The sequence below is a fragment of the Oncorhynchus nerka genome, linkage group LG21, assembly GCF_034236695.1.
Source record: "Oncorhynchus nerka isolate Pitt River linkage group LG21, Oner_Uvic_2.0, whole genome shotgun sequence".
NCBI classification, from domain to species: domain Eukaryota; kingdom Metazoa; phylum Chordata; class Actinopteri; order Salmoniformes; family Salmonidae; genus Oncorhynchus; species Oncorhynchus nerka.
In genome coordinates, this window is record NC_088416.1 from 7,727,208 (window position 1) to 7,799,296 (window position 72,089).

Genomic DNA, 72,089 nt, shown 5'->3' on the forward strand with positions numbered 1-72,089 from the left:
TTTCTCAAGGGTTCTTATCTTCCCTTTCGATCCCCCTGTGTTTAACTAAGCTGAAGGGCCGGGGAGAGAGAGGGGGATGGGGGGGAAAGAAAGAGAGTGCATGGGTGGAGTAGTGTTTCTACAGTGACTCATTCTTAGCTACGGCTTAAACTCATTTGATTTAAACCCCTTTCAGACAAAGCCAGACTTGAGTGCACCTTAGACAAACGTCAAGAGCTTAGTTCTGGCTTAGGCAAGTTGAGTCAATTCAGTCGAGATTGAGGGCTCAATTCAATCTGCATCACAGACGTTCAGCTTTACAGCGTGATTCAAACTTAAAGGAAATGTTCATGCTTTTTAGCCGAGGCTCTGCACACACGGTAAACGCTGCATATGTTACCTTCCCATTTCTATTGCTCAATCTGTAAAGCTTCAGCAACACAGATTGAATAGAGCCCTGCGTCTTTTGCATAAAGCATCATAAACATACTGTCACCGTGTGCTCCTCTCCGGCCTCTAGGTCACCAGGCTGCTCGTTTATGGCGCACACCTGTCACCAGCGTTACGCCATTGACACTCACCTGGACTCCATCACTTCCTTGATTACCTGCCCTTTATATGTCCCTCCCTTTGGTTTCTTCCCCAGTCGTCATTGTTCCTGTTTCTTGTCGGTGCGCTGTTTGTGTTTCTTGTTTTGTTCGTTTATTAATTAAATGTATTCACTTCCTGAACTTGCTTCCCGACTCAGCGTATTACACATACACTCTTAGAAAAAAGGTTTCAAAAAAAAATGTTTCTTCGGCTTTCCACTTAGAATAACCCTTTTTGGTTCCAGGTAAAAAAAAAAATGGTTCCAGGTGGAACTCTTTTGGGTTCCATGTAGAACCCACCGTGTAAAGGGTTCTACATGGAACTCAAAAGGCTCCTACCTAGATTCTTTTTTTTTTCAAGAGTGTAGTCATAGCGGAGTTATACACAGTTACAGGCTGTGTTACTTCTTGTAGAAGTGAAGATATGAGAGTTGTGGTCATTCTTTGAAAACTACTGTGAAATTATTGCTCACCCTACAGCTTCTTTTCAATGTGTGTAAGGTTAGGATATCTCCAGTTTTTAGCTGCGCTGAAACACACAGAAACGGCACAGGGTTTCAATGCATTGTGAAATAAATTGACCCTCATTCAGTTTTATGCCAGACAGCTAAGGATCTCTTTTGGGTTATTATTCCATTCATAGTAGCGCCATAGCTACAGCAGCTGCCATATTCTTCAAACAGAGTTGCATTGTAGAGTTCAGATAGGTCAGCCACACCTTTTGCGACTGCTATATCACATACTTTTCATCAGCAAATATCACCTTATTGTCTTGTCAATTTAGGATTGAGACTCGATATATACTCATAACAATCTCTACAGTATCTTTATGGCAGGAAAACAGACATTCTACACGGGGAAAAAAAGTTCCGGTCACCTCTGTAAACGTGAATGATTCATTCAGTGCAAGTGAAAACAGGCACCCAGACGTGAGCCTATGTCACTGTGTTGATTTTTACAGGTGGCAAGCTCCGTGTCTGTGTGAGTCAGTGACCGCAACCTTCTGCTGGTCCAGACGACTCACCGGCCCGGTATCTGCCCGCTATGCCCACTTCTCACCACCTGTGCCAAGGCCAGGTACTGGCAGCCGCCGGGTTGAGCAAGAGTGGAAAACGTCCATGAACCAGAGAGACTTCCAGAACCAGGGTTGATTCTATATTCGGTATTTGTTTTTGATCCAATGAATACAGAAGATTTACTGCAATTCAATGAATGAATTCATGCAAAATTACGTTGGGAGATGTTTTGAATACGAAATTGCATTGGAGATGTTTCAATTTCTACTATAGATTAAAACTAATCGTACACTTCACAGCCTGCACAGCCTGCACAATGTCTAAAGTCAGCGACATTGTGATGGGTATGCTGCTGTATGGATTGTTGGATTATTCTGTAACAAAGTTTTGCGTGCAATTCTTCTTCGTTTGCATTCAGGGAGTGGTTTCCCTTCGAATTTACTAACATCTCTCACATGTATGAAGAAAAAGTGAATGCATTCCCCTCCCCCTCCAACTCAGGCACAACCCTATTAGAGATTGTATGAGGTATGAGGCCCCATTCCCCTCCTTTCTCTCCCCGTTTCTCAGCAGCTGATACCAGATGTGGGGTGGGAGCGGGCCAGTGTCCAAGACTGATCTCACACACAGTCACAACCCCCTCTGAGGCTCTCTCTCTCCCTCATCATCCTTCATCCCTCATACACTCTACCTCAACCCCGACCAAAAACAACATACTTTATCCGCACTGGGAGTCTCATTTCACTAACACAGGAGACACACACATACACACTACACACTAACACACACACACACACACACTAGCAAATTACACACTAACACACACACTAGCACATTACACACAAACACACAGAGACACAGGACACGGTCCATGGGGATGAAGGGGATGTTTGGAGTAGAAGGAGAACAATGGGCTGTGTACTTGGGCCCCTAAAAGTACCAGGCTGAGAGTATGGAAAACAATCGAGGTCTGGGTGACCTCATACAGTCATGTTTTCTACCATATCAATGATGTTTCAATCAATAAAGTGCTCAATAGTAATTGACTGCATGCCAACCCTTTCTGGGTGGATTCATTGCGTCTTTATAAAATCCATATTTTTGATATACAGTGCGTTCACATGTCTGAGATACATTTTATCACTCGTTGACGAATAAGCAAAATGGTCACTGATTACCTATGTACCAATAGGTAACTTGGAATAAGCATTTAATGGTTTCACCATGTTTCGTTTCTTTAATGAAAAACACCCACAGTTTTAATGATAGATACAGTATGCTTAGCACTTATCCTGTAATAAGATGTTTACTTTAGGTGTGGCAGGTAACACTTTACTTTAGCTTGGAAAAAAGGGATACTTCAATGTTTCAACAGTGTATACCTAACTTACAGGCAAATAAAAGAGCATGATATAGTTTGATAGACTGGCATAAAGTCCTAGTAATTAAGCAGTCTGTGTTTCCTTCTCTGGCGAACTTCACCCTTCCCCCCCACACACACACACACACACAGGCATTCCATTACAGTTTCATCACAGGGGTGGAAACTGAACCCTGGTCCTTAAATTCAAACAGACTGTGGTGGTGCCAAGGCTGTTGGAGAGTGTTGTAAAGTCACCCTCTCCTCCCCCTGACCGTTCCCTGTTTTGTCCTCCTCTCCCACCTCCACGAGGCCCGCCCCAGGACTCAGACTATATCAGGAGCCAGCCTCCCTCTGTCCAACTCCACACTCCTGGAGGCTCCAGCTCTACAACAGTCCTCTCTCCTCTCGTCGCCACTCCACTGACCTACAGCAGCCAGCAAGTCAGCATGTCTTACTACTCATACAAGAGCTCCAGCGGTGGCAGCGGCCCCATGAACTTCTCCGGGGGCTCCAACATCATGTCAAGCCGGGTGGGCTACGTGTCCAGCGCCCCCAAGGCCTTCAGCGTGTACGGAGGTGGTTCTGGCGGTGGCACCCGGATCTCCTCTTCCTCCGTCCGCTCAGTCTCCTCTGGGTACGGCGGCGGGGCCGGCTTCGGTGGCGGCTATGGATCCGGTGGTGGCGGCTATGGATCCGGCGGCGGTGGCTTCAACCTGTCCAGCGCCCTGGACGGCGGCGCCATCCACCTGAACGAGAAGGCCACCATGCAGAACCTGAACGACCGCCTGTCCACCTACCTGGATAAGGTGCGCTCGCTGGAGGAGGCCAACTCCAAGTTGGAGATTCAGATCAGAGAGTATTATGAGAAGAAAGGGCCTGCCGCCGAGAGGGACTACAGCAAATACTGGGCCATCATCAACGACCTGAAGGACAAGGTAGTGTGCTGACCTCGTCTGCTATGGGCTGATCAAATCCATCATTTCGCATTTCTTGCAGTGTTAAGTAGGCAGTGCTGACAGGATACTAGGGAAAGGAACATTGGCTTACAGTACTGTATGTAGGAATGAGGAGCACAACCTTTATAAAGTATACTTCAGGATTGACTTATAGTTTTTAATCGGAGTCCAGAGGGTTAGAAAAACAATGTGTTGTCACTGACATTTATAGATTATGAGATTGTTTTTTTAAAGATAGCTATTAATTAAACAAATGAAGAAAATGAATTACATCTCAAGCATGAAGGTGATGAGGTCATTCAGGGAGGTGATACAGATGTCTTTTTCTAGTGCATATTGATGTTTAGGTTTTATGCTTTTACTCCTGGAATGTGTGTTCAACAAGCTTTGGGACCGATGCAACAGCGTATCGAAATACTATCAGCTTCCAAGTTGACTAACTGCGACTCAACCATGGTGAACAATGAAAGTCTTTCATGTTTTCTTTTAGATCAACGGTGCCACATGCAACAACGCCAACATCCTGCTGCAGATTGACAACTCTAAACTGGCTGCTGATGACTTCCAGACCAAGTTAGGGCACTTCCTCAATCAGCTCCATAGTCTCAGTTATTACAACACTAGGTTATAAGAGGCAAACAAGCAAATAATCACTGAGAAGCTACATGTCTTATCTACAAATTTGGATTCAAATGTCTCATGATAACTTCCTCACTTTCTCCCGACCAATCAGGTTCGAGCATGAGCTGATGATGCGCCAGTCGGTGGAGGCTGACATCGCCAACCTGCGTCGCCTACTGGACCAGACCACTCTGACCAAGTCCGACCTGGAGATGCAGATCGAGGGTCTGCAGGATGAGCTGGCCTACCTCAAGAAGAACCACATAGAGGTGTGGGGGCAATTCACTTTCTTCACATTTTTCCATTTCAGTGATGAGATTTTATTCAATATAAACACACCCCAGTGATAGATAGAAAATAAATTGTTTTTAAAAGTTGGATAGAAAGTAAGAGGATGAGAGTGACTCCATTTCCCATAATTCCACAGGAGCTGGCAGCCATGCGTGCTCAACTCACTGGCACAGTGAACGTGGAGGTGGACGCAGCACCCCAGCAGGACATGGCCAGGATGATGGAGGAGATCCGCACCCAGTACGAGGGCATCATCGACAAACACCGCCGTGACCAGGAGGCATGGTTCACAGACAAGGTAACCGTCACCATGGCAGACTTCAGCAAAATTCTCCAACTGTCTCCCACATATAATCTTTTGTAATTACATCTTCAAAACCAAAATATGTAACCGACTGTCATTAACGGTAATCATTTTGAAGATTGTGGTCTAAATTCGTCAGGAGAGCGAGCCACAGCGGGATTAAAATGGCGGCCCTGGTTTGTTTGTGTTTCAGTCAGCCAACCTGTCCAAGGAGGTGGCCACCAGCACCGAGATCATCCAGACCACCAAAACGGAGATCAACGACCTGAGACGCACCATGCAGGGCCTGGAGATCGAGCTGCAGTCACAGCTCAGCATGGTGAGCCAGAATCACTGACGTCTGAAAACGGACCACAGTTTTGGGGCCATAGCTTTTACACAACTTCATGCCACTTTTGGCAACACAGTTGATTCTATTTCCCCGTCCTCTGTACCAATCCTCTGGAGTCTAGCTTCTCTCTTTCAACAAAGGGAAAGAGAGAGGTGTGACGCGGTTGAAAGGGATTGACGAGATAAAAGGGAGGGAAAAAGGGGGAGGACTTGGAGAGAGATGGAGTAGGAGAGGGGAAATGGGAGGGCAGTGGAAAAAGGCTATAAGTGGGGGATTAGTGGACACGGGGGGGGGGGTTAGGGTTATGCCGAGGTTTTTTCGCTTTTTACGGGCATCTGCACCCTATCTGGAAGACAGCTTGAGTATGAGTGTGTCCAGAGGAATGCAGAGGTGACAGAGCCAGAGCCAAACTCCCATGGAAACTTAGCTGGGGCTTATCAAACTCAGTAAGTCTATCTCAATCCATCCCGCTGCAGTAACAAGGCTACATTCCATGTCGGTCTAAAGCACAGGAGGTTGGTGGCACCTTAACTGGGGAGGATGGGCTCGTGGTAATGGCTGGAGTGGAATCAGGGGAACGGTATCAAACACGTGGTTTCTTTGTGTTTGAAGCCATTCCATTCGCTCCGCTCCAGCCATTATTATGAGCCGTCGTCCCCGAAGCAGTCTCCACTAAAGGCCATTTAAAGAAAAGAAACATCTGGGAATACATAGAACTCAGTATCTCATTTCAAATAAGCAAGAAGTGACCCCGCTGTGCTTGGTGGTGCCAGGCATATTTGTGTTCATCAACATAGTCTTGGTGTAATAGAAGAAGTTTGTTGACATTTGCTTATCTAAGTTGAAGTGCAATAACTATGGCTGCTTTGAGGTTTATTTTCATTATTTCTATACATGCATTTCCTGTTACTGACCCTGTATCACCTCTATCGCCACACAGAAAGCAGCTATGGAGAACACCCTGAGAGAGACAGATGGCCGCTACAGCGCCATGCTCTCGGGCTACCAGAACCAGATCGACATGCTGGAACAGGAGCTAAACAGGGTGCGCCAGAGCATCGAGACGCAGGGCCACGATTACAAGATGCTGCTGGACATCAAGTCCCGTCTGGAGCAGGAGATCGCCACCTACAGGGGACTCCTGGAAGGGGAGGAGTCCAGGTAAACCTTGCAAATCTATTGGAAATGCCCATAAATGTCCATACATTTAACACGGCCCAAATAATCATATTAGTCATTGTTATTATTATTAGTCTTTCAGACAGATACGACATAGCTATACTCTCTAACACGTTTTTTTCCATTTCTTTTCACCATCCGTCTTTTCAGAACTGTTGGCTCAGGTAAATAACATCTATTTTATATAATGGCTTTATAATGATAATATATGATGGTTGTGATAGTAGGTTATCAGCATGTTGTAACTCATTTTCTTTCTGCAGGGGGATCGAAAACCACAGTCACAACCACAACAGTGCGCTCTTCCAGCTAGATGTCCATCTCTACTGGCAGCGCATAATATTATCAGAAACACACCCACGCCCGCAAACACCACACATCGTTACGACTAAAGAGGAGAGCTGTCGAATACAATACCTGAGGAGTACTGTTAACACTGCAATGCCTCTTATCCTGAGAGGTCAATAATATACCTGTTTTTACGATATCCGCCAATCATAGGAAGCCTAACTGGAGTTCCAGGAAGTGGAATTAGGATGAGAGAAAGTAGGAATAATGAACAACATTTGCTATCAGAGTGTTTGTGACCATCCTGTTTCTGAAAATAAATGTTCTGGTGAATATGAATCGCTATTTTCTGTGGCTGAAATTATTTCAATAAGGTAGACAGCTTTTGGAAAAGTTGACTATCATGCCATTATAAGCCTGTATTGTGTGTCCCCCCCCCACCCCCCATCTGTTGCCTGTAGTTATTCAAAAGCATAACAACCACATAATACTCTCGGGGCTCTGTGTTAGATATAACAGTGGGGTTGTCAGGAGGTTGTCAGGATGTTGTGGACAATGGCTGAAAACTCAATTGTGGAAAAACATAACGTGAGAGACATTGAAGGTTACTGAAGGTCTTGTACTCAAACACCACGGAATGAAAGGAGCAGGGAGCAGGATCCGTGACCACGGAACGGCGAATATGACCCTGGGTGCGGTAAAATGACTCCTCAAAAGCGAGTCGGGATGACTAATCTGTGCCCTCACACATACTTTAGCATTTTGACACAGTGTCACAACATGCAGAGTTTCTTCCTCACCAAGTGGCAGTGTTGCCTAGAGACAAGTGGAAAAACATTGACTGAGGAGGTAAATACTGACCGGCTGAACAAAGAAAGTCTGTTGACAGGGATGGTATCTGTTTTGCACTTTGCACTTTGCACTTTGCTCTGAGTAGAGTGGAATGAGTCAGAGGTGTCGGGTACAGGAGTGAGGGGGGGGGTGGAGGACACAAGCGGTGTGTACTTGTCTGTGTCCGTTTGACGTGGGAACACACTTTTCTATGTTTATGTTTTACAGGTAGGTAGGTGTGTCTGTCTATGCTGTGCATAAATGAGAATTGCAGAAGTTCTCTAGTGGAATACTGAGATGACTAATGCTGCTATTGGAGCAGAATCAAAAGGATATTTAGAAACTGCAGTTCCTACAAATGAACCAAGGGGATCATGTTTGCAATTCACAATCACTCACAGACACACGCATACACACATCCTTGCACAAAACACACCACATATGCATGCACACACACACACACACACACACACACAAACCCACAATACATGAATAAAAAAATACATAGTCAGGCCTGTTTCTAAATAATGTCCTTTCAAATGGCTGTTCTTGTTATTGCTATTGTTGTTGTATTGGTGAGTCTGCCTTGATCTTCTCCCCCGACACACACACACACACACACACACACACACACACACACACACACACACACACACACACACACACACACACACACACACACACACACAGTTCTTGCTTGTAGAATGGGGTGAGTTCATAGAAGTGCTGGATAACCACCTAGCTTACATTGTGGTCAAAAGAAATGTTTAACTGCTGTCATCATATGTCATCTTCTCCTGTTTTATACACGGATTGTTAAAACACTGTAATTGCTGCCTTGATTACAGAACCCAAGGTTTGAGTTGGTGGGGGAGTGACATCAGCTTTAGGTGACATTGTTTATAGCTGGGAAACTGCAACCACATTTTGTTTGTTTTGATCACCTGGCATATTACCTGGAACTGATGTGGTTGGTATTTTCGATTGACATTTGAAATGTTTTGGACCATTTCCTTGTCAATCAACACAATACAATAATTCTTACTCAGGGCTTGGACTGTAATGACATCTCATTTAATTGAATTTGAAGGAATAATTACCAGCTCTCTTACATCACATGGGCGCTGGGCACAGACGTCAGTTCAAAGTCCAGTTTTAGTTTACATTTGGGTGTCAACTAACATGAATTCAACTTGAAATCAACCAAAAATGTCACCCTGTCATTGAATTTAGGTAAACAAAAATACTAAATTCCCTTACGTTGAGGAACTTTTGTCAATCCAATCAGTTTTCCATCCGTTCAAACGTCATCAGAGTTCATTTGTTGGTTGATATGACGTGGAGACAACGTTGATTCAACCAGTTTTTGCCCAGTGCAATCTCTGTTCACGATACTTTGATCGTACATATCAGAGTAATCATGAAACACCCTGGTTTGAAACATCCCTAGAAGAAACGGTGCTTTTCTCGTCACAGTACAGTAGTGAGACAAAGCTCAGCATAGTATCAAAAGTGAGCGGAACACATTCTCCTCCTCATCCCAAGAAATCTGTAGAAATGTATCTGGCTTGGGACTTCAATAACTATCTGTGAAAGTCAAAAAAACAACGACTGGAATGCAGGTCTCAGTGGGACTGGGGCATCTCCAAGGGCAATGCGAGATAGCCAAAGCACTAACTGGATGTGAACTTTCAACCCACAGCGCGGCTCTGACTTAGGTCTGCACACAGTACCTTGGGATCCCAACACTAAATCTGTCAATGCTAGCATTCCTAGTGTGTCGTTAAAATAGACAGCCACTGACATCACACCACGTCTCTCTCCTTGCTTATCATGGCGTGATTCATCATACGACCATAAAAGAAAATGTGCCGCAATAACTGCCATGACAAGGGAGCAGTTTGTTTCACAACTATTATGAAGGGGTGTTGTTGCGGTGGACAACGTTGACAACACATCAGGAATGGTGGCTGGTAAGGGACCAGCCAGTTGACTTAGGCAACAGTCAGACTGGTTCTCAGTGTCAACCACACCCTGTTCTTATCAGCTATATGCTACAGACAGTAGCTACTGCACTGCTGTGAGATATGCGTGGGGTCAAGAGAGACATAACAATCACAGCTCACCGTCATTTAGCGAGCCGCCGTGATTACACACAGCTGCTGTGCAAATAGTGGAAGGAAGACACATTTTGACATCCTTGATAAAATAAGATAATGTATCTCTTTTGGTGGCGAGATAATCAGAAAGCAAAGCCATCCAGGATATTTATTCATCATTCTGTTTTTGCATTAACGTGTAATGTTAACATGTAACTTGGTCAAGGGAGCTGCTCATTGGGTACTGCACTGTGAATGCCCTCTGCTCCATGCTCTCCAATGCTAATGTGTGTGTGTGTGTGTGTGTGTGTGTGTGTGTGTGTGTGTGTGTGTGTGTGTGTGTGTGTGTGTGTGTGTGTGTGTGTGTGTGTGTGTGTGTGTGTGTGTGTGTGTGTGTATGTATATATACCGGAGGGCATGGGGAAAAAAGCAGAAGACAAATGTCCATCTCATCTGGACTAATACAGTAAATCGTAAACAGGTGCGACATACAGATAAGCATGTAACAAAAAGGAAGATGGTAAGTATACAGTTGTCTTGATTTGTTCTTCATTAATATGTCTGTTATGGTTAGTGGAATGTCATTTGCCTTCATAGGCCCATAAACAGGCATTCCCCTCAGGGAACCGCCCTGTGTACACAATGCAACATACTTGTCACAAAATAAACATTGTTTTTTGGCCGGTTCAACCAAATGTGGTACAAATAATCGTAGGCCTATAGAGCTAGTTTACCTAACAGTGATGTAACGACAGTAGTGAATAACACTGCTACAGTAACTGGCAGAAAGGCGTGTGAGCTGGGAGGCACATTTTCCAACCAAGTTGGCACTGCATGTGAAAGTATGACTCAATTTTTCCAAACTTTGAATGCTTTTGTAAAAGTCCAGTGCACTTACCGACCAGTGGGACTTTGACAAACTAGCTACTTTTCTATAGTGTGCTTTCATTCTGGCATGTTTACAATATCATAAATCACTGGTGTTGGCCTTAGTGACTAACACATTCACTGATTCAGAAAAGGATTTTAGTGTACCATGGTGGTACCACACTGACATCCAGTGTTGGATTCTCTCCATTACAATGGGTGTGAGCCATAGAGAGCGAAAGAGAGGACACACGCTATCTTTGTGGCAAGTGCGCTGTCTATCCATCTCTATGCCTCACACTAATTGTATTGAGTTCAAGGTGGTTTACCAAAGTGGATGGTGTCATCTAGTGGAACAATAGTGTCATTGCGCTTCTATAGGCTGCATTATGATTCTATGATTCTTTGATCCTATCCTATAATTCTAGGTCTAGTCAAAACATTTACACTATAATAAATGCTGTTCTACTTGAAACGACCATACGCCAATATATATGCACCTCCGTACTTCGATCCAGGGATGGAAGGTATCGCTGCACTCCTAATTATCCCACAACAATTTACGGCAAATCCAGAGGACGTAAATACCGCTACTTTTTGATTAAAACTGCCTTTTTGGTTCTCATGCTTGGTAGCTAATGGGTCATTCTTGAATTGGGGTGACATTTGGGCATGGAATTTTAGGCAAAGTTCCCATTCCACTATGCGGAATTCTCTGAAAATATACCGTATCTCACTCTTTCTCCCTCACTGTCTTTTACAAACATCTAAACACAACTCAAATGTGAATGAATACGATTGTAGACTGAATGAATGACTGAATTCTGTAGATTGTGAACCGAAAGGCTGCTGTCTAACTTTACGGCATACTGGGAGGTCCATAGTGAAAGCACTGATGGGAGTCTGACCACTACCAGCTAATAGGGTATCAAAAAGGTAGGAGGTTTCCTTAGCTCACCAGCCTATCAAGCATGTAGAAGAACAGCAAGAACAACTTATAGCCAATACAGGTGGGACTTCCATCGGTGCCATCCGACTGTCATGAACAGCTGTGGTCCAGGTTTGCCACTGGCTGGGGGCCTCGGTTACGTTCCCACTCGGGTTCATCTGGGGGTTAGGGTCACCGCACAGACCTGCTGTAAGTAGGGGGGGAAACTTAGACACCAGACAGAGCCATGATTGGCTGAAGCAGTATGAAAAGTTAAGTCTCATGTAGGCACCTGCTGTAATATTGATAGCCTTGGGAAGACTACCAGAGTCCCCCAGATAGCCTGTGTCCCCCATTGGTGGAGGGGGGTACATCCCAATTGGTGAGGGAGGTAGTAGAGGCTTGCTCTGTAAAATAATATCTATCAATACAATTTTAAAACGAGTAGTAAAAGCAATTTAATAACATACAGTTCATACAATTGCTTTGCTCTGATTTAAAAGGTCAGTTGAAAGTTCATACCTCCTCCTGTGGTACCTTCGTATCCACCCACCTGTTGAGTATAGGATCCCAGACAATCTGACAGAGAAATGGATAGGAATGAGAATCAATCTTTAGCCATCTACCATTCTCTGTCTTTAACTGTCACTCAATAAACATTTTCCATCTACAAATGTGAAAAATATGTGAAAAATATGCACAGATGATGTGTATTAGTTCACTAATGTTTCTGGACAGGATATGAAGAGCAGGTTTCCTACAGATTTGGGGGAATCCTCCAGCAGGTGTGCCTCCTTCTTACGGCAAAAGCCCTCTCCGCGGGTCTTGGCCTTCACAATGAGAGGCTCAGCAGCAGGTCCACGGGCGTTGAGCAGGGCAGTTGGGGACCGCAGGACATTTAGTCATGGGGCTGTTCTTCCATTCCTCGCCCAGGACATCCACGTATCTGCTCCGTGGGTCTGTGACAAGTGGGACAGATGGACCTCAACCCTCTGTAGGCAGTACAAGGCACCAGCATGATTAAAGGCAGGTTGGCATTTATTGGGATGACTCATGTACTGAAGGCAGCTCTTCAGGGTGGTCACTAGCTGGCACAACCACTAAGTCATAAAATCACATTAAACATACCCCTAACCTTACCCCTAACCTTAACCACACTGTTAACCTTATGCCTAACCCTAACCTTAAATTAAGACATTTTTGTTTCTATGAATTGTTGTACTGTACACCGATGGATAGAGCACTGGGTGAGATCTGTCATTTTGGATGCATTTACCTTTGGGACCCTCCTCACTGAGTACAGTGGCACTGACGGTGCCACTGCTGGAGCCTCCGTAGAGAGGCTCCGCCTGGGCCCTCGCTGCTGGGAGGCACACCAAGCCACCACTCCCCTGATGACTCAGCTGCTCCCTCTGTTTCAGGGAGACCTCTACCCTGGATGGCTCCAGGCCCAACACCAGGCCCATCACCTCATTGCATTGAGGGAACTCAGCCACAACTGAGTGGACTGCCTGATGCTGATTTCCCCTCAGTAAAGCTTCTTGGCGCAGCTGTGTAGGAGGACCGAATGCATACCCTGGATGTCCTGGGCTCATGGTGGGAGGTGGTGGTGGTGGTGGAGGAGGAGGATAGGTCTGTAATAAACATCAACAAAGCGGCCAAAATATGACTCTGAGTATCAATAATACGACACTGTGAATCAATGACACTGACATGGCCGGCCTGCCCATGAGGCAGGATTAGATTGATGGGGCAGATTGACAGGGGGCAGCATTTTCTAAGCTAAACTGACCAAGATACACATCCAACAACAACACATAGAACCTCACATAATTCTGCCCAAAAACAAAGGCAATTCCTCTCAACCAGTGGCATATGGGCTTTTAAGTTGAGCGCTGATGCCACCCCTTTGATAAGCAGTTCCCCCTTTGTCAAAGGCAAAGGGGCGCAAAATGTTTTTCTTGACCATTCCCAGTGCGCCTCCCCAGTATGCTGTTGGAGAGATGCATCTCTGAAGCGCTCCACCAACATTCCGTCAACAACAACAAAAATAGCTGTGCTAACATATTATATGAATTGTAATTCGCAACATATTATACAAAATAGATGATGGACATCCACAAATGAATGCATGCCATACGAAACATAACATATCATCACCGATCGAACATCTCTGGAGAGACCTGAAAATAGCTGTGCAGCGACGCTCCCCATTCAACCTGACAGAGCTTGAACAGATCTGCAGAGAAGAAAGGGAGAAACTCCCCAAATACAGGGTTGCCAAGCTTGTAGCGTCATACCCAAGAAGACTCGAGGCTGTATTCGCTGCCAAAGATGCTTCAACAAAGAACTGAGTAAAGGGTCTGAAAACTTATGTAAATGTGATATTTCAGTTTATTTCTTCTAAAAAAACTGTTTTTACTTTGTCATTAGACAATGATGCAGATTTGGTTGCCGACCAAAGTATCAGTGTGTTTATTTTTAGGAAGAAGTGAGTTGTCGGGTTTATTGTTGGGAGGGTTAATGCTACTTTATGGTGATTGACTGGAAGCAATCACCTTTGGCCTAGTTATCTTATTAAATTTGTAGCTGAATAGTACTGCTGCAGATCATGTATACTAAAAAATATATATATATATATTTCTGTATGTAATAAAGCCGTTTTGTGGGGAAAACTCATTCTGATTAGCTTGGCCTGGCTCCCCAGTGGGTGGGCCTTGCTCCCAAGTGGGTGGGCCTTGCTCCCAAGTAGGTGGGCCTGGCTCCCCAGTGGGTGGGCCTTGCTCCCAAGTAGGTGGGCCCGGCGCCCCAGTGGGTGGGCCTTGCTCCCAAGTGGGTGGGCCTTGCTCCCAAGTAGGTGGGCCTGGCTCCCCAGTGGGTGGGCCTTGCTCCCAAGTGGGTGGGCCTTGCTCCCAAGTGGGTGGGCCTTGCTCCCAAGTGGGTGGGCCTTGCTCCCAAGTAGGTGGGCCTGGCTCCCCAGTGGGTGGGCCTTGCTCCCAAGTGGGTGGGCCTTGCTCCCAAGTGGGTGGGCCTTGCTCCCAAGTGGGTGGGCCCATCGCTGCTCCCCTGACCAGTCATGTCAAATCCATAAATTAGGGCCTAATGAGTTTATTTCAATTGACTGATTTCCTTCTTTGAACTGAAACTCAGTCAAATTAATTAGTTCTCTCTCTCTCTCCAGCGAGATGTTTGTACATATACAGCTGTAAATGTGAATGCTGTTATGTGAATATCCCTGTATAGATCCTATGCCATTATTTCCTATGTAGATATTCCTTTTTGCATAGCTTACAACATTGTATATTTAAGCAATAAGACACGAGGGTGTGTCGTATATTGCCAATTTAAGGGCTGTTCTTATGCACGACGCATCGCGGACACACCACAAACCCCCGAGGTTTGTTTATTGCTGTTATAAACTGGTTACCAACATAATTAGAACAGTAAAAATAAATGTTTTGTCATACCCGTCCTATACGGTCTGATATACCACGGCTGTCAGCCAATCAGCATTCAGGGCTCGAACCACCCAGTTTGTAATTGTTCTTACTTGTCAGAACCACAAGTCCATCCTGTGTAAACTGATGATTTCTGCCTGCGAGTGTGAATAATATAGTGTGCGGTGTTGATGAAGATAATAAAAGTCCTGGTCTAAGATGCATCCGTACTGTTCTTTCCGAACAGTCTGTGGCGAGTCAGAACCAATTATATCAGCATGAAGTACTAGAGGGTGAGGGCGTTCACAGCCGACCGCTCAGACGAGCTCCAGCTAGCCGTTTTTACAATAGAAGTCTTTCCCGTCAGCTAGCCACCTAACTGACTGACCTATCATATTCTATAAACGACGATTTACCGGTTTGGTACTCATTCTCCGAGAGTTTTTTGTTGTTGTTGTTTGGTGGATGGATGTTTGCAGACACGGTTTATTATTATTTATTTTTTAATTAGAGCTCAGTCAGATCAAGAATAGAATCATTTTTCTGAACTTTGGATCAATGTTGTGAGCAAAATGTAGATTTGGACCTGAAATGTATTTTCTTTATTGTGCACAAAATATACAGTACCAGTCAAAAGTTTGGACACACCTACTCATTCAAGGGTTTTTCTTTATTTTATTATTTTCTACATTGTAGACTAATAGTAAAGACATCAGAACAAACTCAGTGTGAACAGATACGTACCAGCCTCAGAAATTGCAGCCCAAATAAATGCTTCACAGAGTTTAACGTTTGCCCTTGCTGTCTCTGCCTGGCTGGTTCCCCTCTCTCCACTGGGATTCTCTGCCTCTAACCCTATTACAGGGGCTGAGTCACTGGCTTACTGGTGCTCTTTCATGCCGTCCCTAGAGTGGGTTGAGTCACTGACGTGATCTTCCTGCTGGATTGGTGCCCCCCTTGGGTTGTCCCGTGGCGGAGATCTTTGAGGGCAATACTCGGCCTTGTCTCAGGATGGTAAGTTGGTGGTTGAAGATATCCCTCTAGTGGTGTGGGGGCTGTGCTTTGGCAAAGTGGGTGGGGTTATATCCTTCCTGTTTGGCCCTGTCCGGGGGTATCATCGGATGGGGCCACAGTGTCTCCTGATCCCTCCTGTCTCAGCCTCCAGTATTTATGCTGCAGTAGTTTATGTGTCGGGGGGCTAGGGTCAGTTTGTTATATCTGGAGTACTTCTCCTGTCTTATCCGGTGTCCTGTGTGAATTTAAGTATGCTCACTCTAATTCTCTCTTTCTCTCTTTCTTTCTCTCTCTCGGAGGACCTGAGCCCTAGGACCATGCCTCAGGACTACCTGGCATGATGATTCACTACTGTGATTATTATTATTTGACCATTCTGGTCATTTATGAACATTTGAACATCTTGGCTATGTTAAGTTATAATCTCCACCCGGCACAGCCAGAAGAGGACTGGCCACCCCTCATAGCCTGGTTCCTCTCTAGGTTTCTTCCTAGGTTTTGGCCTAGGAGTTTTTCCTAGCCACCGTGCTTCTACACCTGCATTGCCTTCTGTTTGGGGTTTTAGGCTGGGTTTCTGTACAGCACTTTGAGATATCAGCTGATGTAAGAAGGGCTATATAAATACATTTGATTTGATTTGATTCAAGTAACAGACACATCTCAGCGTCCTCTGGCAATGGGGGTCTCCATGTAGATGCTGAGCCTGGAACTGACACAGACCTGAAACAGCTTTGCCACATTGGATCCAGGGCATTGGCAAACACAATGTAAGTCATTTAATTGATGTACCCCTAATTGCACCAAATATATCTGTTTATCCTACAGCTATTGTAAGCAGTAATCATGAGCCTTTTAACCAGAGTTACACTTTTAGCACTGAGGCGGTGTGCAATAGTGGGAAAACCACTTTACGCAGCTCACCCTGCACTATCAGCTCCAATGTGAATAACATGAGAAAGTCTACCTCTGAAAAGCTTCCCAGTAACGCAATCAAGAAACACAGAAAAGTGCTAAAAATAGCCCATATTAACATATGTAGCCTAAGAAACAAGGTCCATGAAGTCAATAACTTGCTTGTAACAGATGACATTCATATTCTGACTTTCTCTGAAACTCACTTAGATAATACCTTTGATGATACAATGGTAGCAATACATGGTTATAACATCTAACGAAAAGACAAAAAATCCCAACGGAGGCGGGGTTGCGGTCTATATTCAGAACCACATTCCTGTAAATAGAGAGACGGTATAATGTTAAATACTGTTCAAGTAACATGGCCACAGGTTCATCTGCCTCACCTAAAGCCCATTATTTTGGGAAGCTGCTATAGACAACCTGTCACGTTCTGACCTTAGTTATTTTGTTATGTCGTTGTTTTAGTGTGGTCAGGGCGTGAGTTGGGTGGGTTGTCTATGTTCCTTTTTCTATGATTTTGGGATTTCTGTGTTTGGCCTGGTATGGTTCTCAATCAGAGGCATCTGTCAATCGTTGTTCCTGATTGAGAACCATACTTAGGTAGCCTGGTTTCACTTTTGAGTTGTGGGTGATTGTTTCCTGTGTCTGTGTGGTCCACATGGAACTGTTTCGGTTTGTTATTTCACTTTGTTATTTTTGTATTTTGTTGTGTTCAGTTTGTTCTATTAAATATGGACACTTACCACGCTGCACATTGGTCCTCCTCTTCTTCTTCCACCAACAGCCGTTACACAACCAAGTGCTAACAGTCAGTATCTGGATAACATGTGTGAAATGCTCGATAATGTACAGTATGTGATATCAACAGAGAAGTATCTTTTAAATATTGACTGGCATTCATCAAGCTGCCCACTCAGAAAAAAACTTCAAACTGTAACCAGTGCCTGCAACCTGGATCAGGTTGTCAGTCAACCTACCAGGGTAATTACAAACAGCACAGGAATGAAATCATCAACATGTATTGATAACATTTTTACTAACGCCGCAGATATTTCCTTTAAAGCAGTATCCAAATCCATAGTTGGTAGTGATCACAATATAAGAACCATATCTAGATAAAACAAAGTTCCAAAGGCTGGGCCTAATATAGTGTATAAGAGGTCATACAATAAGTTTAGTTGTGATTCATATGTTGATGATGTAAAGAATATTTGCTGGTCTGTGGTGTGTAATGAGGAGCAACCAGATGTTGCACTTGACGCATTTATGAAACTACTTATTCCAGTTACTATTTTTTTTTTTTTAACTAGGCAAGTCAGTTAAGAACAAATTCTTATTTTCAATGACAGCCTAGGAACAGTGGGTTAACTGCCTGTTCAGGGGCAGAACGACAGATTTGTACCTTCCGGTTACTAGTCCAACTCTCTAACCACTAGGCTACCCTGCCACCCCAATAAGCATGCACCCATTAAGAAAATTACTGTAAAAACTGTTAAATCCCCTAGGTTTGATGTGGGAATTGAAAAAGTGTATGGTTGAGAAGGATGGGGCAAAAGGTATGCCAATTAAGTCAGGCAACTGATTGGCAAACGTACTGCAAAATAAGATATCATGTGACGAAACTAAATAAAAATAAAAATAAACTACACTATGAAACAAAGATAAATTATATAAAGAATAATGGTAAAAAGCTTTGGGGCACCTTAAATGAAATGATGGGGGGAAAAAAGCCAACTCAGCTCCTTCATTTATTGAATCAGATGGCTCGTTCATCACAAAGCCAACTGATATTGCAAACTACTTTAATTACTTTTTCATTGGCAAGATAAGCAAACTTAGTGATGACATGCCAGCAACAAATGCTGACACTACGCATCCAAGTATATCGAACCAAATTATAAAAGACAAGAATTGCACTTTTGAATTCCGTAAAGTCAGTGTGGAAAATTATTGTTGTCTATCAACAATGACAAGCCATCATGGTCTGACAATCTAGATAGAAAATTACTGAGGATAATAGCAGATATATTGCCACTCCTATTTGCCACATCTTCAATTTAAGCCTACTAGAGAGCGTGTGCCTTCAGGCTTGGAGGAAAGCTAAGGTCATTCCGCTACCCAAGAATAGTAAAGCCCCCTTCACTGGCTCAAATAGCCGACCAATCAGCCTGTTACCAACCCTTAGTAAACTTCTGGAAAAAATAGTGTTTGACCAGATGTAATGCTATTTCACAGTAAACAAATTGACAACAAAATTTCAGCATGCCTATAGGGAAGGACACTCAATAAGCACAGCACTTACACAAATGACTGATGATTGGCTGAAGAAAACTGATGATAAAATTATTGTGGGGACTGTCTTGTTAGACTTCAGTGCTGCTTTTGACATTATCAATCATTATCAATCATAGTCTGCTGCTGGAAAAACGTATGTGGCCCTGCTATAATGTGGATGAAGAGTTACTTGTCCAACAGAACACAGAGGGTGTCCTTTAATGGAAGCCTCTCAAACATAATCCAGGTAGAAGCAGGAATTCCCCAGGGTAGCTGTTTAGGCCCCTTGCTTTTTCAATTTTTACTAACAACATGCCACTGACTTTGAGTAAAGCCAGTGTTTCTATGTACGCAGATGACTCGACTCCATACACGTCAGCTACTACAGCGACTGAAATGACTGCAACACTCAACAAATAACTGCAGTTTGTTTCAGACTGAGTGGCAAAGAATAATATTTCTAAAACTAAAAGCATTGTATTCGGAACAAAACACTCACTAAACCCTAAACCTCAACTAAATTTTGTAATGAATAATGTGGAAATTGAGCAAGTTGAGTTGACTAAACTGCTTGGAGTAACACAAGATTGTAAACTGTCATGGTCAAAACATATTGATGCAGTAGTAGCTAAGATAGGGAGAAGTCTGTCTATAATAAAGCGATGCTCTGCCTTCTTAACAACACTAGGTCCTACAGGCCATAGTTTTGTCGCACCTTGACTACTGTTCAGTCGTGTGGTCAAGATCCACAAAAAAGGAAGTAGGAAAATTGCAATTAGCTCAGAACAGGGCAGCACAGCTGGCTCTTGGATGAACACAGAGAGCTAATATTAATAATATGCATGTCAATCTCTCCTGGCTGAAAGTGTAGGAGTGATTGTCTTCATCACTACTTTTATTTATGATAGGTATTGACATGTTGAATGCACTGAGCTGTCTGTCTAAACTACTGGCACAGAGCTCGAACACTCATGCATACCCCACAAGACATGCCACAAGAGGTCTCTTCACAGTCCCCAAGTCCAGAACAGACTATGGGGGGCACACAGTACTACATAGAGCCATGACTACATGGCACTCTATTCCACATCAAGTATCTGACGCAAGCAGTAAAATTAGATTTTTTTTTAAAACTGATTAAAAAAAAACATTTTATGGAACAGCGGGGACTGTGAAGCAACACAAACATTGGCAGCAGCTACCGGGGATTCATAATAAATACAAATACAAATACAAACATCAACTGTTCAGAGGGGACTGTGTGAATCAGGCCTTCATGGTCGAATTGCTGCAAGGAAACCACTACTAAAGTACACCAATAAGAAGAAGAGACTTGCTTGGGCCAAGAAACACGAGCAATGGACATTAGCCTGGTGGAAATCTGTCCTTTCGTCTGATGAGCCCAAATTGAATATTTTTGTTTCCAACCGCTGTGTCTTTGTGAGACACACAGTAGGTGAACGGATGATCTCCCCGTGCGTAGTTCCCACCATGAACTATGGAGGAGGAGGTGTGATGGTGTGGGTGTGCTTTGCTGGTGACATTGTCTGTTATTGACTTAGAATTCAAGGCACACTTAACCAGCATGGCAACCACAGAATTCTGCAATGACTATCATGTGGGTGTATCATTTGTTTTTCAACAGGACAATAGACGAAAACACACCTCCAGGTTGTGTAAGGGCTATTTGACCAAAGAGAGTGATGGAGTGCTGCATCAGATGACCTGGCCTTCACAGTCACCCGACCTCAACCCAATTGTGATTGTTTGGGATGAGTTGGACGGCAGAGTGGAGGAAAAGCAGCCAACAAGTGCTCAGTATATGTGGGAACTCCTTCAAGAATGTTGAAGCTGGTTGAGAGAATGCCAAGAGTGTGCAAAGCTGTCATCAAGGCAAAGGGTGGCTACTTTGAATAATCTAAAATATTAAATATATTTTGATTTGTTTAAAGCTTTTTGCCTAGTACATTATTCTATATGTGTTATTTCATAGTTTTGATTTCTTCACTATTATTCTACAATAAAGAAAATAGTAAAATAAAGAACAACCCTCCTTCACCGCAAGAAAACCGTAACACCTGCTAATCTGTCAGCTAACCTGGAGTACAATCATTGAGACGAGATTGGAGATGTTGATTAGAGCTGCCCTGCCCTATAAAAAAACACTCACAAAATTTGAGTTTGCTATTCACAAGAAGCATTGTGTCACGCCCTGACCATAGAGAGCCCTCATGGAGGGCCAGCACACCAACATCAAAACCTCATCCCAACCGTAAAGTATGGTGAAGGGAGCATAATGGTTTGGAGCTGATTTGCTGCCTCAGGGCCTAGACAGCTTGCTATCATCAACGGAAAAATGAATTTCCAAGTTTATCAAGACATTTTGCAGGAGAATGTAAGGCTATCTGTCCGCCAATTGAAGCAACAGGACATCAACTCAAAACACAGAAGTAAATCAACAACAGAATGGCTTCAACAGAAGAAAGTACGCCTTCTGGAGTGGCCCAGTCAGAGTCCTGACCTCAACCCAATTTTTTTTTTTTTTTTTTTTTTACTAGGCAAGTCAGTTAAGAACAAATTCTTATTTTCAATGACAGCCTAGGAACAGTGGGTTAACTGCCTGTTCAGGGACAGAACGACAGATTTGTACCTTGTCAGCTCGGGGATTTGAACTTGCAACCTTTCGGTTACTAGTCCAACGCTCTAACCACTAGGCTACCCTGCCGCCCTCGGGAGCAGTTCACACCAAACATCCCAAGAATATAGCTTCACTGAAACAGTTCAGTAAAGAGGAATGGTCCAAAATTCCTCCTGACCATTGTGCAGGTCTGATCCTCAACTGCAGAAAATGTTTGGTTGAGGTTATTGCTGCCAAAGGAGGGTCAGCCAGTTATTAAATCCAAGGGTTCACATACTTGTTCCACTCTGCGCTGTGACTGTTTACAAGGTGTGTTCAATAAACACATGAAAATGTATAATTGTTTGTGTTTATTAGTTTAAGCAGACTGTGTTTGTCTATTGTTGTGACTTAGAGGAAGATCAGATCAAATGTTATGACCAATTTATGCAGAAGTCCAGGTCATTCCAAAGGTTTCACATACTTTTTCTTGCCACTGTATGTCCAAACTTTTTACTGGTACTGTATATATTTTATTATTTATCTTTTTAAATTAGAAGAAAATGACCAAGGTCGGGACCTCATATGTGGTTACAGCCCTGATGTTAGTCTAAGGTTGGTGAGATTGCGATTGTTTGAATCTTTATGTGGATGAACTGTAGATATGAAAACACGTTTTCCCCTGCAAGAAGAACAACCACATTTTGGAAAAACACTTATAGCGCCGGTCCCATAAATATCTGGTGTGATGATGTTGGAGTTCTCTAAAGCCCTCTCAGAATGCCACCATTTGATATTGTTCTTGGCACCATTGAAAATCAAAACCAAGACTAAGTTTAACTTTCATATAGTAGGAAGTGCTTGCTGCCATCTGGTGGCACACAGCTGAATGAGAGGAGAAATGATTTGAGAGATCATGTTCAAAACATATACACAATGATCAAGTATGGTATATTCTGAAACACCAGCAGCATAACATCCTGCATCCCACTGCTGGCTTTCTTCTGAGCTTGTCCCACCCTGACCCAATAAGACTTCACCATTACAATGTTTTTATTAAGTCAGTTCCTTCCCATCCTTGGGAACAAAGTGAAACCTTTCAATTGAGTTGTTCTTAACTCCCTTTTTCTTGACTCCAGTATCTTTGTGATCATCTGTAATTCAAGTGATTTGTTTGGGGAATTCAGACTGTGACCTCAAATCATATATTTGATTGGAGTTGACTGCTTCAGTGTCGTCAGTCGAGATCAAACTTTATAGATTATCTCATCTTTATAGATGCCAAAGGTGCTATCTGTACAGGGCCATGATCCACTCCCATTAGACTAACCCTCTTTTGACAATGTCTCAGGATTATGCTTCTTTAAAGGAATTGCATAAAGAGTTCGCTGCCTATTTAATTTTCCGTGTTGGTTTGTTAATTGACCTCATACTGAGTCATACTATCATCTAATGTGCATTGGTGAAAGAGCATGTTAAATGGTTGGATGAAATTGAATGAAATGAAATATACAGTGGGGCAAAAAAGTATTTAGTCAGCCACCAATTGTGCAAGTTCTCCCACTTAAAAAGATGAGAGAGGCCTGTAATTGTCATCATAGGTACACTTCAACTATGACAGACAAAATGAGGGGGGAAAAATCCAGAAAATCACATTGTAGGATTTTTAATGAATGTATTTGCAAATTATGGTGGAAAATAAGTATTTGGTCAATAACAAAAGTTTATCTCAATACTTTGTTATATATAATATGTAAGTCTTCACAAGGTTTTCACACACTGTTGCTGGTATTTTGGCCCATTCCTCCATGCAGATCTCCTCTAGAGCAGTGATGTTTTGGGGCTGTTGCTGGGCAACACAGACTTTCAACTCCCTCTAAAGATTTTCTATAGGGTTGAGATCTGGAGACTGGCTAGGCCACTCCAGGACATTGAAATGCTTCTTACGAAGCCACTCCTTCGTTGCCCGGGCGGTGTGTTTGGGATCATTGTCATGCTGAAAGACCCAGACACGTTTCATCTTCAATGCCCTTGCTGATGGAAGGAGGTTTTCACTCAAAATCTCATGATACATGGCCCCATTCATTCTTTCCTTTACACGGATCAGTCGTCCTGGTCCCTTTGCAGAAAAACAGCCCCAACGCATGATGTTTCCACCCCCATGCTTCACAGTAGGTATGGTGTTCTTTGGATGCAACTCAGCATTCTTTGTCCTCCAAACATGACGAGTTGAGTTTTTACCAAAAAGTTATATTTTGGTTTCATCTGACCATATGACATTCTCCCAATCTTCTTCTGGATCATCCAAATGCTCTCTAGCAAACTTCAGACGGGCCTGGACATGTACTGGCTTAAGCAGGGGGACACGTCTGGCACTGCATGATTTGAGTCCCTGGCGGCGTAGTGTGTTATTGATGGTAGGCTTTGTTACTTTGGTCCCAGCTCTCTGCAGGTCATTCACTAGGTCCCCCCGTGTGGTTCTGGGATTTTTGCTCACCGTTCTTGTGATCATTTTGACCCCACGGGATGAGATCTTGCGTGGAGTCCCAGGTCGAGGGAGATTATCAGTGGTCTTGTATGTCTTCCATTTCCTAATAATTGCTCCCACAGTTGATTTCTTCAAACCAAGCTGCTTACGTATTGCAGATTCAGTCTTCCCAGCCTGGTGCAGGTCTACAATTTTGTTTCTGGTGTCCTTTGACAGCTCTTTGGTCTTGGCCATAGTGGAGTTTGAAGTGTGACTGTTTGAGGTTGTGGACAGGTGTCTTTTATACTGATAACAAGTTCAAACAGCTGCCATTAATACAGGTAACGAGTGGAGGACAGAGGAGCCTCTTAAAGAAGAAGTTACAGGTCTGTGAGAGCCAGAAATCTTGCTTGTTCGTAGGTGACCAAATACTTATTTTCCACCATAATTTGCAAATAAATTCATACAATATAAAATAGACTGACATAAAATGCTCTCTTTAAATGTTCCTTGATATTTGATCATGTTCACCATCCCCTTTTGAACAATGTTACTTCCCAATGACAAGACAGTGGACTGAGAGGAGAAATGATTTGAGAGATCATGCTCAAGACAAATAGACAATGATCAAATGCGGTAGATACTGAAACATCTTTTATTATGTCATTTGGGACAATTCAACCAAACGTCACACATTGTCATTATCACATCATCAACAAGGACATTCAAAAGCATGTTTGTTTTGTCAACTTAAATATCAAATATGGTCCATTTATGAAAGATTGCACGGTTCTGTACATTCAACGAGCATACAGGCAACACCAGAGCAATGCAATCCAGAGGAGATTATAACATTTGAACATTCTTGGTATTCCTTTTAGCCGCAGGTGGAACCAGGCTTTTACTGACAGGTGGGTTTGATTGGGTAAGGGAACTATTTGTTCGCCACCTCCATGTCCACATCCTCTGTACGGGAGACAACCTTTCCATCGATGATCTCCTCGATCACCATCCTCACTCTCTTTGTCACCACTGGCTCAGCTACAAAGTAGGGACACATAACCGTTAGTAAGTACACTTAGTGTTGGGCATAGCTAATGAGGAGAAGCACAGAACCATGAGAACAGATTGGCACCTTAGCACCTTCAAATCAACCAAATCCTTTGTGTTCTAGAGTGTTTCACAATTTCTACTGCTGGGTTCAATCAATATGGGATTTGATGTGATAGAAAAGGGTCTCGCTCTACTTACGTTTCTTGACCTCAATAATCTCAACCTTCTTGGTGATGACAGCTCTCCTGGAGGGCAGAAGATAGTCAAAGTGTTAAGCACCTTCCTATTGAACAACTCTACATTGATCTCTCTACTCTGTAACAGTCTCTATTGCCCAGTTCCAAATCGACCCCTGGCCCCTTCCCCTGGGCACTTCTTGTAGATCTGTAACGATTTGATAGGCTACTGTAGGTCATTAGCATAATGATGACTGCTTCATCTTGCCCTCTAGTAATATTCACAACCATAGTTCTTGCACGTATCCAATCATTTTAGATCAAAAGTGCCTACAGCTGGTGGTTATGTGTCAAAGGTGTAGGGGATACTGAAAGGCTAACAGGCTAGGGGTTGATTTGTAATTGGGTATGTAAACGTCCATTTATCATTTACATTGGGTATGTGAGGCCCATGTAAATCCCATTGGGTATGCAAATTAGAGATCTGCACCCTGCTCTCCTCTCCTTACCCGACATCCTCTCCGTCCAGCAGCCTCCTGTACTCGGCGATCTCCATCTCCAGCCGGGTCTTGATGTCCAGGAGCATGCGGTACTCGCCGGCCTGCCTCTCGATGTCCGTCTTCATGCGACCCAGCTCCTGCTCCAGGCTGTTGACCATGCCCTGGAGCTGGTCCAGCTGCATGCTGTAGCGGGACTCAGTCTCATTCAGCTGGCCCTCCGAGGCTGATTTCTACAGGGAGAGAGGGAGGAAGAGGAAGGGTTAAAGACTTCAGACGATTCAACAAGTGGTGTTGATTTAGGCCAAGTCTCGACTGCCCGCACTGACATCAGTGCATGATTGAGGTGAAGTTCCTGGTGAGCACGTGTTTTTAAGAATTCAGTTTTGAGGATCACAGCTGTGGTGTATAAAAAAAAATGGTTATCCTCAACTTCACTTCAACTTCACTTCATCTATCCATCAATCGAAGAGCTTGTCAAAAATGAAATGTATTATTATTATTGTGATCATTACAAAGCTCTGAGTTGACTGATTGCTTCTCTCTCTAGAACCAATCCATCATATTCCGTTTCTAAAAGGGAAATCTGAGGACTCATGTGTAAACCGTAGGGTAGGCATGTATTTATGAGGTCTAAATGATGATGGTTTTACTACGAGGTGTCAGTTGTACTGCACTGTTTAACTGAAGGCCCTAATCTTGTAAATGTCATGCATTTCCGAATCCCGAGTAATCTGCGACAGTAATTACACCCTATTCTAGCTCTAACTCATACGTCTAGCAACAACCAGGAGGCAGAGAGGGGTGTGACGTTAGGGGGTATTTGTTTGCTCACCAGGCTGAGCTGGGACTGCAGCTCGATCTGCAGGGCCTGCAGGGTCCTCTTGAGCTCGTTGATCTCACTGCGGGACGTCTCCAGGGTCTCTGTGCTGCTGGTCACCACCTTGTTCAGATCATCAAACTGGGACGGACAGAAGGAACATATGCACAAAATGAATTATCTATGGTCTGATATTTTACCTTTATTTAACTAGGCAAGTCAGTTAAGAACACAATCTTATTTTCACTGACGGCCTAGGAACAGTGCCTTGTTCAGGGGCAGAACGACAGATGTTTTACCTTATCAGCTCGGGGGATTTGATCTTGCAACCTTTCAGGTTACTAGTCCAGCGCTCTACCCACTAGGCTACCTTAAGACGCACTAAGCCATTTTCATATGATCTAAAACAGAACAGATGGATCAAGAGGTTCTCCCTTGACAAGGTTGGGCTCTCGTTCTCCTCACCTTGCCCTTGTACCAGGTCTCCATGTCGCGGCGGTTCTTCTCGGCGATGCCCTCGTACTGAGTACGGATCTCCTCCATTATCTTGGCCATGTCTGCTGGGGTGCTGCGTCCACCTCCACGTTCACCGAGCTGACGTTCATGTGGGCCCGCATGGCAGCAATCTCCTATAAGGGCCACAGAGGGATGACAGAGGTCAACTATGGTCAGCACCAGGTGAGAGGCAAATGGAGGTTGCCACTGGGTAGGCTGTCACCGGGTAAGATAAGATACAACTTTTACTGTCCCAGACAGGAAATTGTCTAGCACAATTACAGACAGGCGTCAAATTGGGTCACAAACAGGTGAGGTGCACTGGTGTCTCATGTTCAACCACATGACAAATCAATTAGGTACTTGGGTGCCACAAACGGTCAACATCTTTCATGACCTAGTTACAGTGTTCATGGTGTATTTCCGTCAGCTTCTCTGACATCCTGTACAACCGTCCTACAGTCAGTATATCCAACAGGAAATAGGACTTGCCACCATGTGATCTCAAGTGTGGTTTTAACAGCTATATGCCATACTGCTGCAGGGCTTGTGACAAATTTGCTGACAGCTTTAAAGCTACCCAAACAGAGACAGCGCAGACACTCCAAACAAGGTCTGTTTGATCTGTTGTTTGCATTGTCATTGATACAGCCAAAGACAATACTGCTTGGCATGTGATGAGAATGAATTATGTCTCTGACAACTCCATTTGTCTCTCACAACCACATTGTTTTCATCTAGGTAAAATATGTAAGAATTTGGAAATGTGGGGAGGTCTTGCTATTGCTATTGCCATGACTCTTGGGGATATGGTATGATAAAAGAGGGCTTCCAAGGCCCCAACAGAACCCTGAGGGACACCCACCTCCTCGTGGTTCTTCTTGAGGTAGACCAGCTCCTCCTTCAGCCCCTCAATCTGCATTTCCAGGTCTGACCGGGACACGGTCAACTCGTCCAGAACCTTCCTCAGTCCAGCGATGTCCGCCTCCACCGACTGACGCATAACCAGTTCATTCTCAAACCTTTCCAGAGGGGAAAAGGACAAACGGTGCATGTGAGTTAACCAGCATTATTAACAGTTCCCGCCAACAGTAAACATACCAAACGGCAGAAAAACGAGTCAGACCAGCTTTACGTGCAGTCGACCGCTGATGATGTTCCTAAGGTGTACAGTAATGTGACATTGAGCATCACGTCGTGGACACGTTGACCTTCGTGTAATGTCACACTAGGAGTGGCTTCATACTCTAATAAGGGTATAAAAGTTGCACGACTAAAGTCGATATATATATGACGTATAGTTCCCATTCCAATCCCGACTTAAAGCATTATTCTAAGGTTAATTCAACAGTTGTTTGCCCCTTCCATCTTATAGACCCTTTGTACTCACTTGACTTTGAAGTCCTCCGCAGCCAGTCTGGCATTGTCTATCTGCAGGAGGATGCCTGCGTTGCTCAGAGTGGCAGCACTGATCTGAGAACAGGGCAACAGCAAAAAAATAGGTTGGTACATGGTACATTAAAAAGGAAGACGATTACACACTGTCAGGCCTATCACAATGATTACATCATTTGCTTTTGATTGTCAAAAACAATGAAGGTGCATTCTCCCGAGACATAATCGTGAATAGCTGTAATGAGAGACTCTTAAAGTGTGATAAGGTGAAGCCTACCAGAGCTATAGTATTGTGTTAGTAAGTCATTGATTAGCCTCCTACCCACACAGATATACTGTAGCCTATCTCTGGCAAAGGCCACGCAGTTATGAATGGGAAATGAAAGTAATACGCGTGACTAGAATCCCATCAGATGCAATAATACAAAATGCTACTGAACAGTGGTGTGATTCATTTATAGCGTCATCATCGCGGCTCTCCCCTTTGAAAGAAGTAATGCAGGCGGCATGAGTGTGAATATAAATGTTGACAGAGAGATAAGTTGAATGGAAGTGAAGGTTTCACATGCCAAGCCCTTTTTTGGTAGATTATTTATTTCAATAGACAATAGACTCATGGCAATTAAGTGCTATAATCCATCACTACTGTAAACTTGGTATGATTCCTCAATCAAATGCACATCCCGAGGGCACACTTCCATTGCCACATGACAGCTTCATAGACGCAGCCAGTCAATGAACTTCAGGGTATGTCTTGTGTCTTGTAAATATTAATTGAATTGTATATGAGAATAGATGTTGTTTTCTGCCAGAGTAGAAATGTAGAAAAATGTTCCTTTTGTATTTTTGTCCTTAAAGAAAACGTTATCTAAAGTCAATAGTAAATAGTGAGGTTGATGAAATCAAATCAATCTCGCTCAATATAGCAATATACTGTATTTATTATGCCCCAAAGATGCTCACCTTTCTGCGCAGGTCGACAAGAATAGCTTCGTATTTGCTGTAATCTCTGGTGACCGGTTTCTTCTTCTCGTACCACTCGCGGATTTGACGCTCAAGCTGGGCATTCGCCGTCTCCAAGGAGCGCACCTTCTCCAGGTAGGTAGCCAAACGGTCGTTGAGGTTCTGCATGGTAGTTTTATCGTTGACTGACACTGCATTACTACCATAGTTGCCATTGTCACCCCCAAGCCCACTGGACAGATCAAAACCGCTCCTGGTGCCCGAAGCATAAGATACGCGGACACTCTGTCCCCCTGCCCCTCCATAGACGCTTGGTGCCTGTGATGCGATGCGACTCTGGTAACCTCCTCCGAGAGACATGGAGGATGAGCCTCGGCTGCCTCCATAACTGCGAAGTGATAAAGCACTCATGGCGACGTTGTGATGATGGGTATGTAGAGATGACAAAACCCGGAGTGGTACTTTGAAGAGTTGGTGGTGAATCAGTTCAAGCCTGGTAGCAGAATATATACCCCCCTTGGAGGTGGGAGAGGCTGAAGGGCGTATTGAGATAATTATTTACGTGAATAGATATTCATCCAACAGGTGTGTCCTTAGTCAGCTCATTAAATAAGGTCACTAAGGTGTGGTGCGCGTGAGAGTTAGCTGGCATTCTGCCTCCATAATTTGTATCACTTTCATTTACAGTATGACAACTGTCACGGCATGTTAAACCTCAAGTGAGCAAGTTATGAATATGATAAGATAGAAGCTTGCGTTTTAAGAGATGACCGACGACTGAATCCCGCAACAAAAAGTTTACTTTTCCCTCTGTAGTCACCGGGAAATGTAGGATACAGTAAAATAGGCAACTCTAACTAAAATAGGAAGTGCCAATTTGTTAACAGAGATGTCACATGAATCAAGAGGGCATTCAGGACAGAGAGAGAGAGAGAGAGAGAGAGAGAGAGAGAGAAAGAAAGAGAGATATAACTATTACAATGACCTTTAACAGGTACTCTAAACATCACATCAAAGGTATAGTTGGTTGCCCACACAGTACAGGTACAGTGGGGCAAAAAAGTATTTAGTCAGCCACCAATTGTGCAAGTTCTCCCACTTAAAAAGATGAGAGAGGCCTGTAATTTTCATCATAGGTACACTTCAACTATGACAGACCAAATGAGAAGAAAAAAAAACGAAAATCACATTGTAGGATTTTTAATGAATTTATTTGCAAATTATGGTGGAAAATAAGTATTTGGTCAATAACAAAAGTTTATCTCAATACTTTGTTATATACCTTTTGTTGGCAATGACAGAGGTCAAACGTTTTCTGTAAGTCTTCACAAGGTTTTCACACACTGTTGCTGGTATTTTGACCCATTCCTCCATGCAGATCTCCTCTAGAGCAGTGACGTTTTGGGGCTGTTGCTGGGCAACACAGACTTTCAACTCCCTCCAAAGATTTTCTATGGGGTTGAGATCTGGAGACTGGCTAGGCCACTCCAGGACCTTGAAATGCTTCTTACGAAGCCACTCCTTCGTTGCCCGGGCGGTGTGTTTGGGATCATTGTCATGCTGAAAGACCCAGACACGTTTCATCTTCAATGCCCTTGCTGATGGAAGGAGGTTTTCACTCAAAATCTCATGATACATGGCCCCATTCATCCCTTTGCAGAAAAACAGCCCCAAAGCATGATGTTTCCACCCCCATGCTTCACAGTAGGTATGGTGTTCTTTGGATGCAACTCAGCATTCTTTGTCCTCCAAACACGACGAGTTGCGTTTTTACCAAAAAGTTATATTTTGGTTTCATCTGACCATATGACATTCTCCCAATCTTCTTCTGGATCATCCAAATGCTCTCTAGCAAACTTCAGACGGGCCTGGACATGTATTGGCTTAAGCAGGGGGACACGTCTGGCACTGCAGGATTTGAGTCCCTGGCGGCGTAGTGTGTTACTGATGGTAGGCTTTGTTACTTTGGTCCCAGCTCTCTGCAGGTCATTCACTAAGTCCCCCCGTGTGGTTCTGGGATTTTTGCTCACCATTCTTGTGATCATTTTGACCCCTCGGGGTGAGATCTTGCGTGGAGCCCCAGGTCGAGGGAGATTATCAGTGGTCTTGTATGTCTTCCATTTCCTAATAATTGCTCCCCCAGTTGATTTCTTCAAACCAAGCTGCTTACCTATTGCAGATTCAGTCTTCCCAGCCTGGTGCAGGTCTACAATTTTGTTTCTGGTGTCCTTTGACAGCTCTTTGGTCTTGGCCATAGTGGAGTTTGGAGTGTGACTGTTTGAGGTTGTGGACAGGTGTCTTTTATACTGATAACAAGTTTAAACAGGTGCCATTAATACAGGTAATGAGTGGAGGACAGAGGAGCATCTTAAAGAAGAAGTTACAGGTCTGTGAGAGCCAGAAATCTTGCTTGTTTATAGGTGACCAAATACTTATTTTCCACCATAATTTGCAAATAATTTCATTAAAAATCCTACAATGTGATTTTCTGGATTTTCTTTCCTCATTTTGTCTGTCATAGTTGAAGTGTACCTATGATGAAAATTACAGGCCTCTCTCATCTTTTTAAGTGGGAGAACTTGCACAATTGGTGGCTGACTAAATATTTTTTTGCCCCACTGTATGTGTGGAATGGCCAAAACAATACACAGAAACACATTCATTTACACTGAGCATACCAAACATTAGGAACACCTTCTTAATATTGAGATCACTTAGCACAGACAGCATGCGGAAAGACTGACATGCCATTTATTTAAACAATTGACATGCCATTGATATTAACTGAATTACACAGAAAACTGGGTTCATGTTTGGCTTCTAGCGTAGGCCAGTGTTGGTACAGTATACAGGCCGCTAGACGTCTTCTCCCGTCAAACTCAAGTCTCCGTTATTTTGTCAACAGGTGCAAAGTGTGAATCACAACCTAGGTGTTTCCCAGATGTTGAGCGTAAACACAACCTTTCCAGCACAGGTGGTGTCTTCGCCATCCCTCTATGGAGTTGCTTTCACAGACATGTCCTCGCGTATAAGACATTTGCAATGATATGATTAGCTTGTAAAATAGAAAGCAACCACAAACTGCCGTTGTTCTAATGACTTGCCCCTAACGGTTACCGATGCTGATGTACTTTTCACCTTTTGTGAAATCAAACTCTATTATATGTTCAATATGCTGTATGATTATATGTGACGGAATGCTGCAGGTCATGCTTAGTTATCATTTTCTATATAGCCTTTGCCATACTGTGGTTATGGTATGTCTGTGTGGGTAGGCTAATTAATTACTTACTAACACACCTTTATAGTTCTATGTACTGTGTGTTATTATGCCTTCATAGCTGTTTTAGGAAAAATGAAACATTCAAACGCAATACACTCCATCCCTTATCTTTCAATCTCTGTTCTGATATATATTATATCGTCATAACCTCAGAATAACACAGTTGTTTACACTTTGAGAAAGTGATCTTGTGTTTGTGACTGCGTGTGACACATAACAATAGTAAAGCCCCCCTTTACTGGCTCAAATAGCCGACCAATCAGCCTGTTACCAAGCCTTAGTAAACTTCTGCAAAAATTGTGTTTGACCTGATGCAATGTTATTTCACAGTAAACAAATTGACAACAGACTTTCAGCATGCCTATAGGGGAGGACACTCAACAAGCACGGCACTTACACAAATGACTGATGATTGGCTGAGAGAAATTGATGATAAAATGGGGGCTGATTGTTGGGGCTGTCTTGTTAGACTTCAGTGCAGCTTTTGACATTATCGATCATAGTCTGCTGCTGGAAAAACATATGTGTTATGGCTTTACAGCCCCTGCTATAATGTGGATGAAGAGTTACTTGTCTAACAGAACACTGAGGGTGTTCTTTAATGGAATCCTCTCAAACATAATCCAGGTAGAAGCAGGAAATCCCCAGGGTAGCTGTTTAGGCCCCAAGTTTTTTTCTCAATCTTTTCAAACGACATGCCACTGGCTTTGAGTAAGGCCAGTGTGTCTATGTATGCGGATGACTCAACACTATACATGTCAGCTACTACAGTGACTGAAATGACTGCAACACTCAACAAAGAGTTGTAGGTAGTTTTGGAATGGGTAGCAAAAAATAAATTAATCCAAAATATTTCCGAAACTCTAAGCATTGTATTCGGGACAAATCATTCACTAAATCTTAAACCTCAACTACTGTACATCTTGTAATGAATAATGTGGAAATTGAACAAGTTGAGGTGAATCAACTGCTTGGAGTAACCCTGGATTATAAACTGTAATGGTCAAAATATATTGAGTCAACAGTAGCTAAGATGGGGAGGTCTGTCCATAATAAAGAGCTGCTCTGCCTTCTTAACAACCCTATCAACAAGGCAGGTCCTACATGGCCTGGTTTTGTCACACCTGGACTACTGTTCAGTCGTGTGGTCAGGTGCCACAAAGAGGGACCTGGGCAGAACAGGGCAGCACGGCTGGCCCTTAAAAGTACACAGAGAGCTAACATTAATTTGATTTATTTTATTTTATTTCACCTTTATTTAACCAGGTAGGCAAGTTGAGAACAAGTTCTCATTTACAACTGCGACCTGGCCAAGATAAAGCAAAGCAATTCGACACATATAACAACACAGAGTTACACAGGGAGTAAAACAAACATACAGTCAATAATACAGTGGAAAAATAAGTCTATATACAATGTGAGCAAATGAGGTGAGATAAGGGAGGTAAAGGCAATAAATAGGCCATGGTGGCGAAGTAAATACAATATAGCAATTAAAACACTGGAATGGTAGATTTGTCAGTAGATGAGTGTGCAAAGGAGTAAAATAAATAAATAAATACAGTAGGGGAAGAGGTAGTTGTTTGGGCTATTTATAGATGGGCTATGTACAGGTGCAGTGATCTGTGAGCTGCTCTGACATCTGGTGCTTAAAGCTAGTGAGCTATTTATTAAAGCTATTAATGTCAATCTGCATGTCAGTCTCTCGTGGTTCAAAGTGGAGGAGAGATTGACTTACTCATTACTTGTTTTTGTAAGAGGTGTTGACACCAATGCATACCTCACAAGACATGCCATCAGAGGTCTCTTCACAGTCCCCAAGTCCAGAACAGACTATGGGAGGCGAATAGTACTACATAGAACCATGACTACATGGAACTCTATTTGACATCAGGTAACTGATGCAAGCAGTAGAATCGGATTCAAAAAGCAGGTAAAAATACACCTTTATGTAACAGCAGGAACTGTGAAGTAACACACACATAGGCACAGACACATGCATACACACACATGATAACATACGCACTATACACACACGTACACATGGATTTTGCGTTGTAGATATATGGTAGTGGAGTATGGGCCTGAGGGCACACACTCAGTGTGTTGTGAATTATTTAATGAAGGTACTGTAATGTTTGAAAAATGTTCTCGGACTGCTGGAAGAGTAGCAGCAGCTAATGGGGAATCCATAATAAACACATATACAAATAACAAACAGCTTTCTCTGTTGTAGTTCAATGTTGGCAATCCTCAATGCAGAAATAAATATATATCAAATCGCCAATAGCCTCAAATTAGTACTTGTGGGCCTCAATGAGAAATAACAAAACAGGTAATGAAAGGACATGAGCTTTTCCAAGGGAGCCACCTGGTCCATTCAGAACAATATGTACTTTCTAATGAAAACCGCTGTACGATGTTCCAATCAAAAAACATGAATAGCCTTTCAGGGGAACAAGATTGGAGAGGAGCACATTCCCCATCCCCACCCTCATAATCATAGCTTTGCCCAATTTTTAAAAAATAGTTGTTTATTTTAGACCTGTAATTCCCCCTTTGGTTTTAATGCTTACAGGTTTTGCCGCATTTTTGAAAGTTACCCAAGCATAGCTTAGAGTAGGGTTATTCAACTCTTACACTAGAAGATCTGGAGCCTGCTGGTTTTCGGTCCTACCTGATAATGAATTGCACACACCTGGTGTCCCAGGTCTAAACCAGTCCCTGGTTCGAGGGGAACAATGAAAAGATGCAGTGGAACTGGCTTTGAAAGCAAGTTGAATTTGAAGGGCTGAGAGTATCTTTACTGTAATTGCCCTCCCTCCCTCCCTCCCTCCCTCCCTCCCTGTCTCCCTCCCTCCCTGTCTCCCTCCCTGTCTCTCTCTCTCTCTATCATGTGATTATTTTCAAGGTCAGAGTGGGTTGATGTTAGCTGGTTTGTCGACATGCTTTCATTTCAGTGGCCTTCACACAGGTGTGATGGAGGTCCCTGTCACGTCCCTACACTTTCCGCCTGTTCGTGAGTGACACGGCGTACTGACAGATGGCTACTGAACTACTACCCAATGGACACACTGGTTGAATCAACGTTGTTTCCACGCCATTTCAATTAAATGATGTTGAACCAACGTGGAATAGACGTTGAATTGATATCTGTGCCCAGTGGCTAAGTACTTAGCAGTTCTTTTCAAGCCCACATGGCTTCCTCATCTGTGCATCAGTTCATTACCTGATGGGGAAATGGAATAAGGTATTGTGTCCTCTAGGCGAAAACAGTAACAGACAGACATCATTCATGCACACTTTGTGCCGCACAACACTCATTACAACACACATTTAAAGTGTTCCCATGATCGGATGTGTTTTCTCAACATACTGTCATTTATCATTAAGACGGTTTTAATTAAGGCTGTCTTAACCACGCGTGGGCCACATGAAATGGAATCATCTAAAATGATTGAAAGATTACTTTTGGCCAATTGGGTTGGGGTAGGGGATCCCTTCTATACGGTGTACGCTCACATTAGCTCTGTGAATTTAACTGAACTGAACTGTGGATTTGAGCCATTGTGAACGCACTAGGCTTCAAAGGATGCGGACAGACAGTATAATTGCTCCATTTTACTCACTGACCTCCGTAAACCACTTTCAGACCTTCAGGGTGTCTTGTCAGGTCTAAGCAGACAGCCCCAGTGACAAACAGCAGACATTTTAGCAGCCCGATTTTCTTCTCTCACTAATTGGTCTGTTGATCAATCAGATCAGCTCTGAAAAAGATCTGATGTGAAAACATCTACTGTGATTGGTCAAAATACCAATTAGTGGAAAAGATATCAGAATTGGGCTGCCTGTCTAAACGCAGCCTTAGTCTTCTTTCCCCCTGGCTGTCAAGTTGTTCACTTGCTCTGTGTGCTGTATTTCAAATTCAATGACACGCATGTACCCCCATGAATAGGCCTATTGGTTCATTTCTACCAGTATGTACACTACAGTATCAAGGTTATTGAGGGACCAATCACACAACTCTAAAACTACTATCTGACACTCCTTCATCTAGCAAATAAGTTGCTCTCTCCAGTTTTGTGGTTGTGTAAGGCCATGCTTGTCTGACCACAATCCTTGTAATGCTTTTAATGCCAGCCTGCACAGATTGTTCTTTTAAGCCCTTAAAGCTGGAATCTGTAGTTGAAACAATAACAAAGCCCTCAACCCCTCCTCTGTTTTGGTAAAAGCTGAGGAATGGGCCTGGAGAAATTGAACCACTCTCAAATTCATAGACATGGATCTATGGATGCAACAACTGATCATTCACGATATCAACATTGTAGTTTCGAAGCTATACAGTGTTTGTTTACATTTGCTTTGTTTACAAACATTGGGGTAAAAAAAAGCTTCTCTTTTGGGTTCTGATGGGGTACAACAGTTGAACTGAGAGCAAATCAAATCACATTTTACTGGTCACATACACATGGTTAGCAGATGTTAATGCGAGTGTAGCGAAATGCCTGTGCTTCTAGTTCCGACCATGCAGTAATATCTAACAAGTAATCTAACAAATTCACAACAACTACCTTATACACACAAATGTAAAGGGATGAATAAGAATATGTACATATAAATATATGGATGAGCGATGGCCGTGCGGCATAGGCAAGATGCAGTAGATGGTATAGAATACAGTATATACATATGGGATGAGTAATGTAGGATATGTAAACATTATTAAAGTGACGTTATTTAAAGTGACAAGTGATACCTTTATTAAGTCCATATATTAAAGTGGCCAGAGATATGAGTCTGTATGTTGGCATCAGCCCCTCTATGGTAGTGATGGCTGTTTAACAGTCTGCTGGCCTTGAGATAGAAGCTGTTTTTCAGTCTCTCGGTCCCAGCTTTGATGCACCTGTACGGACCTCGCCTTCTTACCTTTTGGATGATAGCGGGGGGAACAGGCAGTGGCTCGGGTGGTTATTGTCCTTGATGATCTTTTGGCCTTCCTGTGACATCGGGTGCTGTAGGTGTCCTGAAGGGCAGGTAGTTTGCACCTGGTGATGCGTTGTGCAGACCTCACTACCCTCTGGAGAGGCTTGCGGTATAGGGGGGTGCAGTTGCCGTACCAGGCGGTGATACAGGATGCTCTCGATTGTGCATCTGTAAATGTTTGTGAGTGTTTTAGAGGACAAGCTAAATTTCTTCAGCCTCATGAGGCGCTTTTGCACCTTCTTCACCATGCTGTCTGTGTGGGTAGACCATTTCAGTTTGTCCGTGATGTGTATGCCAAGGAACTTCAAACTTTCCACCTTCTTCACTACTGTCCCGTCGATGTGGATGAGGGGCTGCTCCCTCTACTTTTTCCTGAAGTCCACAATCATCTCCTTTGTTTTGTTGATGTTGAGTGAGAGGTTATTTTTCCTGACACCACACTCCAAGGGCCCTCACCTCCTCCTTGTAGGCCATCTCGTCGTTGTTGGTAATCAAGTCTACCACTGTAGTGTCATCTGCAAACGTGTTGATTGAGTTGGAAGTGTGCATGGCCACACCGTCATGGGTGAACAGGGAGTACAGGAGAGGGCTGAGAACGCACCCTTGTGGGGCCCCAGTGTTGAGGATCAGTGGAGTGGAGATGTTGTTTCCTAACTTCACCACCTGGGGTCAGAAAGTCCAGGACCCAGTTACACAGGGCGGAGTTGAGACCCAGGGTCTCGAGCTTAATGACGATTCTGGAGGGTACTACGGCATTAAATGCTGAGCTGTAGTCAATGAACAGCATTCTTACATAGGGATTCCTCTTGTCCAGATAGGATAGGGCAGTGTTATGGTGATTGCATCGTCAGTGGACCTATTTGCGGTAAGCAAATTGGAGTGGGTCTAGGGTATCAGGTAGGGTGAAGGTGCTATGATCCTTGACTAGTCTCTCAAAGCACTTCATGATGACAGAAGTGAGTGCAACGGGACAATAGTCATTTAGTTAATTTACCCTAGCTTTCTTGGGAACAGGAACAATGGTGACCATCTTGAAGAATGTGGGGACAGCAGACTGGGATATGGATTGATTGAATATGTCCGTAAACACACCAGCCAGCTGGTCTGTGCATGCTCTGAGGATGTGGCTATAGATGCCGTCTGGGCCGGCAGCCTTGCAAGGGTTAACACGTTTAAATGTTTTACTCACGTCAGCCACGGAGAAGGATAGCCCACAGGCTTGGTAACGGGCCGTGTCAGTTGCACTGTATTGTCCTCAAAGCGAGCAAAGAAGTTGTTTAGTTTGTCTGGGGGCAGGACGTCGATGTCCGCGATGGGGCTGGTTTTCTTTTCGTAATCCGTGATTGACTGTAGACCCTGCCACATACGTCTCGTGTTTGAGCCATTGAATTGCGACCTATAAATGCACTGCATTTATAATTCATATTCTTCAAGAATCAATGGGTACATATAATTCATTGTTAAGTACGAAAATGAAGGTAGCAACTAAGGATTCTAGCTTCAACCAACTGACCAAGTTGAATTTGTCAATTATAATTTAGGAAGAAACAGTCAATCCTAAATCAGTTGTGATGGGCAGGTGGTAGGCTAAACCAGATAATGCCTATGCACATAGACTCTACCTCTTGCACTTCTGGCGACTCCTCCTGCTGTCTATGGAGCCTTTGACTTGACTTGTTTGGACGTGTGTAAAGTATGTCCCAATCCTTGTTCAGGAGACAGGTGATCTCAGGAAAGTGTGCCACTCCTAGGTGTAATTGTTTTTCAGAACAACAATGACTCCTTAAGCCCGGAGGCGCTTTCACAAAAACCATGTCGAAGCCGATTATGATGTGGCCTAATTGTTTTTTTTAGTTGTCCCTCTCTCCTCAGCTTTAACACGAGAAGAGCACAGAGCATAATGTGGACGCAAAACTCATTTACATGTGTGTGTCCCCTCCCCCCCCCATACTTGGGTTTTCCTAAATAAGTCTCTATAATGCACTGTCGTTGTTAGAATCTTAACATCACAAACAGAACTGGTGTTATAACCAGTTTTAGGAGGATATGTCACTTTTGAATGGTTTTCCCCGCTGCCCCTCCTACTCCCGACAGTTGAAGGTGCCCTGCCCAGTTGATAATCACTCTGATAATTGCCTAGAAACTGAACCTAAGCTATATCAGAACAAATTTCACACATAAAACAACAGATGAAATCAGTGAAGTATGATGGGTGAGTTGATGAGCGAAGGGGAAGCGAACAATGCATTGTTATGTAATCACCAATTGTGAATGACGAACAGGGCGGGCCATTTTTTGTGTGTGGTGGGCAGAGGCACTCGGAACACCCATGTCACCTGCAAGTGCCGTGTTTGTGGGAAGTGTTGCAAGCAAGTGAATGTGACGAAGATTTGTCTCAACGGTTAGGACAAGGGATAACAGCTAAATGAGATCCAACGGATGCCATTGCGTGAAGACGCACACCATACTGAAAGCACAAGTGAGGCCATGAATAATGTGTCCAATAACTGACAATAAGGGACTATTTTCGACTGCTGTCATATCGACACTTACAGTGCTGTGAAAAAGTGTTTGTCCCCTTCCTAATTTTCTCTACATTTGCGTATTTTTGACACTGACTGTTATCAGATCTTCAACCAAAACCTACTATCTAATACAGGGAACCTGTGTGAACAATTAACACAACAATACTTATTTAATTTATTTAATAAACAAAGGTATGCAACACCCAATGCCCCGGTGTGAAAAAGTAATTGCCTTACACTCAATAACTGGTTGTGTCCCCTTTAGCTATAATGACTCACATCGCTTTGGAGGCATTTTGGCCCACTCTTCCATGCAGAGCTGCTTTAACTCAGCGACATTGGTGGGATTTCAAGCATGAACTGCTCATTTCAAGTCCTGCCACAACATCTCAATTGGGATTAGGTCTGGACTAGGCCATTCCAAAAACATCAAATGTGTTGCTTTTTAGCCATTTTCATGTAGACTTGATTGTGTGTTTTTGGATAATTGTCTCGCTTCATGACTCAGCTGCGCTTTAGCTTCAGCTCACCGACGGATGGCCTGACATTCTCCTGTAGAATTTTCTGATACAGAGCAGAATTCATGATTCCTTCTATTAAGGCAAGTCGTCCAGGTCCTGAGGCAGCAAAGTATCCCCAAACCATCACACCGCCACCACCATGCTTGTTCATTGGTGAAAGGTTCTTACTGTGGAATGCAATGTTTACTTGAGTCAAGGGCGGATGGTTTTGGACGAGATGGTTTGGGGATTTGCTTTGCTTTGCTGCATCAGGACCTGGCTGGGTTTTCCGTGTATCGGCAAGACAGAACTGTTTGTCTGTTCCATATGAAATGTTCTACTCTCTGTACCTGCTTCTCTTCTCCGGCATTTGGTTGCAGTCATTGTAGCTAAAGGTGACACAACCATTTATTAAGGGGGAAATTACTTTTTCACACAGGGGAATTGGGCTTTGCAAAACTTTGTTAATTTAATAAATAAAATAAGTATCTTAAAAAAAAATTAAAAAATAAAACTCAGGTTCCCTTTATCATGTTTTTGGGGCGGCAGGTCGCCTAGTGGTTAAAGTAGTGGACCATTAACCAAAATGTTTCTGGATCAAATCCCTGAACTGACAAGGTAAAAATCAGTTGTTCTGCCCTTGAACAAGGCAGTTAACCCACTGTTCCCCGGTAGGCAGTCATTGTAAATAAGAATTTGTTCTTAACTGACTTGCCTAGTTAAATAAAGATTTTTTTAAATTATAATATTTGGTTGAAAATCTCATAACATTCGGTATAAAAAAATTGCCAAAATAAAGGTGCCAAATACTTATTCACGGCTCTATAATGCCATTATTGCATGAAGAAGGCAAATGAAAAAGTTGTTCGGATTTTGCATTTTTTACTTTATCACTTAAAAATATATCATATTATATCTTTAATTAAATAGCGATACAGTGAGTACATTCATTCATGAATCATATATTTACAAGAAAAGGAAGTAACAGATGAGAAGACATGAAATAAAGACATGACATAAAAAGCAGAGGTTGGGGAGTAACAGATTACATGTAATATTTTACGTGTAATGGATTACAAAAGACCGGTAACTGTACTCCGTTAAATGACCAGAAAAAATATTGTAATCAGATTACAGATACTTTTTAAAAACTAGACAATTACTTCGGGGATAACTTTGAAATTCAGAAGTGATGTTTGCGAGAAAAAAAACATATTTGACACGTCTCTGTTTTGTCAATGACATTCAAATCAGCATTGAAAAATGGCACAAATTTAAATTTGTTCCACCTGAGCGAGTCTGACCACAAGTCAGAGACCACAATGATGACACACCAAATGTGTTTGATGGATCGCGGGAAAAGAGCAGGAATAGGTTTTTGTAGGCTACAGTCCAAGCTATGTCTTCCATTGGTGCAACTGCTGTCGGCATTTAACGATTATCCAACCTGGATAAACGCTTGGAGGTAAAGACGACAGCAGTGGTGTAGTCTACGGCGATACGGATATTACGTATCTACATAGCGCATTGATGTGATTCACACTGCAGCTCTCTCATTTAGCTGTTTACGCTTCACGGATTATGGTTGTTGTGGATGGCTGTTCACAAATCTAAATGTGTATTTGAACCCAATAATGGTTGAATTGAAGAAATGTAAGCTGCCTATCAATCATTGTTTTTGAAACCAGTGAACAGCCTGTGAAAAATGTGCTCTTGCAACAGCTGTATAGTGAGGCTCCCAGCCTATGGAATAAAAGTGTGGCTTTTATTGCTCAATCAAATTCATGCTGATCAAAAACAATTCCATAGGCCTAATGGACACATGCTCAAACGTGCACGCTTTTGATAGACTTAAAGGGGCAATCTGTAGTTGCAACATCCATCCATTCATAAAGGGGCATCAGGTAGCCTAGAGGTTAGAGTGTTTGGTCAGGAACCGAAAGGTTGCTGGATCAAATCCCAGAGCTGACAAGGTTCTGCCCCTGAACAAGACTGTTAACCCACTGTTACCCAGTAGGCCGTCAGGAATAGGAATTTGTTCTTAACTGACTTACCTAGTTAGTGGAATTATATACAGTACCAGTCAGATGTTTGGACACACCTACTCATTCAAGGGTTTTTATTTTTTTAACTATTTTCTACATTGTAGAATAATAGTGAAGACATCAAAACTATGAAATAACATATATGGAATCATGTAGTAACCAAAAAAAGTGTTAAACAAATCAAAATATATTTTCATATTTAAGATTCTTCAAAGTCATCACCCTTTGCCTTAATGACAGCTTTGCTCACTCTTGGCATTCTCTCAACTAGCTTCATGAGGTAGTCACCTAGAATGCATTTCAATTACACGTGTGCCTTGTTAAAAGCTAATTTGTGGAATTACTTTCCTTCCTAATGTGTCTGACATTAGACCGGTGGAAATCTGTCCTTTGGTCTGATGAGTCCAAATTTGAGATTTTTGGTTCCAACCGCCATGTCTTTGTGAGACGCAGAGTGGGTGAACGGATGATCTCTACCTGTGTGGTTCCCACCGTGAAGCATGGAGGAGGGGGTGTGATGGTGTGGGAGTGCTTTGCTGGTGACACTGTCTGTGATTTATTTAGAATTCAAGGCCCACTTAACCAGCATGGCTCCCACAGCATTCTACAGCAATACGCCATACCATCTGGTTTGCGCTTAGTGGGACTATCATTTGTTTTACAAGAGGACAATGACCCAACACACATGCAGGCTGTGTAAGGGCTATTTGACCAAGAAGGAGAGTGATGGAGTGCTGTATCAGATGCCTTGGCCTCCATAATTGTCACGTTCTGACCTTAGTTCTTTTATTTATGTCTTTGTTTTAGTTTGATCAGGGCGTGAGTTGGGTGGGTTGTCTATGTTCCGTTTTCTATGTTGTGTTTGCGTTTGGCCTGGTATGGTTCTCAATCAGAGGCAGGTGTCATTAGTTGTCTCTGATGGAGAATCATACTTAGGTAGCCTTTTCCCACTTGTGTTTCGTGGGTGTTCATTTTCTGTTCTGTGTTTTATTTCACCGTTCAGGACTGTTCGTTTGTCGTTTTATTGTTTTTTGTTTCAGTGTTCACTATTCGTATTAAAAATCAAGATGAACACTTACCACGCTGCGCTTTGATCCTCCACTCCTTCATACGACGACCGTTACAACAATCACCCGACCTCAACCAAATTGAGATGGTTTGGGATGAGTTGGACCGTATAGTGAAGGGAAAGCAGCCAAAGTGCTCAGCATATGTGGGAAATCCTTCAAGACAGTTGGAAAAGCATTCCAGGTGAAGCTGGTTGAGAGAATGCCAAGCGTGTGCAAAGATGTCATCAATGCAAAGCGTGGCTACTTTGAAGAATCTCAAATGTAAATTACATTTAGATTTGTTTACAGTAACACTTTTTTGCTTACTACATGATTCCACATGTGTTATTTCATAGTTTTGATGTCTTTACTATTATTCTACAATGTAGAAAATAGTAAAAATACAGAAAAACCCTTGAATGAGTAGGTGTGTCCAATCTTATGACTTGTACTATATATATATAGATAGATAGATAGATAGATAGATAGATAGATAGATAGATAGATAGATAGATAGATAGATAGATAGATAGATAGATATACAGAGTATAGATAGAGAGATGGATGGATGTACAGAATGACTAGTATATCTGCTATCTACTTAGAGGACAACCAGAAATGGTTGGATCTCACCTCTGAATACCTGTCGTGGTTATCATTTATGTCTAAGGTGTGGCAGGGAGAGTAGATAAAAACATGTACTATCTGAGTCATCTGATGAGTGTGTTCACCTTAAGGGGTTTCATGTCAACCGCTGTCCCTCTACAGTATACGCAAAATTATCTGAGGTTCAGGGAAATAATCTGATAAAAGGGAGTTCACACTGGATAAAAGGGAGTCAGATAAAAGGGAGTTCACACTGGATTAGAATGGGTGTTGGATTTAAGGGGCGCCGCTCCATGCAGGTTGTCTAAAAACGTAACACCCCTGCACACTCCCTTAGTGACAGGAGAGATGGACCCAATGCATACAGTAGGCCTTACTCCTTTTGAACTCTCTACTGACTTATTGACTAAGTGACTGAAGCTCAAAATGGTTCATGAGGAATTAAGATTGAACGTTTTCAAAGGTTTGTGGCCCACCAAGTGAACAAAAACAGATGCTTTCTAACCAGGACCCAGTCAGCAGCCGTGAAACGCTGCTTGCTCCCTATGGTTGTCCTGATCATTCATTTACCGGTTCGAAAAGACATCAATTTTCACAATGTGGTGCAGCTTTCGAAAGTCAGCTATAACAACAACACGTTTTACAGCAGAGACCTGTGGAGCATTGCAGGAGGACGTAGATAGGTTTTAAATGAGCCATTTGGAAGCTGGGGATAATTAGGTGGCCATAGTAGTATGGTAGACCAGATTAGGAATTTGGCCCAGACAGACATTATTACCCCTACTCATAAAAAGTGTGATTATGAAGTATTGTAAATGTGTGTATGTCCCAGACCGTCTTCAACAGTATAATGGTTTACTGGTTTACAATGGCATGTCAGGTATGTGGAAGCCCAAACGGGACCAGTTACTGAGATCATGCTTAAAGCGTTTTACTGCAGCTAATCCTTTGAACTGGTTTGGATTAATACCATAGTAACCTACAAATCAGGACTCTAGTCTCAGAGGTTGCATAATGAGATCATGCTCAGACAAAACCCTCTTGGCCGTAGCTTGAATGCCTAATGGAATAGGTTAAAAAAAACTGTTTAGTTGTCATAATTGCTTGTGCTCTTCTGCCTGCAGAAAACACCTAGAGCAATGAATGTACTAGGGGAAACAGGTTAAGGAGTATGAACTGAAGGTATTGGGTAGCACTGTCAAGATCAAGATCAACACTTGACCTCTATCAGGTTTTTACTTGTTCACTTATCTTTGCTCCGTGCCTGCTTGCCTGATCCCCTCAGTTAATTGCGTGCCTCAACGTTCCCTGCAAATGTCGTGCGACGAAACTGCGTCCTTGTGGGAGCAACGCACCGCAGGGTCCTGACTGAAACCGGCTGGAACGCATTCCCCCCCGTGCGCATTCACGCACATTTTGTCATATGTTGTCCCAGGCCGCACACGCAGAAGAGCTTGCTGCGCCGTATTGTTTTCATCCGGTTAACGACGCACACGCAGAAGAGCTTGCTGCGCCGTATTGTTTTCATCCGGTTAACGACGCCACTATCAATCTCGCCCATCATCATAGACATCAAACCATCATACCAGGGGGATAGGCTGCGGGCCAGCGCTGCGTGGGCGTGTATGTGTGATGGTAAGAGCCCTAACAGCCCCGCGTTGCCTCTTACTTCCACCTGCTCTAGTTTTCCCTTTGACATGCTAGTTAGGTCTCACCTGGTTTCACATTTTGGTCTGGTGGATGTGTGGGTCTAGCATTTCTCACCTCTCTCGTCCCTGTCGGAATAGACTCTCCTATGACTCTCTCTACTAGTATGCACTTGTTATGGACCAAAGCCAAAACCACAGGCACTGACTTATTGAGGGAAACACTTCAATGAGAGAACATTATTTTTGCCCATGAAGTGTTTCCATGGGGATATTGTACTATAGACTCAAGACAGACACAGTGTTTGTAGCAGCTTTAAGTGTGACCTCATATTAATGATCCCTAGATCCTGTCTGTGAATGGTACAATGTAGGCGTGGCTGTTTACACAGAAAGGAAGAGAAACCCTTTATTGATCCAACAAGTAAATCCCACAGTCATCTGCTGCCTTTATCACCTAATGAGGTAGATTGAGAGTGCAAAGGGCTGGAAAGGACTTGAAGGTGCCTACTCCGGGAGGGAGAGAGAGAGAGAGAGAGAGAGAGAGAGAGAGAGAGAGAGAGAGAGATGACTATGAGTTGTGTTACCTTAACTCACATTCCAAACACCCTGTCAGAGCGGCTTAAACTGGATGTTTTATTGTGCTTTTTCCCATCAGACGTTCACCGGCTTCTTTCGATGCCGCGCCCACACCTTAACTACCTCAACCATATGTCTTATCTTATCACCTCACCTGACTTAAAGCTCGTATTGTTATGATGTATGTTCTGGTGCCAAAATGTCTAAGATCTTGGTTAGATGAATTGATCATGGGAATAACATCCTCACATTACTTGAGGTAAAGTCATAAAAAAAGTCAGTGAAAGACTGAAAGAAAGCTTGATGGTTGCCATGACGAATCAACACACATTTGGTAACTCCTATACAAGTAGAACATTGTTGTCAACTTCAAGAGGATGAAAAAGTTGTGTCCTGCGAGAATGTCTGGAAAATGATCTCACTTGCCCCCCCAGACAGACAAAACACACACACACACACACACACACACACACACACACACACACACACACACACACACACAAAACAGGCCAATGAGAGGGTAGTGGTAGTCAAGGGAGGAATTGAGCAACCCATGTGACACAGCACAAAGTTCAGTGTTTATTACAGGCTGCTGATCTGATGAGTAAGTGGATAGACATTAGTTTCTCATTATTAATTAAAGTGTAGTATTAGTAGATACTAGATATGTTGTTTACACACGTACAAATGTGCAAACAAACACACACATACGCAAACGCGCACAAACACAGACACACAAACAGAGTGTTGTCGCAGTGTGTGCCTGAACTTTCCCTCCACACAGGGCTCAGTAATCCTGGACCAGAGAACACAAAGGGCCTCAGAGCGCTGGTGATGTAAGCAGCAGTGTGTCCAGCGAGTGAGCGTGTTGCTTTACCCCAGCACTCTCCCCTAGAGCACTGCTGCAGGCTGTGTTTGGGGCGGAAAGAACCTGGCCCTGTCATGGCTGACCCCATGACAGCTGACACATAGTTGGTGCGAGAGCGGTAGCGAGACTAGCCCTAACCCTACCATTCCTATCTGATCTGTCACAGACAGGGGACCGTCTTTGACCTGGGACCCAGTGGGAAAGTGAAAGTTGTTCGAAGCAGTGGAGAAGAATGTGGTCCAGCTCGGTCTAGGAGGGGAGGATCAGGAGCAGCTCGCTGCCGCGACCAGGGACTATTGAGACTGGTGCTTATCTTACTGCTGTCAACACAAGGTGCTGCCTAGCCTGGAGAGAGAGAGAGAGAAAGAGAGAGAGAAAGAGAGAGGGGAGAGAGAGAGGAGGAGAGATAGTGAGGGACGCCACGTTGCCTCACAGGTGAGTATTGCTAGGTAAATATTTACCCAGTAAACACCTCATGGGTCCGTATTCTCACCAGTATCGGTAGCAGGCAGGGCGCTGCCTGCCAGGGTTGCAAAGTGGGTAGAAGTGGCTGTGTTGTTGACGTATGCTGAAATTGAAGTGCAAGAGGTATTGGATGGCATAAGTGTTTACTGTACGTTTGGGTTGACCCTTTGTATCAGACACTCTCCTGAGTTGGCGAGGCTGTAAGTGTTTGATAATACCCCTGAGAGGAGTTTGTGTGTATTTTTTGGTGTACACTGCATAGGAGCATCATGGATTTGCAGCAGGACTCTCAGTGGACCATGCAGGGCCTCAACAGCCGTCTGAAGGGCTTCCTGGAGCAGGTAAACAAGCTGCAAGAGGCAAACTTGTGTCTGGAGGGCCAGATTGCAGACTGGGGTCTGAGGAACGCTCCGCACCCCCAGGAATGGACCCAGCAGGAAAGCACTGTGGACGACCTTCGTTCCCAGGTGAGACTGCCATCTATTACCTTTTTAATTGGTCCAAACATTGAGCCCTGAGGGACCCCAACTCATTAAACAGTCCATTTGTTTGCCAGTGATTATGCTGAGGTACTGTAAATGCCTAGATTTGATTGAGCTGGTGTGTTGTGGCCATACAGTAGCTAGTAGGACTGACTTTAGGAACCTAACTTGTGCTGTATATTATCCGTATCATTTTTTACCAGAGTAGACCAAAGCCGACAAAAGGTCTCTGAAAATAGCTTGCAAAGCATCTTTACTTCAAAGGTGTTTTCTTGCGTGCAGGGTTTTGGCTTGAGATAGATACAGCATTGACTGAACAAACCGGTTTTTAACAATTTTCAGTCCTGGCGATGATTACACTTAATAGCAGTCAAATTAAAACTGGTATATGACAACCCAGACAATGTCAACTGTTACAGAGATTGAGAAGTAGTCTCATACTCTGTCAGGACATTTGGAAACAAGCCATCACTCCATTGTCACACACAAGAATGTGGATCCTTTTATTGCTTTAAAGGCCGTTGCCCCAGAAGACCATTAACACAGGCTGCTGTAATTGTCAGCTTACATGAGCTGATTGGAGGTTTTGCAACCACTCCTTGATTTATGGTCTCTGAATGTGAATGGAGACAAAGGCGAAGAAAGCACCATGATCTGACCTATTAGTATTGAAGCCAACAGGAGGGTTGACTTTTATGCCCAATTTCACTTTCAGTGAGAGTGTTGCATAAAATATGAGCGATTGCCAGTCCATTGATCATCATAAAGATCCTTCATGCATAGCAGCACTGATACGGTACCTGCAGGCGTTACCATGTGACAACATGTAATCTACAAATGTACATAGACTACCGGTCAAAAGTTTTACAACACCTACTCATTCAAGGTTTTTTCTTTACTTTTACTGTTTTCTACATTCTAGAATAATAGTGAAGACATCAAAACTATGAAATAACACACATGGAATCATGTAGCAACCAAAAAAGTGTTCAACGAATCAAAATACATGTTATATTTCAGATTCTTCAAATAGCCACCCTTTTGCCTTGATGACAGCTTTGCACACTCTTTTGCATTTCTCTCAACCAGCTTCATGAGGTAGTCACCTGGAATGCATTTGAATGAACAGGTGTCCCTTGTTAGAAGTTAATTTGTGGAATTTATTTCCTTCTTAATGTGTTTGAGCCCATCAGTTGTGTTGTGACAATGTAGGGTTGGTATACAGAAGATAGCCCTATTTGGTAAAATATCAAGTCCATATTATGGCAAGAACAGCTCAAATAAGCAAAGAGAAATGACAGTCCATCATTACTTTAAGACATGAAGGTCAGTCAATACGGAAAGGAAGACCCAGAGTTACCTCTGCTGCAGAGGATAGGTTCAGTAGAGTTACCAGCCTCAGAAATTGCAGCCCAAATAAATGCTTCACAGAGTTCAAGTAACAGACACATCTCATCATCAACTGTTCAGAGGAGACTGTATGAATCAGGCATTTGTGGTTGAATTGCTTCAAATAATCCACTACTAAAGGACACCAATAAGAAGAAGATACTTGCTTGGGCCAAGAAACACGAGCAATGGACATTAGACCGGTGGAAATATGTCCTTTTTGATTTTTGGTTCAAACCGCTGTGTCTTTGTGAGATTTACATTTACATTTACATTTAAGTCATTTAGCAGACGCTCTTATCCAGAGCGACTTACAGGGTGAACAGATGATCTCCGCATGCGTATTTTCCACCGTAAAGCATGGAGTTATGGTGTGTGGGTGCTTTGCTGGTGACACTGTCTGTGATTTATTTAGAATTCAAGGCACACTTAACCAGCATGGCTACCACAGCATTCTGCAGCGATATTCCATCCCATGTGGTTTGGGCTTAGTGGGACTATCAAAATGAGAAAAAAAATCCAGAAAATCACATTGTAGGATTTTTTATGAATTTATTTGCAAAATATGGTGGAAAATAAGTATTTGGTCACCTACAAACAAGCAAGATTTCTGGCTCTCACAGACCTGTAACTTCTTCTTTAAGAGGCTCCTCTGTCCTCCACTCGTTACCTGTATTAATGGCACCTGTTTGAACTTGTTATCATTTTAAAAGACACCTGTCCACAACCTCAAACAGTCACACTCCAAACTCCACTATGGCCAAGACCAAAGAGCTGTCAAAGGACACCAGAAACAAAATTGTAGACCTGCACCAGGCTGGGAAGACTGAATCTGCAATAGGTAAGCAGCTTGGTTTGAAGAAATCAACTGGGGGAGCAATTATTAGGAAATGGAAGACATACAAGACCACTAATAATCTCCCTCAATCTGGGGCTCCACGCAAGATCTCACCCCGTGGGGTCAAAATGATCGCAAGAACGATGAGCAAAAATCCCAGAACCACACGGGGGGACCTAGTGAATGACCCGCAGAGAGCTGGGACCAAAGTAACAAAGCCTACCATCAATAACACACTACGCCGCCAGGGACTCAAATCATGCAGTGCCAGACGTGTCCCCCTGCTTAAGCCAGTACATGTCCAGGCCCGTCGGAAAGTTTGCTAGAGAGCATTTGGATGATCCAGAAGAAGATTGGGAGAATGTCATATGGTCAGATGAAACCAAAATATAACTTTTTGGTAAAAACTCAACTCGTCGTGTTTGGAGGACAAAGAATGCTGAGTTGCATCCAAAGAACACCATACCTACTGTGAAGCATGGGGGTGGAAACATCATGCTTTGGGGCTGTTTTTATGCAAAGGGACCAGGACGACTGATCCGTGTAAAGGAAATAATGAATGAGGCCATGTATCGTGAGATTTTGAGTGAAAACCTCCTTCCATCAGCAAGGGCATTGAAGATGAAACGTGGCTGGGTCTTTCAGCATGACAATGATCCCAGACACACCGCCCGGGCAACGAAGGAGTGGCTTCATAAGAAGCATTTCAAGGTCCTGGAGTGGCCTAGCCAGTCTCCAGATCTCAGAAAATCTTTGGAGGGAGTTGAAAGTCCATGTTGCCCAGCAACAGCCCCAAAACATCACTGCTCTAGAGGAGATCTGCATGGAGGAATGGGCCAAAATACCAATAACAGTGTGTGAAAACCTTGTGAAGACTTACAGAAAACGTTTGATCTCTGTCATTGCCAACAAAGGGTATATAACAAAGTATTGAGATAAACTTTTGTTATTGACCAAATACTTATTTTCCACCAAAATTTGCAAATAAATTCATTAAAAATCCTACAATGTGATTTTCTGGATTTTTTTTCTCATTTTGTCTGTCATAGTTGAAGTGTACCTATAATGAAAATTACAGGCCTCTCTTATCTTTTTAAGTGGGAAAACTTGCACAATTGATGGCTGACTAAATACTTTTTTGCCCCACTGTATGTGGGAACTCCTTCTACACTGTTGGAAAAGCATTCCAGGTGAAGCTAGTTGAGAGAATGGCAAGAGTGTGCAAAGCTGTCATCAATGCAAAGAGTGGCTATTTGAATAATCTCAAATATAAAATATATTTTGATTTAACACTTTTTTGGTTACTCCATGTATGTGTTATTTCATCATTTTGATGTCTTCACTATTATTCTACAATGTAGAAAATAGTCACAATAAAGAAAAACCCTTGAATGAGTAGGTGTTCTAAAACTTGACCGGTAGTGTATGTATGACATTTCCTCACACTTTCGCCTGGACTAATACCTGGAATATTGATTTCTGTGGAACCCAGGACTCCCTGGAAAACAGTGGCAATTGTTACTGAGTGGACTATTCTGGCTAAATAAATCCAATTAAATTAAAAATGTATGACTTAACATACGCATAACTGATAACATTCTTCAAATCTTCCTTTGACATGAATTCATGATTTATAGTAACAATTGACTTTGTTATGTGCATCTTCCTCAAGTCCGGTTTCAGTCCTAGACTAGTGTTATTGTTGTGGGTTTAGGTTTTAAGACCTGGCGCCACCCTCGTTCTATTTAGAAGCATTGAATGACGAGCCATAATAAGGAATACTGATACCCCGTGTAAATAGCCAAGTTATCATTACTCACTGTGTATTTATTTCCTGTGTTATTGTTTCTCTATTTTTCTCTCTGCATTGTTGGGAAGGGCCTGTAAAATAAGAATTTCACTGGTAGTCTACACCTGTTGTTTACGAAACATGCGACAAATACAATTTGATGTGATTTCATTTTAAATCAATCCGTTAATGTTCAGTTGGAGAAGTGCCCTGTCGGACGAAAACAAGCCGCTAATGTCTGGTTTGTACTCTCTCAGGGCTATGAATCAACACAGTCAGAGATGAATAACTGGCAGAGCTAAGATAATGGAACGGGTAATTGCAATGAAAATATGATCATAACCTTTGAGGCGGTTGTTGTGAGCAAAAGCACAACACAATAAAGTCCAAGTTATTCCTGACTTTCTTCCTTCAGAATGGGTGTGTTGGCCTTGAGTAAGCATTGTGCCATTGTGATTGGCAAAGGACGAGTCAACATTGTTTGCTCAAAAATGGCCCTAGGTTGTACAGCAAGCGTTCGAATTTCAAAGATGCAAGGGATTTTGGGTAACATGAGTTAAAGTTTCATGTGCTCACATTGCAGTTAACGCCAAACATTTATGGCTTATGAGGTCAAGTACTAGAATCCCTGTGAGAGGCTCTTCGGCTTGAATAATACCTGTGCCACAACTGCTTCAGGCCTTGTCTTAATGAACCCGAATCGTGGAACGTCATCATGTAATAAATCTGACTCACTGAGCTGGTGGCAATCTGACACGCATGAACAGGCAGAATATTATTGCGCAGTCGTTTCAATGAATGTGAAGTGGCTCAACCTCAAGTGATCTTATTCTCACAGAATAATGAGCAATTCCAACTGATTTGTCTAAATTGATTAAAGGGATACTTTTTTTGGGGGGGGGGGGGGGTTGGCAATGAAGCCTTTTATCTACTTCCCCCAAAATCAGATGAAATTGTGGAATCCATTGTTATGTCTCTGTGTACAGTATAATTATTTCTCGTCTCTGTTCCAACTTCCTTTCTCTGATGAACTTTCAAAGGCGTCTCTCTTTATGCTGCTGCTAGTGTGTTAGCCTTGTCCCGTACTCTATGTGCGGTAGCCAACTCTTCCGTCGGTCAATGTCATGCCACACAGTATGAGACGAGGCTAGTGTAATACAAGGAAGCGAAACCTTTACTGCAGTTGTTCTATTGCGATAAGCCTCCCCCGTATGTTTTCACATTAAAAACAGACCCCAATTCGATGCAGCACCTGGTAATGTGAACTTCCAGTGTACTGAGGTGTATTCGTATGTGATGTCATGTTTCATTGTGTTTTCCTAACTATTGGACCGATAACGTTACATGGATCAACAAGATTGAACACATTCTGAAATCGATCGTGTTTAACACGCTTCTCGTCGCATCTTATTCCCTTCCTTGTTATTTTTGTCTTGTGTGTGTTGACTGTGTTTTGGTTCTGTAGGTTGGTAAGCTGCTGATGGAGAATGCAGAGCTGGTGCTGCAGTCTGACCACATGATGTCCAGGGCTTCTACCATCCAGGCCAGGTCAGTAGTGTTTGGGACATTCTAGGTCAGGCCTAGAATACTATACTAATACAGTAACACATACACCCTCATAGTATTTATTATCATCATATCTAAAGAAAACAATGCTATACCATAGCAGTTCTGGAAAAATCCATCAAATCCTACTCCTACCAATTTCAGTCTATAACACTTTAAATGCACCTCTTGAATAACAATCAGATATTTCATTTTCCCCTGCAGCGATACTTTATAATCACTTCTCTACTGTAGCAGCAGTGCAGCCCGCACTTTGTTGTAACTCGGCTAGTTCCCACTCCTGCTCAACAACCTGCATACAAATCGCAGCCCGGCTGTGTTGTGCCTCGTCAGCACTTTCCCCATCGGTATTGATGCAGAGTGACACACCAGCCCCCCTGCTACTGCCAGAGAGCTGCGTGCCAAATGGCACCCTAATTCTTATTTAGAGCACCACTTTTGACCAGTGTGGTCAAAAGTAGTGCACTGAATGGGGGATAGGGTGTCATTTGGGATGCAGACGGATATCCATTAACCCCTGAAGGGCAAGGGAGGGCAACAGCATGCAGACAACTATGAGCTATGAATACACACCTCCTCTATTTATATACGGTGTCCTACTGGCCTTACCTGGGCCACTGTCACAATGTTGTCTGCAACTCTGTGCCACAAGGTTTATATTGTGTTTCAAATATATATGTATTGCTTGTGTACTTGTTGACATTTTACTGCATCACTAGGCGCTAGTAACATAAGCATTTCACAGCACCCGCTATAACACCTGCTAAACCGTTGTACGTGACCAATACACTTTGATTTGATGTGCGTGACTGTGACTTTAGCATGCTGGGAAGTGAGGACTATTGCAACTACTGAATGACTGTTGCAAGATTTTTTCCGTACTGTATGATAAGGTCTTTTACATGATCATGTCAGAGCTGGTGAAAGGTCATTAAAACACATGGGAGCAGAGATTGCAGTGTGCAGTCTATTTACCTTGACCTGGAAACACTTGTATATCTTAAAACATCTTACTGCAGTGGGCTACATCAGGGTCACACAGAGTGATTCTTGGCGGTCTTAAACAAATCTACTTTGAAACAAAAGTACACACCTCACACACATGGTTCTGGGCTTAAAAACAGAAGACACCATGTACCATGTCAGATATAGAGTTTGCATCCCACTGTTACACTTTATATACAGTACATCACAGAAGACTGAATTATAACACAACCGGTTGACATAGAAACACCATAGTTCCGTCGTAAATAAATACAAAACATCTTTGTTAATTATGAAATTATGAATAATATGAATAACATTCCACCCGTGAGGCCAACGAGGGTGTTTTTAGTCACTGACTGCAGGAAAGGGCTATGCACCTGCTTAGATACAACGGATGTGGGGCTGTAACGTTTCCCATATACTGTGTCACGGTGTTTACCTACATGCACAGTCTGTGTAGCTGTTTCACCACCCATGTAGGTTACCCTGGCTAGTTGAACCAGAGTCGGGTACATTCAGTAGCCTTACGTTGAAAAACATTTCCCTATGTAACCCCCACCACCTCTTGGTAACGTATAGGCCTATAGCTGCTTTGCAAAGACCACTGTGGTCAAGGCTAAATACAAGTCAATATCACCGACTGAAACATGGAAACAGGGACTACCTGTCCAGTAAGAAACAACAACAACAACAACAAAAAAGGTGTTCTTCGATTTTATTGTATTTTTTCCCATTGAGTGCTCTAATGAACACAACCCAGTTGATATGATGAGATGTGTCGTGTGTCCTGTCATAGATGTGAGGCGGAAGAGGGGCGGACCAAATGTCTGGAGCAACAGGTGGCTCTGCTGAGGGAGAACCAGATGAGGGTGGAGCAAACCAACATGCAGCTGGAGGCGGAGCTACACCACTCCATGACAGAGCTGCAGGACATGCACCAGGACTATGCGGTACGGTCTTGTGCCAGTGTCCGTGTGCATGTCGCAAGGGTCTGTACGGTTGCGGACAGCTGCTTTTGTTCAGTAAAGACATCCGTTAAAAAAAGGTTGAATAAATACTGTAACATTCGTTTGTAAGGAAGCCTTAACTTTAGGCTATTTACTGTAAAAGTCCTATTGAATTGTGTTGGGTTGCATCAAAAATATCGACATTTAAAGGAGATGCATCTACTGCTTGTATAGTTCCATCTGAGCCACTGGCTTAATCCCATTCTTTAACTTGTGGTTGAGTTGGAGACATGAATCCAACACATCATTTGTTAACATGTCGACAGGTTAATAGGCTATTTTATTTTATTTGGTATACAACCAAATATCAACATTTGAAGGAGATTTATCTCTTGCTTAGATAGTTCCAGCTGTGCCACTGACTTTAATTCCAGTTTATCTCCAAATTAATAATTGATATGTTGATGAAACATCTGCATCTCAACCAAATATCGAAGTTAAAGAATAGGACTGATTCAAAACAAACGTTGATGAATGGGCATTTCAAGTTTGTTTTGTTTTGTTTCAGTCCAATTCTTTAACTTCGATTTCTGTTTGAGATGCAGACATGAATCCAACATATCAATGATTAATTTGTAGACAAAGAGGAATAAAAGTCAGACTAAGTCAGTAGCACAGATGAAACTATCCAAGCAGAAGATACATCTCCTTCAAATGTCGATATTTGGTTGCGTTGACAACCAAAAACATTCCAATATCACTAAATATCATTACAATCAACCAGAGCTTGAAGCCATTGGCCTATTTCATTGTCTATTTTTCCAGTTCTGGGTTGAATTGAAATAATAACCATTTTTTTCTGATACTGGATATAACGTTGAAGATCTGACATTGTTTTAAAGTTACAAATTGTTGTACAAGGTTTGTCTATGTTGAAATATGGTTACCATGATGACACAATCCTGTGGTTAAAGTTTCACCCTCAAAACAACAGTTTACGTTGATGACTTTTTTTCAAATCCAATGTATTTCCCACGTAGATTCCACTTCACAATACATCAAAAAATGATTGAAACAACGTTGATTTAACCAGTTTGTGCCCAGTGGGAAGTGACTCTGGTAGGGGTTATCCAACTCTACGTCCTGTTCCAATTAGGAGGAAATTAATTTACTTTTTACTGATCAGCATCCAGTGCGTTTGTACAGTATATTCCACCTTTGATAATTCCCACTGTCTCGTTCTTTTTTGAATGTTTATGTGCGGAGGGGAGAGAAAGGTGAGACGAGAGAGGGAGAAAGAGAGAGAGACAGAAGAGAGGGGAGACGAGACAGAGAGGGAGGGAGGGAGGGAGGGAGAAGCAAGCTACTGTAAAGAAAGAGCAGCGTCTCAGAACACCTTCTCCTTATTATCCCATTAACCAGACACCTCTCCTATTGACCTCAGTGGAAAGGCTTGTTAGGTTTCACACCATCCTTTCCCTTTCAATGCATTCCTGTCATCCTCCCACCCTTCTCTCTCTCTCTTTCACTAACCATTTTTATTCCTGCTGACTAATACTCCCCTTCCCTTCCTCCACTCAGGTCTTTACGTGATCCAGCTACTCTCTCCCACACACACGCACGCACGCACACACACACACACACACACACACACACACACTGTCCCAGACTCACAGGCTCAATAACAGACTCCCTCCCCTGCATTGCGTGTGTCTGATCTCACACTGTTCTCTCTCTCTCTCTTGCTCTCTTCCTCTGCCCTCGTTCTCTCTCTGTTCCCTTTTCTCCTTCATTCTCACGATCCATCGCCTCTCGCTGTCACACACACACACTTGTATACTCTCTTACATGCATATATCTCCCTGTCTCTCTCTCCCTCTTCTCTCTACCTTTCACTGGTTGGCTCATTGTTCAGGCAGCCCGTGCTCTGCAGCAGCAGCGGGCCGACTCTCGTGATGCGCTGCTAGTGACGGCCACAGCGTGGGAGGAGGATGGCACAGGGATGGAGCTCTCCCAGCTCCTCGACCGAATCGGGACGCAGTGCGACCGCCTCAGCCTCACCGGCCTAAGTCGAGTCCCAGATGACCGACACCCCGGCCTGGCCGCCGGCCCAAATCAAGCTCCATGCTCCGCTGCCGGGCCTAGCCGTTTTGGAGCCAGACTCAGACCCCGGGCCCATGGAGGGTCTCTCCCACAGGTACGCAGTGTCCCACTGCCTTCGTCCCTCCGCATCTCTTCATTTCCTTCCATCCATCCATCCCTCTCTCTGTCTTTCCTTTCATCCTCCCTTGGCTCCCTGCCACCTAGTCACACCCTGACCATAGCTCACCTCGGCTGTTTCCAGGCAACGCAGTGACATGTGGTAAGATAAGAGGAGTTGGTTTAATTTTGATTTGTTGTACTGAATTAGGGGTCGGAGCTCTGAGGTGGTCTGAGGTCCGAGATGGGTTGTTCACCTCTCTCCCTCTTTCTCTCCTTCTCTTTCTCTCTCCTTCCCTCTTCATCCTCATCACACACCACTCCACATACAGAAAGGTACCCGTGGACAATCCATTACCTCCGAAGAAGAAGAGATCCACTTTTACTGCGATATTGAAACGCTGCTCCACACAACCTCTTTAGATCTCGATACGTCGTGAACCACAACCGCAGCATTGTAATACACCACTTGTAACGGGCCTCTCTGATCTGTTTACTGCTAAGTCCTTATAAGGCATCAGCTGAGGACGGTAATCTTTTCAGTCTTTGAAATAGGAGCATTTGGATTTCAGTTGAAAAGGAGAACTTGCAATTGGCACAGCTGTTGTTTTTGACATCACATCGGATGGGGACAGTATTACCGGCTTTTAAATAGTAGCATTTTGATTTCAGGGAATATGATATGTTTAGCAAATGGGCTATAGCTTCCTCTCATAGCTGTGTTGTTTTCAACAATAACGCAGCCCATCTAGTCAGTTTTGCTTATTGCCCATTGAGATGATATTTCAGCTCATATTTCAGGTTTTGAAATAGGAGCATTTCAGTTTCAATTGAATATGGGGAATGGAATGAGTCACTCATCATGGCTGTCTTGTTTCCGTCTGGTCAGTTTTACCGTCTGGCTGCATCCCAGTTGGCACCTTATTCCTTGGTTAGTGCACTACTTTTGACAAGGGCCCATAGGGCTCCCATAGGGCTCTGGTCTAAAGTAGTGCAATTTTTAGGGAATAGGGATCCATTTGGGATGCAGCCAGTGACTTTGATGTAACAGGCGTGATTAAGTACCTTGGCCCATGGCTGCAGGCAGGCAGCGACTGGTACTTCACCAGCGTCTGCTCTACAGAATGACTTTGTTTGTTGCCCTCCTAGTTAGAGCCCCCTTATGTCAGAGTGGACTGGAGTCTGGAGTGGAATACAGCCCTGTTACAGCCTGGTTCCAGATCTGTCGGCGAAGCAGAGTTGGCTGAAGCACATACAGTGCATTCGGAAAGTATTCAGAACCCTTGACTTTTTCCACATTTTGTTACGTTACAGCCTTATTCTAAATGAGATTACTTTAAAAAAATATTTAAAAAATCCTCATCAATCTACACACAATACCCCATAATGACAAAGTAAAACAGGTTTTTAGAAAATGATGCAAATGTATTAAAAATAAAAACAGAAATACCTTATTTAAATAATTATTCAGACCCTTTGCTATGAGACTTGAAATTGAGCTCAGGTGCATCCTGTTTCCATTGACCATCCTTGAGATGTTTCTACAACTTGATTGCACATGATTTGAAAAGGCACATATCTGTCTATATAAGGTCCCACATTTGATAGTGCATGTCAGAGCAAAAACCAAACCATGAGGTCGAAAGAATTGTCCGTAGAGCTCCGAGACAGGATTGTGTCGAGGCATAGATCTGGGGAAGCCAGTCCTCAGTAAAAGGCACATGAAAGCCCACTTGGAGTTTGCAAAAAGATACCTAAAGGACTCTCAGACCATGAAACCAAGATTGAACTCTTTGGCCTGAATGCCAAGCATCATGTCTTACATCCCTACAGTGAAGCATGGTGGTGGCAGCGTCATGTTGTGGGTAGGTTTTTCAGCGGCAGGGACTGGGAGACTAGTCAGGACTGAGGGAAAGATGAACAGAGCAAAGTACAGAGATATCCTTGATGAAAACCTACTCCAGAGTGCTCAGGACCTCAAACTGGGGCGAAGGTTCACCTTCCAACAAGACAACGACCCTAAGCACACAGCCAAGACAATAGAGTGGCTTCGGGATAAGTCTCTGAATGTCCTTCAGTGGCCCAGCCAGAGCCTGAACTTGAACCCGATTGAACATTTCTGGAGAGACCTGAAAATAGCTGTGCAGCGACGCTCCCCATCCAACCTGACAGAGCTTGAGAGGATCTGCAGAGAAAAATGGGAGAAACTCCCCAAATACAGGTGTGTCAAGCTTGTAGCGTCATACCCAAGAAGGCTCAAGGTAATAACCGAAGGTGCTTCAACAAAGTACTCAGTAAATGGTCTGAATAGTAAGGTAAATGTCCTATTTTCAAAATGTCTAAGTCTAAAAAAAACTGTTTTTGCTTTCTCATCATGGGGTATCGTGTGAAGATTGACGAGGACATTTTTTTGAATCCATTTTAGAATAGGGCCTGAGTGGGGATCTGAATACTTCCCGAATGCACTGTACATACTGTATGGGACGAGGCTAACTAGCTCTTATGTTATCCATCTTACTGTAAAATGACTGGTTAAGGTTAACATTTACAATAATTGCCCCTAATATGTTCTTGTTTACACAGTAATTACAGAGTAATATTATGATGTCCACAGGTTCGAGGAATCCATTGAGCACAAGTGTCAGTTTCATGTTTAACTAACAAACTTGATTCAACGTGTTTGTGCCCTGTGGGAATCTGTGGGGAAAATGATTACAGGTAGATTTATAAAGGTGTGAAGCTTATTTACAATGTTTCATCAAGTTTAAGTCATGGTTTAGAGTTGTTTTACTTTGTGTACCTGCACAGAGTCCTCTGGCTCTGTGCCAATGTGTGAGGGTGCCAGTTTTTATGGGTGTGTGTGGGTACCCGTTTTTATGAGTGTGTGCGGGTGCCAATTTGTATGAGTGTGTGTGTGTGTCCCTGAGTTCCATGTGAACTGTTCCTGTTTGTGTGTGTGTCTATCTCCATCAGAACTTTATTTTCGTGTACGTCCATGTGAATGATGTGTGTGTGTGTGGGTAGGTGCATGCATGCGTACTTCCGTGCGCACGTGTAGGTGTATGTGTGTGTGTTATATGATCTCTTTCTCTCTCCCCCAGCTCAATGCAGAAGAGGCAGCATGGGCCCAGGTGAACCTCGGAGGGACTGCCCTCAGGGAGGCGCGGGCAGAGCTGGCCGAGGCCAGGAAACAGTGGCACTGCCTGCAGGTGGAGATCGAGTCCCTACATGCTCTGGTGAACACACACACACACACACACACACACATGCACAGACACACACACACACCACTATAAGCTTAGCATTGCAGCAGACAAACACCCATGGATCAGTAGAGTGGATCAGTAGAGTATGAGAACATACATCTTGATTGATTCTGAAAGCACTATTGGGGATTCTTTCACTCTTATACTCTCGACCCCGTCCCCTCTCTCTATCTCTTCTGTTCCACCGTCTGTGTCATCCTCTCATCACCTTTTGTCCCTATCCACCCTCTTCTCTATCATATTCCCTCTTTCCCCTCTACACTGTCCTCCCTCTCCATCGCTGTACTCCACCTTCTCCATCCCCTCTCTGCTCTCTCTCCCCTCTCCATTTTTACAATTATTTAATCTCTCTGATCCTGCTATTTCCCCTCTCTCCTCTCCCCTCTCTCCTCCATCTCCTCTCCCCTCCCTCCTCCATCTCCTCTCTCCTCCATCTCCTCTCCCCTCTCTCCTCTCTATTCTCACCTCTCTCCTCTCTTCTTTCTCCTCTACCCTTTCCTCCATCTCCTCTCCCCTCTCTCCTCCATCTCCTCTCCCCTCCATCTCCTCTCCCCTCTCTCCTCCCTCTCCTCTCCCCTCCATCTCCTCTACCCTCTCTCCTCTATCCCCTCTTCCCTCTCCCCTCTCACCTCCTCTGCCCCCTCCTCTATCTCCTCTGTCCGCTCTCTCCCTTTTCATCTGCTCTCTCTGTCCCACATCATTTTCTCCTGTCCACCCTCTCTCCTCTCTCCCCCGTCCTTCCCTTCACCAGGAGAAAGGTCTGGAGAGTTCCCTCCACCACACCCAGCGTCAGTACTCCAGCCAGCTGCAGGGCCTGTCCCAGGTCATCCAAGGTCTGGAGGGCGAACTGGAGCAGGTGAGGGGCGGCCTGGCCACGCAGCGAGAGCGCCACGGCCAGCTGCTCAATACCAAGATGAGGCTGGAGAAAGAGATCGCCACCTACAGGCGCCTGCTGGAGCGCGAGGAGGGCAGGTGAGGAGGCTAACGGTCACAGACAGGGGCTATATGGGCCCTCAAAAAAAATGTTGCACTAAAAATGAAATAGGATGCCATTTGGTACATATCCTGGAGCAGATATAGCAGAGGAGGTTTGGTGAACTACATGGTGACGAGTAACCTTCCCTGAGATTTGACATGTGTAACTGTATCCCCCAGAGCAAAAGGCTTTACTCTAGAATGGAGCAGCTGAGCGATTTCTGGTCAATTACACAGACATAAACTAAAAAATTCTAGACCTCCACAATTCTGGTTCATCCTTGGGAGCAATTTCCAAATGCCTGAAGGTACCACGTTCATCTGTACAAACAATAGTACGCAAATATAAACACCATGGGACCACACAGCCAACATACCGCTCAGGAAGGAGACGCGTTCTGTCTCCTAAAGATGAACGTACTTTGGTGTGAAAAGTGCAAATCAATTCCAGAACAACAGCAAATAACCTTGTGAAGATGCTGGAGGAAACAGGTACAACAGTATCTATATCCACAGTAAAACGAGTCCTATATCGACATAACCTGAAAGGCCACTCAGCAAGGAAGAAGCCACTGCTCCAAAACCGCCATAAAAAAGCCAGACTACGGTTTGCAACTGCACATGGGGACAAAGATCGTACTATTTGGAGAAATGTCCTCTGGTCTGATGAAACAAAAATAGAACTGTTTGGCCATAATGACTATCGTTATGTTTGGAGGGAAAAGGGGGATGGATGCTTGCAAGCCGAAGAACACCATCCCTACCGTGAAGAACAGGGGTGGCAGCATCATGTTGCTTTGCTGCAGGAGGGACTGGTGCACTTCACAAAGTAAAATTATGTGGATATATTGAAACAACATCTCAAAACATCAGTCAGGAAGTTAAAGCTTGGTCGCAAATGGGTCTTCCAAATTGACAAAGACCCCAAGCATACTTCCAAAGTTGTGGCAAAATGGCTTAAGGACAACAAAATCAAGGTATTGGAGTGGCCATCACAAAGCCCTAACCTCAAGCCTATAGAAGATTTGTGGGCAGAACTGAAAAAGTGTGTTTGCGAGCAAGGAGGCCTACAAACCTGACTCAGTTACAACAGCTCTGTCAGGAGGAATCGGCCAAAACTCACCCAACTTATTGTGGGAAGCTTGTGGAAGGCTACCGGAAACGTTTGACCCAAGTTAAACAGTATAAAGGCAATGCTACCAAATACTAATTGAGTGTATGTATAACTTCTGACCCACTGGGAATGTGATGAAAGAAATAAAAGCTGAAATAAATAATTATCTCAACTATTATTCTGACATTTCACATTCTTAAAATAAAGTGGTGATCCTAATTGACCTAAAACAGGGGATTTTTACTTGGATTAAATGTCAGGAATTGTAAAAAACTGAGTTTAAATGTATTTGGCTAAGGTGTAGGTAAACTTCCGACTTGTAGGAAAACACTACCATGTTCCAAACATTTTCAAATAAATTAAACATCCAAAAGATGGCCCCGGAGAAGAAGGCAGACATTTTACGTGCCCCCAGCCGATTGTGGTTTTTTGTTTGTTTATAACTTATTTTTGTACGTAATGTTGCCGCTACAGTCTCTTAGGACCAAAAATAACTTCAAGACATCAGGACTGCGATTACTTACCACGGACTAGCTGAATCATTTTTTTCCTTTCACGACTCTGACGCGAAGGATGTACTGCTTCCTCGGGAACATGCCCCAATCCCTTTGATCTACGTGAAGAGGAGGCGGAGAAAGAGGGGCCGAAGAGCGGGCTGCCTTCTGAGAATTCGTAGGTGATCGAATGAACCCCCACTTCCCTCCATTCTGCTAGCAAACGTGCAATCCTTGGAGAATAAAATCAACGAGTTACGTGGAAGATGAAACTACCAACGGGACATTAAAAATTGTAACATCTTATGCTTCATGGAGTCGTGGCTGAACGACGACAATATCAACATACAGCTGGCTGGTTATACGATGTACCGGCAAGATAGAACAGCAGCGTCTGGTAAGACAAGGGGCGGCAGACTATGTATTTTTGTAAATAACAGCTTGTCAACGATATCTAAGAAAGTCTCGAGCAATTGCTCGCCTGAGGTAGAATATCTTATAATAAGCTGTAGACCACACTAACTACCGAGAGATCTGTATTCTTCATAGCTGTTTACATACCACCACTGTCAGAGGCTGGCACTAAGACGGCACTGAATGATCTGCATAAGCAAACAAGAAAACACTCACCCAGAGGCGGAGCTCCTAGTACCCGGGGACTTCAATGCAGGGAAACTTAAATCCATTTTACCAAATTTCTATCAGCATGTTAAATGTGCAAACAGAGGAAAAATAACTCTGGACCACCTATACTCCACACACACAGACGCATACAAAGCTCTCCCTCACCCTCTATTTGGCAAATCTGACCATAATTCTATCCTCCTGATTCCTGCAAAAATTAAAGCAGGAAGCACCAGTGACAAGATCAATAAAAAGGTTTTCAGATGAAGCAGATGCGAAGCCACAGGACTGTTTTGCAGCACAGACAGGAATATATTCCTCGATTCCTGCAATGGCATTGTGGAGTACAGAACATCAGTCATTGGATTCATCAATAAGTGCATCGATGACGTTGTCCCCACAGTGACCGCACGTACATACCCCAACCAGAAGCCATGGATTGTAGGCAGGATCCGCACTGAGCTAAAGGCTAGAGCTGCCGCTTTCAAGGAGTCGGACTCTAACCCGGAAGCTTATAAGAAATCCCGCTATGGCCTCCGACGAACCATCAAGCAGGCAAAGCGTCAATTGAGGACTAAGATCCAATCGTACTACACCGGCTCTGACTCTCATCGGATGTGGCAGGGCTTGCAAACCATTACAGGCTACAAAGGGAAGCACAGCCGAGAGCTGCCCAGTGACATGAGCCTACCAGATGAGCTAAACTACTTCAATGCTCGCTTTGAGGCAAAGAACACTGAAACATGCATGAGAGCACCATCTCTTCCGGGAAGACTGTGTGATCACGCTCTCTGCAGCCAATGTGAGTAAGAGCTTTAAACAGGTCAACATTCACAAGGCCGCAGGACCAGATGGATTACCAGGACTTGTACTGCTGACCAACTGACAAGTGTCTTCACTGACATGTTCAACCTCTCCCTGTCCGAATCTGTAATACCAACATGTTTAAAGCAGACCACCATAGTGCCTGTGCCCAAGAACACTAAGGTAACCTGCCTAAATGACTACTGACCCGTAGCACTCACATCTGTAGCCATGAAGTGCATTGAAAGGCTGGTCATGGCTCACATCAACACCATCATCCCAGAAACCCTAGACCCACTCTAATTTGCATGCCACCCTAACAGATCCACAGATGATGCAATCTCTATTGCACTCCACACTGCCCTTTCCCACCTGGACAAAAGGAACACCTATGTGAGAATGCTATTCATTGACTACAGCTCAGCGTTCAACACCATAGTGCCCTCAAAGCTCATCAATAAACTAAGGAACCTGGGACTAAACACCACCCTCTGCAACTGGATCCTGGACCTCCTGACGGGCCGCCCCCAGGTGGTAAAGATAGGTAACAACACATCCGCCACGCTGATCCTCAACACAGGGGGCCCTCAGGGGTGCGTACTCAGTCCCCTCCTGTACTCTCTGTTCACTCATGACTGCACGGCCAGGCACGACTCCAACACCATCATTAAATTTGACGATGACACAACAGTGGTAGGCCTGATCACCGACAACGACGAGACAGCCTATAGGGAGGAGGTCAGAGACCTGGATGTGTGGTGCCCGGACAACAACCTCTCCCTCAACGTGATCAAGACAAAGGATATGATTGTGGACTCCTGGAAAAGGAGGACCGAGCACGCCCCCATTCTCATCGACGGGGCTGCAGTGGAGCAGGTCGAGTGCTTGAAGTTCCTTGGTGTCCACATCACCAACAAACTGACATGGTCCAATTACACCAAGACAGTCGTGAAGAGGGCACGACAAAACCTATTCCCCCTCATCCTGGCTGGTTGCATCACTGCCTGGTATGGCAACTGCTCAGCCTCCAACCGCAAGGCACTACAGAGGGTAGTGCGAACAAACTGGTACATCACTGGGGCCAAGCTTCCTGCCATCCAGGTCCTCTACTAGGCATTGTCAGAGGAAGGCATTAAACATTGTCAAAGACTCCAGCCACCCTAGTCATAGACTGTTCTCTCTGCTACCGCACAGCAAGCGGTACCGGAGCGCCAAGTCTAGGTCCAAGAGGCTTCTAAACAGCTTCTACCCCCAAGCCATAAGACTCCTGAACATCTAGTCAAATGGCTACCCAGACTATTTGCATTGTCCCCCACCCCTCTCCCCCTCTTTACACCACTGCTACTCTCTGTTGTAACCTATGCATAGTCACTTTAATAACTCTAGCTACATGTACATACTATCTCAACTAACCAGTGCCACTGCACATTGACTCTGTATCGGTATCCCCCTGTATATAGTCTCGTTATTGTTATTTTACTGCAGCTCTTTAATTACTTGATACTTTTATCTCTTATTCTTATCTGTATTTTTTTGAAACCGCATTGTTGGTTAGGGGCTCGTAAGTAAGCATTTCACTGTGAGGTGTACACGTGTTGTATTCGGCGCATTTGACTAATAAAATTTGATTGGATTTGAAAATGAGCTTAAAGGATGAAGGTCGTTTAAAAAAGGATTCCTCATATTTTATCCCCTTTGTTTCTCTGTCCAAACAACTAGATTTACGTGTTGAGTCTTTCTCTTTTGTTGAGGAGTGTGATTTTCTTTCTGTTGCAGCTGCATAGAGAATCAAAAAATTATTGCAGGTTGAGACAGTGATGTTCTGGTGGTGAGTCAATATAATTGCGAAACTTTTGGTTACTGGAAATTCAGTGTACAAAACACTTAGGACACCTGCTCTTTCCATGACATAGTCTGACTAGGTGAATCCAGGTGAAAGCTATGATCTCTTATTGATGGCACTTGTTAAATCCACTTCAATCAATGTTGATGAAGGAGAGGAGACGGCTTAAAGAAGGATTTTTAAGCCTTGAGCAGGGTATGGTAGGTGCCAGGTTTGTGTCAAGAACTGCAACGCTGCTGGGTTTTTCAAGATTTAAGAATGGTCCACCACCCAAATGACATCCAGCCACCTTGACACAACTGTGAGAAGCATTGGAGTCAACATGAGCCAGCATCTCTGTGGAATGCTTTTGACACCTTGTAGAGTCCAAGGGGTGGGGGCGGGGGATGTGTTCTTAATGTTTTGTACACTCAGTGTATTTACTTACATACAATACAGGCAGCCAGGCAGGAAGGCAGACAGGCATGCAGGAAAACAGGCAGACAGACAGACATGCAGAAAGACAGGCAGACAGACAAGCAGACAGACAAGAAGACAGACAAGAAGACAGGCAGTAAGACAGACAGACAGGCACAGGCAGGCAGGCAGTAAGACAGACAGGCAGACAGACAATACAGGCAGACAGACAGACTAATTTCTCTGCGTATCAATCTGCTCTGTCATGTCATATCATGATTCGGATGTGCTGACCACACTATAAGATATCCTTCCGCCAGGCAATTTCTTTGAGTGCACGGAAATGGCTAAAGTTATCCCATCAAATATGTAGACAGCATCTGAGACAGCTGCCGAAGGAGTGTCCCCCCTCACAGATTCCATTGAGTCCTACTCACCATGTTTTCTCATCTATTCACAGGTACCCAGGTGGGCGTAACGGACAGGTCATGGGGCTACGGCGCTGGAGGGGCCCCATAAGAGAGCCAGGCCCCATAGGGGAGGAGCCCAAGGAGAATGGAGTGGAGGAGAATGGCCTCAGTGACCCCGCAGTGACCCCTGAGGAGCCACTGTCCGAGCCCCTGCCTGAGAGACCCCAGCAGTGGTCTGTGACAGAGAACGGCCTGAGGAAGAGCCCTGCACTAACGCTGTATAGGCAACAGAGCCTGGTCATCCTTACAGGTGGGTGACGTGGTCAGACACATACACACACAGAATGGTACACACATATTCATGTTAATAGTCATATACACACTCGTATACACACAATCAGGCAGGAATACCATACACACATTAAGTATGCTAAATACACTATATATAAAAACATTTGTGGATTCGGATATTTCAGCCACACCCGTTGTTGACAGGTGTATAAAATGGAGCGTACAGCCATGCAATCTCCATAGACAAACACTGGCAGTAGAAAGGCCTTACTGAAGAGCTCAGTGACTTTCAATGTGGCACCGTCATAGGATGCCACCTTTCCAACAAGTCAGTGTGTCAAATTTCTCGCCTGCTAGGGCTTCCCCGGTCAATTGTAAGTGCTGTTATTGTGAAGTGGAAATGTCTCGGAGCAACAACGGCTCAGCCGCGAAGTGGTAGGCAACACAAGCTCACAGAACGAGACCACCGAGTGCTAAAGCGCATAGCGCGTAAAAATCGTCTGTCCTCGGTTGCAACACTCACTACCAAGTTCCAAACTGCCTCTGGAGGCAACGTCAGCACAAGATCTGTTCGTCGGGAGCTTCATGAAAAGGGTTTCCATGGCTGAGCAGCCGCACACAAGCCTAAGATTACCATGCGCTATGCCAAGCATTGGCTGGAGTGGCATAAAGATTGCCGCCATTGAACTCTGTAGCAACAAAAACGCGTTCTCTGGAGTGATGAATCACGTTTCACCATCTAGCAGTCCTACGGACGAATCTGGGTTTGGCGGACACTACCTGCCCCAAAGTGTAGTGCAAACTGTAAAGTTTGGTGGAGGAGGAGTAATGGTCTGGGGCTGTTTTTCATGGTTTGGGCTAGGCCCATTAGTTCCAGTGAAGGGAAATCTTAACGCTACAGCATTCAATAACATTCTAGATGATTCTGTGCTTCCAACTTTATGGCAACAGTTTGGGGAAGGCCTTTTCCTGTTCCGGTATGACAATGAACCCGTGCACAAAGCAAGGGTCATACAGAAATGGTCTGTCGAGATCTGTGTGGAAGAACTTGACTGGACTGCACGGAGCCCAGACCTCAACCCCATCAATCACCTTTGGAATGAATTGGAACACCGACTGTGAGCCAGTACTAATCGCCCAACAGCCGTGCCCGACCTCACCAATGCTCTTGTTGCTGAATGGAAGCAAGTCCCCCTAGCAATGTTACAACACCTAATGGAATGCCTTCCCAGAAGTGTGTAGGCTGTTATGGCAGCAAAGGGGGGGGACCAACTCCATATTAATGTCCATGATTTTGGAATGAGATGTTCGATGAACAGGTGTCCACATACTTTTGGTCATGTAGCGTATGTGTGTGTCACCAATCAAATTTCTGTTTGATTTGAGTATGTGTTTTATGTGCAGAGCCAGAGAGAGACAACGATCTGAGGATTTCCACAGTGAAGACCCAGGAGATCCTCCAAGGCAACGTGGTGAGGGAGAGTGCAGAGGGCACTGGCACCGTGGAGTAAGTATTTATCAGACCTAGGGCTGTTGCGGTGACCGTATTACCGCCACACTTGTGCTGAGTACTCTGTACCAACCAGGATGGGAACGGCCACATAAATATGTTTGCTTTCAGAGTCATCGTCGCCCTGGTGCTTAAAGCCAGTTGTTTTACTAACTGTGTCATCTCGTAAACTTTCCTTGACTTTGAGTTAGATAATTATCACAATTAACTGTTCATGAGGCATGTACAATCCTTGTGTGTTTGGGAAGGGTTCTCTGACTTATACCTTTTACTGGAAAAGTCCCACCCATACAATCATATAGGACCAATCATCAGTTAGAGATACCATATTAGGATTTACCCCATGTTTACTGTGGCTTCACAACACCAGCTTTGTTAAGGAATGTTTGTTTGATTGTTTCCAATACGTGTACTCTACGCTTCTAGTTGTAGTCTAGCATGTCCCTCTAATCACTCTGACATCAATAAAAATGTATTTCAAAATCGAATTAAACACTTCATGAGAGCCCATGAGCTCATGTTGCGCAACATTTCTATAGGCTATGCAATTGTGTGAGAAAACAGAGTGATGGCCTCTATTAAAAATAGCATCCCATCAGATTGTATAGACTCGGCCTACTATATTTTCTTCTCAACTTTCCTCAATATTAAGCACATTGCTTCTCTTTACAACAGTATAGCCTACCTGGCTAGCATATAAAAATTCCCACGGGAAAATCGTCCTCCGTTCGCTATTTAAGTGCATAGGTGACATATATTTTTTCCCCTGCCAGTTTCGGGACAAGTGCATAATGATGGTCCATTCTGAATGAAAACTAATTTCACACATATATTATTTAGTGTATGGAAAGACAAGATTAAATCAGGAATAGTCTGATGGGTGACAATATTTGCCTATCACTTGAACTGAATTATATATTATCACTTGTGAATGATGCCTAGCGTGTGGCAAGAAACAAGGCCTTTTTTTTTCATCTTTTTCAATTCATAGTCGCACAACTCATGTAGCCTAGCCCGTAGGTCTATATCTTAAAGTGGCCAAATAACTTCTTAAAATTAAGCACATCAATCCACTTTACAAGGGGTGTAAGAGTCCAACTGTCATACATAGGCAGCGAATGTGTTTCAAGTTTGGGAAAGATCCTTTTCACCATAAAGATGCACCTCTATAATAAAATAATCGCATTTGCGGTCACTTTTGATCATGGTGTTTTCCTCCTAATGAAACATTCGTGCTTATAGCCTACTACCGTGTGCGCATTGCTGCGCTTATAATGTGAAGAAATAGCCTAATAGTTTATCAACATTTTAAGCTAAATGTTCTGATCTGTTGCATCAGCCTCATTGCGTAGTGGTTGCATTAATTTGGAATCTATCACATCCCACAACTGTCCCAGACTATGTTTGGAATATTTATTTATTGCACAGAACAGAATAGGTCAACTTTTCTACAATGGGGGGTGGTAGATTGACATAGGCTAGTGCTTTTGCTCGTCGTTAGGCCTCCTCATCTTGTTGGCTGGCGAAAAGTAAATGTGGACAGTTCTTCCAATATCTTCAATATGCACCTCGGAATTGGATAAGGACGCGTGCACTTGCGTCCCCGATGTGTCTGTCTACACTTGTAGCCTGTGAAAAAGACCCGATCACATGATGGAGAGCCATGTGAGTGAGAAGTGCTTCGGAGCACGTAGCACTTAGAGAAAAGGGAATTATAATTATTATATTGAGCCCAAGGGCACAACGGTCACTGGCCCGCAAAAGGCATGGATTTTTAAGAGTGCATTACGGTCACACGAAGGGGATGCCGCCGGGAAATTCGAGGCATTATCAAGTGCTTGTCAAAT

At 43.6% G+C, this 72,089-nt stretch overlaps 2 protein-coding genes and 1 pseudogene across 3 annotated transcripts in view; 2 read left to right on the forward strand and 1 right to left on the reverse strand.

Moving 5' to 3' along the window:
• The first annotated feature begins 3,259 nt into the window (after positions 1 to 3,259).
• Positions 3,260 to 7,257, forward strand: LOC115103764 (keratin, type I cytoskeletal 13-like). Its single transcript, XM_029624681.2, has 8 exons — positions 3,260 to 3,883; positions 4,395 to 4,477; positions 4,638 to 4,794; positions 4,953 to 5,114; positions 5,314 to 5,439; positions 6,392 to 6,612; positions 6,781 to 6,794; positions 6,894 to 7,257. Exons 1-8 carry the CDS (start codon positions 3,395 to 3,397, stop codon positions 6,941 to 6,943), a joined length of 1,302 nt encoding a protein of 433 aa, XP_029480541.1. The 5' UTR covers positions 3,260 to 3,394; the 3' UTR covers positions 6,944 to 7,257.
• Positions 7,258 to 25,006: 17,749 nt separating this feature from the next.
• Positions 25,007 to 30,257, reverse strand: LOC115103763 (keratin, type I cytoskeletal 13-like; annotated as a pseudogene).
• A 15,936-nt stretch (positions 30,258 to 46,193) lies between these two features.
• Positions 46,194 to 72,089, forward strand: part of LOC115103765 (keratin, type I cytoskeletal 18-A-like) — a 29,831-nt gene continuing 3,935 nt past the window's right edge. Inside the window, exons 1-10 of one of the 2 annotated variants that reach the window (XM_029624685.2) lie at positions 46,194 to 46,395; positions 48,020 to 48,288; positions 48,581 to 48,785; positions 54,282 to 54,364; positions 56,166 to 56,319; positions 58,232 to 58,513; positions 61,617 to 61,751; positions 62,533 to 62,753; positions 68,492 to 68,751; positions 70,137 to 70,239. In XM_029624685.2, the coding sequence (XP_029480545.2) occupies positions 48,588 to 48,785; positions 54,282 to 54,364; positions 56,166 to 56,319; positions 58,232 to 58,513; positions 61,617 to 61,751; positions 62,533 to 62,753; positions 68,492 to 68,751; positions 70,137 to 70,239 (1,436 nt within the window). In that variant the 5' untranslated portion in view covers positions 46,194 to 46,395; positions 48,020 to 48,288; positions 48,581 to 48,587. The other variant, XM_029624683.2, reaches the window with a different exon arrangement.

Coding starts and splice junctions, on each gene's coding strand:
- LOC115103764 (XM_029624681.2), top strand. CDS start 3,395: ATGTCTTACTACTCATACAAGAGCTCCAGCGGTGGCAGCGGCCCCATG. Junction 4,478..4,637: donor GCTGATGACTTCCAGACCAA/GTTAGGGCACTT, acceptor CCGACCAATCAG/GTTCGAGCATGAGCTGATGA. Junction 4,795..4,952: donor TCAAGAAGAACCACATAGAG/GTGTGGGGGCAA, acceptor ATAATTCCACAG/GAGCTGGCAGCCATGCGTGC.